At 34.7% G+C, this 60,948-nt stretch overlaps 3 protein-coding genes across 3 annotated transcripts; all 3 read right to left on the bottom strand.

The window, feature by feature from the left end:
- Positions 1 to 3,428: 3,428 nt before the first annotated feature.
- Positions 3,429 to 32,846, bottom strand: LOC140441081 (UDP-glycosyltransferase UGT5-like). The gene is made up of 4 exons (XM_072531512.1): positions 32,325 to 32,846; positions 17,218 to 18,036; positions 15,360 to 15,579; positions 3,429 to 3,917 (listed from the first exon to the last, which is right to left on the bottom strand). The coding sequence occupies exons 1-4, from the start codon at positions 32,578 to 32,580 to the stop codon at positions 3,623 to 3,625; spliced, it is 1,590 nt and encodes a 529-aa protein (XP_072387613.1). The 5' UTR covers positions 32,581 to 32,846; the 3' UTR covers positions 3,429 to 3,622.
- A 4,844-nt stretch (positions 32,847 to 37,690) lies between these two features.
- Positions 37,691 to 55,851, bottom strand: LOC140441080 (UDP-glycosyltransferase UGT5-like). Its single transcript, XM_072531511.1, has 4 exons — positions 55,529 to 55,851; positions 47,461 to 48,279; positions 44,540 to 44,759; positions 37,691 to 38,032 (listed from the first exon to the last, which is right to left on the bottom strand). Exons 1-4 carry the CDS (start codon positions 55,776 to 55,778, stop codon positions 37,738 to 37,740), a joined length of 1,584 nt encoding a protein of 527 aa, XP_072387612.1. The 5' UTR covers positions 55,779 to 55,851; the 3' UTR covers positions 37,691 to 37,737.
- Positions 55,852 to 56,875: 1,024 nt separating this feature from the next.
- Positions 56,876 to 59,037, bottom strand: LOC140442091 (uncharacterized). The gene is made up of 2 exons (XM_072533163.1): positions 58,906 to 59,037; positions 56,876 to 57,682 (listed from the first exon to the last, which is right to left on the bottom strand). Exons 1-2 carry the CDS (start codon positions 58,927 to 58,929, stop codon positions 56,876 to 56,878), a joined length of 831 nt encoding a protein of 276 aa, XP_072389264.1. The 5' UTR covers positions 58,930 to 59,037.
- Positions 59,038 to 60,948: the final 1,911 nt, after the last annotated feature.

The raw sequence follows: 60,948 nt of genomic DNA, 5'->3' as shown, positions 1-60,948 counted from the left end.
ATTATGACTGCAGCAGCAGTACCTTCATTTGATCTAGACGCATCTGTGTATATATGTGTGTAATCCCTGTAGTTGTGAAGCATATTTTTGAAGGCAGATTTGATTAACTGTGGGTTTGTTGAATGTGTGTCGAAAGAAATGAAGCGGGTTAGGTATTGAGGGTTCTTTATTTGCCATTGAGGAATTAAGGACGATTGGGAGTGAAAGCATTCTAAATGCTTTCTAAACTAAATTCCTTTAGCTGGTTGTATACAATGTATCACAAAAAATTTATTTAAAAATTCCTTTATAAAAGGTATAATATTAAAAACCCTATCGGGCTACATCACAGAACATTTTCGGAATTAATATTCCACTAAATATATGGGTAAAATCCCTTTAAATGTTGTTAAATTAACTTTGAGTTGCATTTTTTAACTTTATAAACTATGATATTTTGGTTTCGAAAATTAGTTTACGGATTTTATATCAGATGTCGCTATTTGCGCCCATTCGAAGCCATGTTAGAGTTGCTCCCTAAGACAGAATAGATTTATTTTCACGTTCAGAGCGACTGTGAAAGCCGTTCTGAAGAGACCTATTAGGCCGAAATACGTATAAGCGGATACACAGACGCACTATACGTGAAATCAAATCTTAACTGTATTTTCCTTTTTATGATGTTTAAGTTATAACAGGAATAGATAACATGGCAACGTAAGACTCCACTGGAGGATACTAGTCCCATGATACTATGATTAAGAAGATAAGATATTGCGCATAAGTCGTGACGTAATTGGAGACTTGCACGTTCGTAATGTCAGTTTTTTGTATGTGTCAATAAATAATCTTTATTAAATAGTTTGGAGATATCCTTTTGTGTACGATTATTGTAATTATTAAACCTTTATTTAATATTATTATTTTGCTAATTAAATAATTTCATCACAGAATGACTAAAAATCCCATTTAACTTTAACAAGAATTCAAATCTGATCTCCAATGACGGCATGCGCGAACACGACCGATTTTGTGCTACGGGAAGATCCTATCTTGTTAGTCATAGTATCATGACTAGTCCTGAGACGAAGTGTCTGCGAGGACTTGTTGATAGCAACTCTAGTTAGTTGTTGTTGTTAGTTGCTACTAATTAAATTGTTGTTGTTATCATTAAATTTAACAACATTTAAAGGATTTTTACCCATATATTTAGTGGCTCAAAACATGTACATCCAGATAGCACTGATGATGGAATATTAACTGTGATAGGGTTTTTAATATAATACATTTTATAAAGGAATTTTTAAATAATTTTTTTGTGATTTAAATAGCTTCTAATCCTTGCTTAGAAGGCTTTGGCCGTTCTTGGCTTATTTATGAAGAGATATGAACTTTTCTGTCAAGCATATTTGAATAGTAGGGTTTTTTGAGTTAGACCTGATTTTTGCGGCGTATGCTACACTTAAAAATTCTGTCTTCTAGGGACGGTTCACCAACTTTACAATAAATACTTTCGATTTGTGCTGTGCGAAAAGTTCTAGATATTATACATAAAGAGAGATTGTGAAGACTCTCAAGTTTTTTTAGAAGTGTGTTAGTGGCTGTAGAATACACAGTATATCCATAATCTAATTTTGATCTGATTAATGTTCTGTATAACATGAAAAGTGTTTGGCGATCTGCACCCCATTCTTTATCTGTCAGAGTTTTTAGAAGGTTTAATCGCTTGTGACAAGATAAGATCAAATTTGTTATATGAAGTTTCCAGCTTAGAGTTTTTTCGAATGTCATGCCGAAGAACTTTATTGACGTTACGCGTTTTAGGTTCTCATCAAAGTCTTAGGTTGGCGGTGTTTGTGACATTTTTCTTAGAAAACAGGATGAAACGAGTTTTTTCAGTGAAAAAACAGGAACCTGTTTTTTGTGACCAGAGTTCTAGGTGTTGTATAAAGTTTTGTGTGTGACAAAATATATATTGTATATTTTTGCCTTTGCAAAAAACTACAAGATCATCCGCGTAGACTCGTGTCTTTATAAGCGATTTTATATTTTTAATAATCATTAATCATTGATTGTCGTTATGAAGAGGGTAGGGCTTATAACCGAGCCTTGAGGAATGCCATTTTCTGGATACTTTATTTCTGATGTTGTGTTGTTTGTACTAACTTTGAAAGCTCTATTTTAAAATAAGTTAGAGACATTGACCTTGGATGTTCCAACAAGGTAATTTTTTTTATTATATAATCGTGCCAGGCTCTATCGAAAGCTCTTCAGAAATATCACTTTCCAAATCTATGATATTATCTATGGTTGACCTTTGCTCTCTAAAACCACTTTGTTCTGGAATAATTGAATCTTGTCTCTCCAGGTGCCATCTTTAAACAGATCTAGAAGTTGTTTGTGCACACGAGGAACAATCATTAATAAAAGCGTGCAAATACTAGTATTTGCAGATGATGTTGACATGATCGCAAGATCAAGAAGAGAAATAATAGCGGCATACAACCAAATAGAACGAGCTGCACAAAATAGTGGTCTTAAAATCAATCAGACCAGAACAAAATATATGCAGGTAAGTAAAAAACGCAGAAATAAGGCAGCCACAAAATATAACAATAGGAGAATACAACATAGAGGGGGTAAAAAACTTTATATACTAGGGATCCCTAGTCACGTCTGATAATAACGTTACGGAGGAAGTGAAGAGGCGAATATTTATTGCAAATAAATGTTACCATGGCTTAATTAGGCAACTAAGATTAGATAACGTGAACACTCACTAAGAGAGGAAACGTTGTTAGCCACCTTCGAAAGAAAAATCTTGCGACACATATATAAGGGCACAAAAGAAAACGGAATATGGCGAAGAAGATACAACTCTGAACTATACAAAATATACCAGGATCCGGATATTATAACATTCATTAAAATAGGACGGCTGCGTTGGATAAGAAAAGGTAGAAAGAATAGAAGAAGGCGAAATACGAAACAAAATATTCAAACAGATGCCAGTAGGAAAAAGAACATGAGGAAGACCGAAGCTGAGATACTTAGAACAAATAGAAAATGATATAACAACCTTAAAAATAAAAAACTGGAGAAAAAAAGCACGAAACAGATCAGAATGGAGACGAATCCTGGAACAGGCCAAGACCCAAAAAGGGTTGTCGAGCCAGTGATGATGATGATGATGTGAAGTTGTTTGTGAGCGTTACTGGAAGGTGTTTGATAAAAATACTAGGAATATCGTCTGAGCCATCGCTAGTTTCTTTGAGATTTGATATGCTTTAGCATACACTTTTTTGGAAATACAGACATTTTGTGACATTTTTTTAAAAAGATGCAGGACAGGCAACTTTCTTTTAAATACTGTATACTTCCTGCCTGAAAAATACTAGCTAAATATAAATAATGTTCCATTGTCGCATCTATTAGATATAAAAACGAAATGTTAAACAAAGAATTTATTTTTAAAACTTTTGATCTATTTCTTCCATCAGATGTTTACTAAAATCCTCAAGGATGTTTCCTCTTAAGTTACCATCGCCTGCAAATTTGAATATGGCCGTTTTTATTCAGAAATGTTTCAACAGCAAATATTATAATTTCTATAAAAACTTTTATTATTTAATTTACAACAATTTTATTGCTTTTTAACTTTCTTGTTTGCTGGTTTAGACTTTCCACCACAAACTAAACTGCATAGGAAACCAAGCGTCTTCTTTATTACATACAAAACCAAAAATGTAGTTCCAAATATAAGTCCGAACACGTCCAGTAGGTAATATTGATACCAGGCTAAATCCACATATCCAACTCTGAGATGTTTAGCACCATTATGCCTTGCAACGTATTCTACCCAGAACACTGCTTCGTCCATGGGTTTTACTGGCCTGTCGTGGAAGATTTTAGAGCGGGATTTTGCATTTTCCCGATATCTACAAAAAATATATTAGAATTAGAACATACACATCTATATAAATACCTATTTACATTATATATATATATATATATATATATATACATATATATATACATATATATATATATATATATATATATATATATATATATATATATATATATATATATATATATATATATATATATATATATATATATATAAAAATGTGCACTCGTAAGTGAATGGGATATTTTCGGTCAATTTGGAGATAAAAAAAGAAAAGAGTTGTGCTACTTTATCTTTTTATTGAATACGTTTCGCCCACTGTTCAATGGGCATCATCAGTTCATCTAAAAGAATGGTATTAGCGATACATCTAATATAAAAAACAATTAAGTAAACGATCTTACCTTTAAAAGATCTGTAGCATTAAGATATTATTATGGTGAAGACACATCAAATATTAATTTACTAAATAAATCAGCAAAAACACAGAATGCCGGAAGATTCCCAATTTAAGTAATTTTATATTAATTTGTTTTATAATTTAACTTTTGAAAACATTGATAGATTCTAAAATCTATCAAAAAAATTTAATTGTCAATTTTGAAATGTTATATTAACAACGGCAAGGCTAGGGATCTTGACTGTCATGATCATATCATGCAAAATAAAGTATTTGAAAGTTCGAATGTCAGAACTGACAATCAGATGGTGAGATTGAAGGAAAAGTTTTATAGATGCCAACATAAATGTTATGATATAATAAAAGAAGTTGAAGAAGAAACCAATAATTTAAAAGTAGAATACGGAAGAATCAATTTTGTAGTATTAGTGCATGGTAAATTTGGCTTAAGTTGCTGATATCAGTTCTCTTATTTAATGCATTAGGTTCTTTCAAAATATGACACATCTCCATAAACTGTCTCTTATTAAGGTTACGTTCTCTACAGAGAATTCTAACATCATCAAAATTCACAGTATGTTTGGTGTTGATTGCATGTTCTGCAAGGGCACAAGTATGTTTAATGTCACTACGATGTGAAGTAAGGCGTCCTTTAAGGGAACGGCCAGTTTGACCAATATAACATGCATCACATTCAGAACAGGGTATGTGATAGACTACATTCACTTGTTCCAAAAAGGAAAGAGGTGTTTTAATTTTAGAAAACAAGTTCCTGACAGTCTTAGAATTATTGATAGCAATCTTAACCGGGATATTGTTCTGTTTGTACAATTTAATAAGCTTTTCAGTAACATATGGGAAATAGGGTAGTGAAGAGTAATGGGTGGTGGAAGTTGCAATGTTAGGAGAAAGTAGAGTATTGTTGTTCATAATATTATTAGAAATCATTCTAAGTTGATCGCCATTAGGTAAATCATCAATAGAAGACCCAAAACTTGTTGAAAAAAGGTATTTATTTATGAGAGATGTAGGGTAAGAATTGTCAGATAGTATACTTCTGAGTAACAAAAGAGAATCCCTTTTGTTATCAGGATGTGTTAACCTATGTAGCCTACAGCTGAGTGCTTTTATAAGATTTATTTTGTATTTGAACGGATGGCAAGAATGATAGTTAAGGAACCTATTACTAGCCATAGGTTTCCTGTACCAACTTGTAGTTAGTGTATTGTCATTATTTCTAAAGACACGCATGTCTAAGAAAGGAATACTATTGTTAGAAGGATCCTCAAGTTCATAAGTAAACTGTAAGTGAGGATCAAAATCATTAAAAATCGATAAGGTAGACTCTACTTTGTCAAAGGGTAAGGCTAACAAAAGGTCATCAACATACCGTTTAACAAAAGGGATATGGAAATCTATAAGACCCAAACATTCAGATATCAAGTCATCAAGGACAAAGTTAGCAAGGATGGGAGATATGGATGAACCCATTGGTGTACCAAAAATTTGTAAGTAATATTTATCATTGAAAACCAAAAAATTAGTGTCAAACACTAATTGCAAAAGCTCTGCAAATACGCCCCAGGAAACGGGGGAGTTTGGTTGGATAGTGTTCCAATGATTCCTTAAAGAAGTGAGAACACTAGAAAAAGGAAGGTTAGTGAAAAGTGATACTACATCAAAGCTCACCAAAATGTAATTAAGTGGTAGTTTAAAATTGTTAATAAATGCACTAAATTGAAAAGAATCAAAAATATTATAAGAATTGTGATAATCATAGGATTTAGATAGAATATCAGTTAGAAATTTAGCAATGTGTATATTTGGTGAATTAATAGAAGAAACAATAGGTCTCATACTAAGAGTTGGTTTATGTATTTTAGGTAAACAGTAAAATCTTGAATAACCATCATAGTTATGCAGAGATTTAGCTATGGTTTGGTTTATGACCTTAATATCCTTTAAATGCGTAATAAACTTGTTTATTCTATTAGTAAACTTAGAGCAAGGGTTGGAGGGAAGGAGTTGATAATAACGACTATCGTCCAACAAGGACTGGCTGAGAGATATGTATTGATCTCTATCCATGAGAACTGTGGAATTACCCTTGTCGCTAGTGAGGACCAAAAGGTTTGGGTGATTTTTTAAAAAAGATACTGTTTCCCTATATACACTATCAATGATCGATATGGAATGCTTAGGACGTTTGGTATAATTTAATAAAATGTTATTGGAATAAGACCTAAGGGATAAAAGGTCTGAGTCATCTGCATATGACAAAATATTCTCAACATCAGCAAGAATCCTATTAACGGAATAATCCCTGAAAGATGGTTGAAGGCCAAATTTTGGTCCCAAAGATAAAAGTTTAAGAATGTCTTGAGGAACATCAACATTGGAAAGATTTTTAATCCATTTAGGATTAAAAGGAATTTTGTGAAACTCCGGGGTATCTAAATTATCTAACTTCTTTTGAAGGCGTAAAATTGATTTCTGGTAATAGAAATTGAATTTTCTGTGTAAAGAAGTCTCAAAAGTGTCAAGTAAAGGGACAGGAAGAACCTGGTCTAAGAACTCAGTGATATTTTTAATTTGATTAGTAATGAATTTAATGTCTGAATGAACCTTCGAAATATGAAAATTAAGCAATCGTGCCCTCACCTGCCTGTTAAGTGATTGACTCAGGTGTTGAATAGTGGGACTAATGGTCCCCGTGGTAGAAGAAAGAATTGTAGAAGTACAATCAATGATAAATCTGGGAATCTTCCGTGTTCTCCTACATTCTAATAAGAAAGTTCTTCTTGCTTCCGTTGTAGCTAACTTTTCAACTAAATTTGTCCATCTCTTGAGTTTCTTCACTTAGTTTCTCCATAGATGCGCTTAGTCTTAGCATAGAATCCCTCTGTACATGAAGACATCTTTAAGGAATATGACCGTTTAATTTTAATTTTAAACGTATTCAATAAAAAGATAAAGTAGCACAACTCTTTTCTTTTTTTATCTCCAAATTGACCGAAAATATCCCATTCACTTACGAGTGCACATTTTTTTTATATTAAATTAAACGGTCATATTCCTTAAAGATATATATATATATATATATAAAATGTGGTTCACTAAGATAGTGGAGAGTTCTCGGTCAACAGTTGGTGAATAAAAAAAAATATCAGCTACTTAATCCTTTTCATTTATGAGTTCATTCACAACCAAAATATTGCTTTTTTTTTCGTTATTATTCTAATCATTTAACCAGCGACCTAAATAAGTTTTACACAAAACAGTTACTTAAACTAAAGTTTTTTTAACATTTTTTTTTTAACAACTTTTACAAAACTGATTTAGTTCTGTTTTTTTTTTTTGACAACTCACACTTTTTAATTTATATGGTTTATAAATTAAGCTATTTTCTGAAGTTTTATATGCGTCGTTATATAAGAAGGAATGATCTTTTATAATTTGACATGATTGAGAGGAAGGACTGACGTATATTGGTATGGATTGTTTCATCTTTATTGAAATCCTAGACTGAGATTAACGTATGGAAAAGGTATTGTCCAGGGTGGAGGTGTCTTAATATTAACTGAGAATAAGATTGATGGTAGTTCAATAGAAAACGTATTTAGGTACTGTCAATCCTTTCGTAAAAGGGAATATTTTTATCTTTATCGACAAGAAGTTTGGTGAAACGAGTAGTATCAGTGTTATGTATGATAGGATTATTTGAATTTGAGAGAACTGTTGTTGCATTGTTCTTAAATGGAGCGGTAACTTTCATGTTATCCACTGGAGACTTTCTACTGGCGATGCCCGAAAAGCTCCTGTAACAATTCTCAATGCGGTATTTTGAATTATCTTGCTCAAGGTACCAGAGAAGTCTACGGTTTATCATTTTTTCCACAATTTTACATATGACAATTGTAAGGATCCATATGAGTCTGATTTTATCCTAGGTTTGTCTGGTTTTAGTAAAGGAATTATTATAGCTTCATGCCAACTACTAGGAAATACATTATTCGTCCATATGTAATTATCCAAATTTAGTAGATAGTCTTTTCTTTTATACGAAAATTCTTGTAAAAAGATAGCCGATATATTATCAGGCCCTAGAGATGCATTTTTTGTTGAATATAGGGTATCATTTAATTCAATTATGCTAAGTTATGGTAGCTACTGACCTACAAGAAATGCAAACCATGCTTTTAGAACTACATACCGAATCTTCTAAAATCGGACTGAAAATGAATTTAAACAAAACAAAAGTCATGCACTCCGAAGACACCGTGACAATAATAAACGATAAAGTTATAGAAAAAGTTGAAGAATATATATACTTAGGACAAAAAATAATACTAAATAGGGAAATTCAAACTGAAGAAATAAAAAGAAGAAGAAAGTTAGCTTGGGCAGCATTCGGTAAACTGAACTATATACTCAGAAATCAACAAATTCAATTACATCTTAGATCTAAAGTTTTTGATGCATGCATTATTCCGATATTAACTTATGCGGCACAAACATGGACAATCACAAAAAAGAATATGAATATACTTAGAGTCACTCAACACGCGATGGAAAGAGCAATGCTAGGTATATCACTTAAGGACAAGAAAACAAACACATGGATAAGACAGAAAACCAAAGTCACCGATGTGGTGCAAAAATCATTAAAGTTGAAATGGGAATACGCTGGACATGTAGCTAGGAGCGATCTAAACAAATGGCACAGATCAATTTTAACCTGGAGACCATACCAACACAAAAGACCCAGAGGCAGACCTCCTATGAGATGGACAGATGATCTGAAAAGGACTGCCGGGAAAAATTGGCTACAAGTAGCGTACAATAAAAAACAATGGAAAGGAAGACTTGAAGAGGCTTATGTTCAGATGTGGACGTGAATGGCTAGACGAAGAAGTTATGGTAGATTGAAAAAAATTTTTTTTCGCTAAGAATGTTTTTGTGTAATTGTTCATCGGAAGTGTTTTCGAACTGTGTTGCTAATACCCCAGCTATTTGTTTTCTATTAGTAATAATTTTTGACTATTAACACATGACTATTATCATGTGTTAAAAATGGGATGAATTGAGTACATTTTTTACCTAAAATTTTCCTGAGGTTTTTCCAGAAAAAAGAAGGAGACGTTAAGTTGTTTATATTTGATACAAATTCGTTCCAAGACTGTCTTCTGCCGTTCTTCATAATATATCTTCCCTTGTGCTCTTCGTTTTTTATACTTAATTAAATTGTGTTCTGTTTCGTTTAAATTTGTTAAAAGAATTTTTATAAGACTTAATAGCTTTTTTATATTCTTCATTCCACCACGGTAAAGGAGTAAATTTTAGTAACGGTTTGATCATACCTGTATGTTGTGTTGCAGCGTTTGTAGTTGAGGATAAAAATGTGTTTAAATCATTATCTATGTCTGAAAATGATATTTGTTGTAGATCAGTGATATTCGCGTCAATCACTATATTTCTCCAGATTCCATTTCTGAGTAGTGAAGCCATTTTTTATTGTATTAATTGAATGAAAAGAGATTCCGATTTACTAGTGAAGCGCAATATTTGTTTGACCGATACTTATATATTTATACGCCTCATATTATTCAGCATTAAGCATTAGCAAGTGACATAGTGGCAGTAACATATGTGGCAAGTGACGTACGTGGCAGTTTCTCTCTCGCATTTCTTGCCAAAGAGCTATGTATCATTGACCATACCTATACTTTAGAAGTGTCTCCCCAGTTGACGGTGTTCAGTAAAAATGTCCGCGATCATTCTTAGTTGCAGTTTGTTGATGTATCTTTTTATTTAAGTGCATTCTATCTTAAAATTTAAATAAAACAAATTGTGTGTGAGATATCATCGAAAGTTTTATATGTAGATGGCAATTTTGTGCAGAGTTCTTGTGAGCGACGTAAAATCGACCGCCTCAGATTCTCCACAGCCTTTTTGGCAGAATTTGTATTTAGACAACGTGAGGGCGTTCGTTGATTATTTACAAAGTTATTTACCAAATTTCAAATAGTCCTCTCGCAAATAGGACGATTTCGCCAACAGAACACTCTACAGATGTAGCTTGAACAATGTGAACGCCACAATAGTATCAAAATTTTTGTAATATAATAAAACTCTTCGGTCGTGCTTAGTAAATGTAAAGTGTACTACTTTCCTTAATCCTTTTTATGGTATTCTGTGGCCGTAAAGTCAAAAATAAGGACAGGACACCTGTTATATAGATATAAAGGTAATACTATTTTAACCCTGCGTTGGTGTGGCGCCTGAAACTTACGTGCCTGGTGTGGTGGGGTGTGACATACCCCATAGCAGAATACGTCTTGGAAAACTCAATATTTGAGTATCTGCATTAAAAGTATATACATTTCATTTGAACATTTGAAATAGTGTGTACTATAAAAAAATTTAAAAAGTATCAGCTCAAACAATTTATTGCACAGTTCAAAAATAGCAGAAATAGCAGCTTAAAACCATTAAATTTTTCTGAAATGAAAAAAAACTAAAGACTTCTAAAAACACATTTTTCTTTATTTACTTATAAATTAATAAACATTATAAAGAAAAATACGGACATCAACACAATTAACAACATCATTTACTGACTTTCCTCATTGATGCAAGTATCACATTTAAAACATGCATGTTCTAAATAAACAAAATGCCTGCAATCATAACACACGTAGCGACTTTTTCTGTCTCTTGTTCTGGGGCACACCACACATCTACCTTGTACTTTCTGACGTTTAGGCAACGGTTCATCACAATCTGCAGTCTTATAGCCCGGTGTCTCACGCAGTTTTCTCGGTAACCGAGGATTGTGTTGCCTTTCTTCCATATAATCTGCTATGAGTGACAAACTAAGAGATTTCAAATATTTTCGACGCTTCAGTGTATAGTTATTATTGTTGATCTTATAGATTATTTTGGAGTTAATTCCACACATATTCAAGAGCGCATAGAACACCGTCAACGGCCACCTTCTGCTGTTACGGGAAACGTCGTATGTACCTGATAACTGGTCAACGGTGTCAACCCCTCCCTTAGTAACATTGTAGAATGTGATTATTTCTGGCTTCCTAGCGTTTCCCGTAGATTCGTCTATTGTGTCATCATGGTGTAGTGTTGATAACAAAAGAACATTTTTGTTTTTCTTTGGGATATAGGATACTAAGGTTGTATTTTTTTGGAAACCAAAAAGTGTAGAATACTGTTCTCGATTCTTTGTATTGACCATTGTGGAAGGAATTTGCTTCTTATTCTTTCGGACAGTACCCACAGATGTTAACTGGTGTCCTTCAAGAAGTTGTTGCATTAATGGATAATTAGTGAACCAATTATCGAATGTGATATTTCGTTTGCTGCCAGACACTGGTGAAATCAATCTTAAAACTACATCTGTAGGCTTTGTACTCAGTTTGAAAGGACCATCCGGTTGAGAACCACAATAAATTTCCAAGTTTGTAGTATAATAACATCTTGAATCGACTAAAGCAAAGATTTTGATTCCATAACGAGCCGGTTTATTCGGAATGTATTGCCGAAAAGGGCACCTGCCACGAAATGCCTCCAATTTTTCATCAATAGTGAGATACATGCCAGGTGTATAGGCAGACTGAAAATTGTCAACTACTCTTTCGAAAACACTTCTAATTGGGGCTAATTTATCGATTTTGATTCTATCTACGCGCGTAGCTCCATTGTCAAACCGCAAGCACCTTAGCAGAAATTGAAAGCGTTTTAGAGACATAGTTTTCTTGAATATTGGCATTTCTGTGCCGTCGTTTGCCCAGAAATCTTCAAGGTTTCGCCGAGACGATCGATGAATTCCTGCCAAATAAAGTAATCCAACGACAGCCTTGATTTCTTGCTCAGAGGTCTCTTTTACTACGTATTGGTGCCCATCGTTGTAACGTTCACTTACTGAATTGATTTTCTCATTAGTATGTTTTACAATATCAGCAATGAGTGTGTCATCCATGAAAAGCTTCCAACAATCAATTGCAGTTTTAGCTTCTTTAGCGTGTCGTTTCACGCCAGGCAATTGAGAAATTATATTTTCGGCTCTAGTGCGAACCGATCGTACTTCTACCTTCTTAGCCCATTTAGTCACTTTATCTCTGCCCAAATAATATCTACCTAATGTACTCACATCATCTCCATTCTCTTGTTCACTTTCAGCTTCGTCGCCATCTTGTTCTGTGTCTGTGGCATGAGAACTTTCACTAACATTGTCGAACTGCACTTCGTCTTCGGAATCAGGAATAGCCCCATCTTCATCGCTTTGTACCTCTTCTCAGAATCTTAGCAATCTCGCTTGCTCTTGTTCATAAGTACACATATTTATAACAAATTTTGAGCACAACAACCAGGGTAAAAAGTAAAAAACCACGTGAAATTCGGAAAAAATGTCCAGCATCAACAATGATAAACTGACTGACGGCGGAGGTGTGGTGGAGTGTGACATACCCTTGCGGCATATTATGACATCTATATCAATCAGTATTGAAGAAATTATGAAAATAACAATGCTACTCGATAGAATGATATTTTAGTAACAGCTACTGAACAATAGAGGGCGGTAAGGTGCTGTTTTTGAGAGAAATTCCGTTTTTTGCATGCGTGGGGTGTATCATACCCCACCACACCAATGCAGGGTTAATGGGAATAAGCCACAATTGTAGGTTAAAATAAGTTTATTGACGTTTCAATTTCAACGATTTTCGAAGTGGAAGATAATTACTTTAAAATGCCACAAGAAAATAGCTTCAGAACAATACTATGATATATAGGTTATGTAGAAAAATGTAGTGGTCCTAGAAAATGTTAAATTAAGCAGTTGAATTTTGTGAACCATGTGTTAATGATAAAATGACCTAAAAGGTCTGATGCTAAAACATTATTAGAAATAATTTATACAGATGTGGCAAGACTAAGTCGTAATGGATAAAACTATATTGTAACTTTTATTGATGGATTTTCAATTATTTGTATTGTTTATAATATTATCTATTAAAGTTAAAAAGGATGTAAAATATATTGTTCTGAAGCTATTTTCTTGTGGCATTTTAAATTAATTTATATTTAAATGGGAATAAGCCACAATTAAAGGTTAAAATACGTTTATTGACGTTTCAATTTCCACTTCGGAAATCGTTCTCAAAATACAAACATTTTGTTTTTTGTTTGTATTTTGAGAACGATTTCCGAAGTGGAAATTGAAACGTCAATAAACGTATTTTAACCTTTAATTGTGGCTTATTCCCATTTAAATATAAATTAATTTAAAATGCCCCAAAAAAATAGCTTCAGAACAATATTAAGAAACCGTTATGGGCCCAGCGTTATTCAAAATTTTCGGAGATTGGAAATTCTATACAAGAAACTGGCACATTGTCAAAATTCAATCAAATTTTTACGAAGATGTAGAGACAACAACCTAATACCAAAGGGCTTGAAGTTACGTCCAGCATATTCAAGCAGAAGGTTGAACAACATTCTACATAGAGCCAGCTTGTCCATGATCCGCGAAAGGTTACAATATCATAGATGTAATTTATTTTTTGTTGAACAAGGTTTGTATTTTGAGAACGATTTCCGAAGTGGAAATTGAAACGTCAATAAACGTATTTTAACCTTTAATTGTGGCTTATTCCCATTTAAATATAAATGGATGTAAAATATTTTAGAGAACACAAAAATATGGTACAGTAAAAATTCGAAAAAAAGATTGCCAGTTTAAGATGCGATAATGGTGGAGAATATAGTTCCAATACTGTACTGATCTCTATCAGTGCGTATATGTTTTCCTGTTCGGATATCTTTACCTGTACTTGATGGAACCTGCTCTACCTCTTCTCGTTTTTCTCTATCTTCACTCTTCTTTCGCCATGTATTTTTGTCTGAGTCAACATTGTTTGCCCAAATTCCCATAATTATTCACTTTATGGCACTATATAAGGTTCATTGTTATATTGAGGTACTATACATAGTACTACTACTACTAAGGATATCCACAGTTTTCACTGTCTTCCTTCACTCAACCGTTTTCTCCAATTTTCCCTGTCATTCCAGTCTCCATCTCGCAGGGTTCTTTTCTCCATAGCCTCGTCGATTTCATCTCTGAATGACCTTCGGGGTCTTCCTCTCTTTCTTCTTCCAATCGGGCTCCATTCTGTGATTTTGTTTATCCAGCGTCCTCTGTCCGCTCTTCTGACGTGGCCGTACCAGGATAGTCTCTTCTCTTCTATATAGTCGATTATGTCTGATTGCACTCCCATTCTCCGCTTAATCTCTGCGTTTTCGATTCTGTCTCTTTTTGTAAGTCTACAGCTTCTCCTCAGGAACTCCATTTCTACTGCTCTTATTCTACCTCTATTTCTCTTGTTTATTGTCCAGTTTTCGGACCCATATGTCAGGATACTTCTTGTCAGGGTATTATATATTCTCTTTTTTGTCTTTATCGTAATGTTCTTATCCCACAACACTGAGTTTAGTTGTCTTATACAGTTTCTTGTTTGTCTCAGTCTGTTGTTTATATCTTCTTCTGTTGTTCCCTGGTTCGATATTATGGTTCCTAAATACTTGAATTTATCTGTTCCATTTATTTGTCTTCCCTCGTCTATCTCTAGGTTTCTCTTATCCTTGTTTTCTGTTGTTAGGTATTCGGTTTTCTCTAAGTTTATTTCCATTCCGTTGTTTTTATATTCTTCTTCTAGTTTTCTGAGCATAAAGCTGAGATCTTCTTCATCTTGTGCGATGACTACTTGATCGTCGGCAAAACTTAAGGTGTATAGGTATTCGTCTCTTACTGGTATGCCCATTCCTTCGCACTTTCTCCTCCATGGTTTGAGTGTCTTTTCCAAGAATATTTTAAACAGAGTAGGGGACGTAGCACAGCCTTGTAGAAGTCCTTTTGTCGTCTTAAATGGATTGTAGGCTTTATTTCCACATTTAATATTTAATATACATAGTACAAATATATATTTTAGGGGGCTACAATCTACAGTTTGTACTTACAAAATCTTATTTGGTTAAGAACAGTAAAATACTTACTTTGGATCAGAGAGAATTTTCTCTATAGCTGCCGAAAGTTGTTCTTCTGTAAGTGTATTGTAGTCGACAACAATAGAATAACCATTTTTTTCTGCTTGTCTGGCATTGGTTTGTTGATCGTTAACAACCGGTACTGATACAGTTGGTATTCCGTGGTAAAGAGTTTCGATAGTGCTCAGGAATCCTCCGTGAGTAATAAATAGTTTAACATTTGGATGAGCTAAAAATAATTAAAACTTTAACATGAACTAAATCAGGTCCCATGATATTATTTGTAGTTGGAGATCAAAAGGTATTAAAATATGACAAGATCTATATAAAATGATCCTCAAAAGATATGTGTAGGACCTTCAATTTTCGGATAAAAACAACAGTTCCCGCTTTGGGGTACCTACGGTATGGCAAGAGCAAAGGAATCATAGTCTGTTGGTACAACGTCAAAGGTTTTAAATCAAAATCAAGGCATTCCATTTTATACTAAAATCTCACCTCAGCTATTTCTCCTCTTTCTCAAGAAGCAGAAACACATGTGCGAAATCTCCCTGCTATATTAGGAGATATACCAGACTCAGATGAAGGTGAAGTATAATCTTATGGCAATCAAGATTCAAGCTGTCTTAAAAGACGACATTAGATCAAAATTGTTCTTCCAGGAAGAGTTAAATGAATTTTTTAAGAAATCTGGATCTCCCAAAGATGTTGCTGAACTGCTCGAATGTCAGCTCAAGAGTTAAAATCAATGCTACCTAAAATGTCTTTTTCTTGGTTCAGATATCGTAAAAAGACTTTTGTGCCTTATTTTACCCAAGTAGAAAATCTAATCTATTGTGGTAACATTCAAACTTTGATTGTTCGTGAAAGAAACTTACGAAAACTTTAAGGATTGCTACCTAGAATGTCTTTTTCTTGATTCAGATATCGTAAAAAGACTTTTGTGCCTCATTTTACCCAAGAAGAAAATCTAATCTATTGTGGTGACATTAAAACTTTGATTGTTCTTGAAAGAAACTAACAAAAACTTTAAGGATTCTTCAAAAACTCAATTAAGAAGATCACGAAGACAAATGTGAGGTAGTCTGTAAATAATGTGTGTTCTGCTTGGAAAACAAGGTGGTTACACCAAATTCTCCTTGTGTTTTATGTCTATGGGACAGTCAAGATAGAAAAATTATTTATTATGGGCGAATGGGCGAGTCAAGGACGCTTACGGTAGACAAAACAATGTTTTGCAAGAAAACTTGGAACCCCCAGAAAAATTCTCCTTACTTCCCTTCGTATAAAGCTACGACTTATGAAATAGTTTGTAAACTTTCTCTCAAAATTTAAGAATTTTTCAAATAATTTGTTAAAAAGGTTACAGGTACCTCGGCACTACTAGCAGAAGACATCTGGCAGATCAAGAGTGGTCCAGTATCATGACAGATCTCCTGCTAGAAGGATGGATGGCATTTAAGGATGTTGTGTGTCTCATGAGCTTAAAAGTACATTTTATTCACTTCGGAGGAGGGAGAAAAACTTGGGTAACTATGACTAAAGAACAAGAGAAGCGTTTCCATCAAGAAATCAAGGAGATGGAAAAAGGAGATCAAATTTTTTTTTATTTGACATTAGTATGAAGTTCCCATTATTACAATCTAGTCTATAAGACCAATAAGGTCTTATAGACTAGATCTTTTGCAGACTTGTATTATCAGTGACTGAACCTTAAAAATTAAGATAATTTCCATAATGATAAATTGGTTTTTGATCTCACACTAAATTTAATACCATTCAAGATAGAGGTAAAGTAACATATAACGTAACCGGTAATAACCTGGTAAAGACACATATTTCAGTTTTAGTAAATCAAAACAATTACCTAATAAATCTGATTGCGGCAACCACTTTTCAATCCTCACATTCTTAGGTTTTCCTGGCAAGTCTGTATCTTCAAATTTCCACAAAATGTTTTCTTTTCTTTTGGAGAAAGCTTTCATAATGCTCTCCCTTTTCTCTTTTGGAAAGCTGTTACTGTAAATATTGGAACCCATACTGAAATAAATGACTCCGTTCTTAGATTCATCCAAATACTTTTTAAGATCGGCAGGCAACGGTTTGGGTTCCTTGACATGGTACCCTGCTATTTCTTTCATGCATGGAACTGCCGGTGCTGGATTGTTTAAACTAGGGTGTGAATTTGAGAGTACCAATGAGACGTTATATTGAATTTTGGTCAAGTCCATATCTTTTGATACGTATTTCTTTATTAGCTCGGCATGAGCTGGATATTGTACATAATTATGGTTCACATAAGCTGCTATCGTGTACAAAGTATTCGTTAATCTCTGCTTAAAGTTCATCAGTTGTGGAAAATCAAATATTAATTCAGGATTCAACGAAGGTAAACCTGAGTTTCCTACAAAGTGGTTTACCCAGCAAGTTGCGGCGTTATCATTATATAGGACTAAATGAGCGCCAAAATGTGCAGCTAGTGCTTTTGTTGCTTCTACTGCATATTGTGTTAGTATCATAACATCAAACTTTTCGCCTGACTTTATCAATGCTTGCACTGTAGGATGAGATAACGTTGCTTCTGTTACAGTTAAGCCAACCATATTGAAAATGCTGAGCATACCAAAAGAACTTTTCGATGCGTACGAGTCTTCATCATCGAGGTTGGACATGTTTGCGAACAATTCTAAAACCAAACAAACATTATTAACATTTTAAGTAATAAATCAAATATGAGATGTAACGATATAGATATATAGCCTGAAAATCACTTATGGAATAAAATTATTTCTGTCCTTGTTTCGAAAAATTATAAAACACGGTGAGACCCGTTAAGTTCTATATGTATATATATATATATATATATATATATATATATATATATATATATATATATATATATATATATGTATATATATATATATATATATATATATATATATATATATATAAATATGCGCTTTTTAAACATAAGAGCTTTATTGTTAATGGAACACCCCCGTATATTTTAATATTTTTAAAAGTTCCTTAACAACCCAATATCAACAATTAATATCACGTAGGGTCCATTATGAATATAACAGGGTCAAAATTTTGAAATTATGCAGTGTGGAAACTACTTATGGAATAAAATTGTTTTGGTCCTTATTTTAGAAAATTATAAAAAACGCTAGTACATGTCAACTTTTAAATTCAAACGTCTTTTTTTAAAACATAAATTTGAATGTAAGTACATGGAGAATCATAAGTCTAGCATAGTACATACTTATTTTTAATGGAACATCCTGTATATTTTTATGTTTTATAAATCTTCTTAACAACATGATCTTAACAAACTGTATTATTTAGGGTGTAAGGGTCTATTATGAACATCGAGTTAGAATCTATGGAGAAGCTATGAGCATATTAACGTATGTACTAAAAACGGCGTAGGTAGGCGTGGCTAACTGTGATATCAATATGGCGGTGGGATCATGGCCGGACTCAATAATATTAAAACTACTATAAAAATATGACTAATTATTCAGAAGATTTAATCATAATCTAAAAAAGTGCAATACATTTTTAATAAACTATGATTTATTTATCCCGCGGTAAACACTAAAAACACGATATATTATACATAAAGATAAATTAATACAGTCAAATACTATTAATTTATTCTCTGAAGTACGGGCCATTACTTTGTTTACATATTTGTATGCTAACCTGTAGAACGTTATTCCTGAAGATTTTTTATTAACATTGCTTCTGCCACTGCAACTACGTTGAGAACAAGAAACCATTATTATGCACTATCACAATATATTATTACAGTTTCTATAAAAGTATTATAAAACAAAATATTCGAAAAACAACAAACGTAAATAAACATATACGATCTGTCAAAAGTGGCAAAACAATATGGCCGAAGTGAGGTCGTTTTTAGTCACGTGATGCCCTCTAAATAAATTCTAACTCAACGTGAAACTTCATTTCAACGTGAAATTTTGAAATTATATATATGATAGGTAGAGATAGGTATAAGGGTAAGACTTGGCAGGAAGCAACACAGATAGCATCCAATAGGAAGGAATGGAGAAAGTTCGTTAAGAGCTAGGACACCTCAGAAGACTGTCAAATATTGTTATTTAATGAATTGTATTTTAAACGGCCCAACACCGAAAAGTACAAATGGGTCTACTGATTAAGTAAAGTAAAGTAAGTATATGATAGGTACAAAAATTCTAGACTTATGTGCTAAACGCTAAGAACACTTATTAACAATAATTGTCAAAAATTCCCTTATCACACTGAATTTAAGGTTCAGAATCCGTTATGTATTCTAATTAACAAAGTTGATATTTTGCGTCAGTTTGGTGAGTATTTCGTATCAATAATTGGGAAAATTCTTGAAACTATCGACTCCCAAGAATTATGGAGTTATGATAGTCAGAATTTGTATCCCAGTATTCATGAATTTGGGTTACTGTCACTGAGTGACTTGGCAGTCATGGTTAAGTCGTTAGATAATAAGAGTAACATTAATGAAATACTCCAAAATGTTAATAGTTATTTAACTATGTGTATTAATAAGGGCGATTAACAATTGAGATATATTAACGTTAATGCGTTAATGTTCGAGATTGTTAATCGCCATTTTAATTCACGAGTCCGTTACAAAACTTTTTCGTCGGCCATACTTTTCAGAAATAAAAATATCTTAGTTTAAATTTTTATTTACTTAACGATAAATAATGACATACAATGACAGACAGTACTTACAGCGGCTACTTCATTTTAAATAATTTTTTAGTGGGAATATAAATAGGTATGTTTGGTTGCCTACACCACATGTAACTGCCAATCACAGAGCGTTAAATGTGGTTAAATTAATTTATACAAGCAATGTATGTTGTATTGCCTATAATAAAATCGTTCATTAATAGAAAATCATTCATTAATAGGGGTCATTAATCAATTATTTTGAGGGTGTTAAAATTAATCATATATGAGCGGTCGACGGAAAAAGAGTTTTATGTAACTTGTGGTCAGATTATCTTGAATTTTATAAATACTTGTCTTAGATCATCCATATTTCCAGATTTATTAAAAATCAGTACAATTGTTCCAATACCAAAAATTAAAAATACTATTAAGGCGGATGAATTTAAATCTATTAATATACTTCCGGTCATCAAGAAACATTTTCAATGTTTGTATTTTGAGAACGATTTCCGAAGTGGAAATTGAAACGTCAATAAACGTACTTTAACCTTTAATTGTGGTTTATTTCCATTTAAATAGTAAATACTTTAAAATTCCACAAGAAAATAGTTTCAGAACAATATTACAATAAATATTAATCTATTAATTTTTCAGAATGATAACTTTGTTGTGAACAAAAGCATGGCTTTTTTTGGAAAACCTGAATAACCATTTTAAAAGTTAATTTAAATTGGTCATGCGATGCCCACCATTTTGCCACATTTAACATTGTATTATAAACCAACTAATCAAAACCATTCGCTTCATCGGCCGACACAGGTTTTATTTGGACCGATTGCTGATAAAACTAGTTTTCAACCGTTACTCAACTAGATCTAAGCATTTTTGCCAAAAAAAAACTTTAAATCTCTTTGAATCTGAAATGTTGATTAAATATACCACAAACCAGTTGTGTTCAAGTAATTCAATGATAACATCCTTTTGATTCATGCTATCAATGTATTTTTAGAAATAAAATAGATAAACAACTATTTGTTTTTAGCTTTTATCAGAATTAAAATAAGCCGAAAATCATCGGCTGCAAGTTTTATCTGAAGTATTTGTCTACAATATATATTTTTATTAAAAGTAAATATAATATATCGTTATTAACAACAAACTGATAAAATAATATATTATGTCAAGTATATATTTCAATATCAAAAAACACACTTGATTTAACATGAATTATATACAGGTATATACAATTATTAAAATTTAACATAAAACTACCAAAATTGGTAAAAACTGTGTCCATTAAAATCTAAACACACAATAAATCTTCGCTGAAACAAATAAAACAAAGCTTTGTATAACATTTCTATAAGTATAGTGTGTTGTTTCATCTTCCCTCGCTGATGAAGGCCAGCAGCGATCATCAGAACCAGCTCAAGGCGCATAGGAAATGATCCTTGATCGGTTTGAAATTGAACTACCACAAAAATGACTGAAGCAGTTTGAATGGTTGTAGTATTGCGGTGCAGAAGGCAAAGGGAAATCAGTATGACAGTAACAAAAATATGTTACCGGCTGCCAAAACTGTGCTACTAAATCCAAATCTAAACCAAATTTAAGAAAGTGTCAAAGAATTGGAACGTGGAACGTTCAGAGATTGATCCAAAATCCTGGAAAGCTGCAAATACTCGAAAAAGACATGACACAAACATCAAACCAGAATCTTTCGATATTTCAACTCTCAAAAACTCACTGGAGAAGTAAAGATTATTTTAAAACTACTGCTGACAATCTACTTTTCAATCCAGATAATGTAAGTACAAAAATGGAGACGCAATAATTCTACACTCCAAACTGAACGACAGCGTGATTGGATATAATATTGTAATATGACAGACTAATAGCCTTTAAAATGCGAATATCCACCAATACACTACACCATATACAGATATATGCACCTACAATAGCTGTACAAGATAAAGACTGACAGGTTCTATGGTCGTCAAGAAAAAATTATTAGCGCTATCTTCAATTATGAACTAGTCACAATCCTAGGAGATTTTTATGCCAAAGTAGGGTCATATAACGAAAATATTGAAGAAATATTGGAGAGTAATGGACTAGTGCAGAGGAATGTAAAAGGTGACCATCTTGTGGATCTATGTGTAGAACATATCTTGCAATTAAAAACACGTTTTCTTAGCATTACCCACGTAGATTGTACACATTGCGAAGCCCAGATGGACGAACAAAAAATCAAATAGATTAAATCCTTATAAGATCAAGATGGAAAACCTCGACCACCAACTGTAAAACATACCCGTGCAAATTGTGAAAGCGACTAATAACTCCTAGTACTAAAAATTCAACTTCGTTTTAAAGTCGTTCTTCTTCTTTGTCAACCATTTTCCATCCACTCCTGAATGTAGGTCTCTCCCAATTGCTTCCATCTTTCTCTATCTTGCGCCAATCTAATCCACTGTTTGCCTGCCACTGTTCTTATGTCATCTACCCATCTTTTTTGAGGTCTTCCCGTGCTTCTTGTTGTCGTCCTTGGTCTCCATTCTAGAATTCTCCGTGTCCACCTGTTGTCATTATATCGGGCTACGTGACCTGCCCAGCGCCATTTCATTTTTGCAATTTCTTCCACAATATCTCTAATCTTCGTTCTACGTCTTATCTCGGTGTTTCTAATCTTGTCTCTTAGTGATATTCCAAGCATGATTCGTTCCATTGCTCTTTGTGTTGTTTCTAATTTTTTAGCAGATTTTTTGGTAAGGGCTACTGTCTCCAAGCCGTAAGTACAAACTGGTAGTATGCATGTGTTATACACCTTTTTCTTTAAGTTTACAGGAATGGAGGTGTTTTTCAAGATATATGCTAATTTGCCGAAAGTGCCCCATGCCAGTTGTGTTCTTCTTTTAATTTCAGCATCTTGATTTGGTTTTCCTAGTTTGATAACATGACCTAGATATACATAATGTTCAACATTTTCTATGGTATTATTTTGTATTGTTATATTTGTCTGGTCTCGGCTCAGTATTTTTGTTTTGCTGTAGTTCATTTTTAAGCCTACCGCTCCTGAAACTGCATTTAATTGTTGTAACATATCATTTAGTTCTTGGATATTATCGGCTATTAAAACTATGTCATCTGCGAATCGCAAGTGGTTTAAGTATGATCCGTCGACGTTGATACCCTTATTGTTCCATTCTAGTTTCTTAAAAATGTCTTCTAGAGCAAGGGTAAATAGTTTGGGAGAGATGGTGTCTCCTTGTCTTACTCCCCGTTGTAGTCTTACGGGATTAGTTTTTGTGCTTTCGTCCAGCTTTATCTGCATGGTGGCATTTTCATATATGTTTTTAATTATGTTAGTGTATCTTGAATCTATACCTGCATTTTCTAGAGATTCAAGCACTGCCCATAATTCGATGGAATCGAATGCTTTATGGAAATCGACGAACGCCATATGAATTGGAACATTATACTCGGTGCATTTTTCTATCAGTGTTCTTACGGTGTGCAAGTGGTCTATGGTACTAAAATGTTTTCTGAATCCAGCCTGCTCGATAGGTTGATAGAAATCGAGCTTATGTGTTAGGCGGTTGGTTATGATTTTAGTTAGTAATTTATACAGATGTGAGAGCAAGGATATTGGTCGGTAATTCTCGATGTTTGCTTTGTCTCCTTTCTTGAATAGTAAAATGACTTCGGAGTTGTACCATTCTTGAGGAATCTTTCCTTCATCAATTACTTTATTAAATAAAATATTTAATACCTGTTCTATTTTTTCTTCCACCGATTTTCAACATTTCGACTGTAATTTTATCCTCTCCCGGACATTTATTCGTTTTTAGTTGATTTAGGGCCATTCTTATTTCATAGTCGGTTATGTCCGGTATTTCTTCTGAGCCGGTGTTAATTATTGTTCGTTCAGTACGTCGTTGTTGTGGTTGTGTATTTGCCGAGTATAATTATTTAGTGTAGAATTTTTCAATGGCCTCGCTTATTTCCTTTCTGTTTCGGACGGTGACGTTTTTCTCATTTTTTATTTCTATGATTTTTCTTGTGCCGTTTGAGTTTTTTGCTTTCAGTACTTTCATATTGCAGTTATCTTGTATTATATTTTTTATTAGATGGTTAGTATAGTTTCTATGATCGTTCCTAATTTCTTAAAGTCCTTAAAAGGGCCTAAGTAAAATCATGTCCCTTAACTCCTTAAAAATTAGTGAATTACAACAGGACTTAAAACAAAATTTTTATTTAGATTTGGGAGATAGTTGTGAAAATACTTGGATCTATCTCAGAGACAAAATAACCGAGACCGCAGAAAACTATACGACACCGGTTTCCACGACCACAACTCGTAAGCCATGGATAACTTATGACACTTGGACTGTGATTCAATGCAGAAAAGAACATAAAACTATAAATACAGAGTATTATCGAAAGAAATAAGAAGGCAATGCCGCAAAGACAAAGCGGATTACATCTCCCAAATATGCGGAGAAATATAAGAACACGGTTGTCAAAATGAACCGAAAGATTTATTTCGAAAGATCAAACTCTTTACCACAGAATTTAAAACTTACACGTGGTATGTGGTGGATTGATGGATGAAAAAGATAATCTAAAGACCGATAACCTAACTATTGTAGCGATTTATATAAACATAACGAGATTCCTGCAGAAAATCTATGGCCCTCCGACTACCCTAGAGTACCTAATGTCTTGCTGTTTGAAGTAAAAGATGCAATTAAATCGGTAAAGACAAATAACTCTCCAGGCATTAACACAATACCAAGAGAAATGTTGCAGTCACTAGGTGAAAAAGGATTACATATCCATTCTATCTGCGTCGCTGTTTGGAATTCGGAAAAATGACCATATGATTGGTGTACCTCAAATTATACTGCATTACTCAAATATCTAAAAAATATAGCCACTATCAGTTTGCTGCGCCTTTCTTTCGCACTACAGCTCATAAGAATGTCTGCTTCCAAAAAAGTCTTCACTCTAGTTAGTAGTCAAAGATTTGATCTCGAAAAACTACACGAACAAGCGAAAAACATGCAAAAAACTAGGCCTTCCTCTAAAACAGTCTCTCGTAGTGGGAAGAAAATGGAAAAATTTGGATAAAATCCTTTATAAAAGGTATATAAAAAAACCCAGTTGGGCTATGTTGCATTGACAAAACGTTTTCGGAATAAATATTCCATCATCAGTGTCAAATTAATACATGGATGTAGCCACTAAATATGTGGGTAAAAACCCTTTAAAAATTATTAAATAAGATTTGATCTACATTATGTCTAATTTACATTTAAGATGTTAAAGTTACCGTTGGATAGGTAACAGGGCGACATATGACTCTACATTAGTTGCGAGTCCTGAGACGGTATGTCTACGAGGACTTTGTCAAAGCAACAGAGTTGTTGCTTTGACAAAGTCCTCGTAGACATACCGTCTCAGGACTCGCAACTAATGGTAGAGTCATATGTCGCCCTGTTACCTATCCAACGGTAACTTTAACATCTTAAATGTAAATTAGACATAATGTAGATCAAATCTTATTTAATAATTTTTAAAGGGTTTTTACCCACATATTTAGTGGCTACATCCATGTATTAATTTGACACTGATGATGGAATATTTATTCCGAAAACGTTTTGTCAATGCAACATAGCCCAACTGGGTTTTTTTATATACCTTTTATAAAGGATTTTATCCAAATTTTTAATATATGGTATACAGCCAAATACAGGAACTTTGTTTCCTTGTGAAAATGGAAAACATCGATTTACCAAGGATCTGTAAAATTTTTGTGCAGAATGAACTGTACTCTCCGAATCAACGCTTAAAGAATGTCAGTTACGCGCGTAAAATCAATATTTTAAATAAAATATCTTCCCGGATGAAATAAAATATCTTCTATCCGTATAGATATGTATATAAATATCTACAGCTTCTTCGTATGATTTTTAGGGGTTTAGGGACATTTTCAACCACTGGAGTATTCCACTTATAATTATAATAATTATAATTTCCGCTAACAAAAGGCCCTTGGAAATATAATAACAAGGCCACTTTATTCCCAATTATTCAAATATTATGTTAATAATTACCTGATCATAAAACTAGTTAAGTGTCACGATAATTATTACTACTTTCTACAGTAAAACTTACATTTTTTCATGGCCAATTTGATAATTTATAGTACATTTATATAGCATTGGGAAACACTGTGGGACCAAGAGAGGGAGGAGCATCAATTGAAATCTGCAATAGGAAAGGGGGACGGTTTGGGGGAGATACGGTAGTAGTCAAAGCTAGTAGAACAGCAGCTGATGCACTGATACGGCAGAGAAAGGTCCTGATAGGACTGGTGAATTGTAAGGTCATGGCACCCAGATACCGACCAATACGCTGCTACTCGTGTCTGCACTTCGGGCATACCAGAGACAAATGTAAAGAAAGGGCTGCAAGGGACAAATGTCTGAACTGTTGGGAGGAAGGGCACAGCGCCAGGGAATGCAACAATGCGCCACATTGTGGAATCTGCAGCGAGGACCACAGGACAGACTCGGAATACTGTCCTGAGTTCAGGAAGCTCGTAGCCGAAAGAGACTCTAGGGGAAGAGGCGCAAGTGCGCCGGTAGGAGGAAGATTAGGCCTTTAAATTCGACTCTACGGGGGATGAATTTAAAGGGTTGATAATAGTGCAGGTGAATTTGGGGAGATGTAGGGCGGCACATGATTTGCTCAGGATCAGGGGACAGGAATTAAAAGCGGACCTGCTGATAGTGTCCGAGCCAAATAAAAAGATTACAGCCCAAGGAGGCTGGATCACGGACAAAAGGCAAGATGTAGCAGTCTACACTAGAAATAGAGAGCTGGGGGTGAAAACCTGCCAGAGGAAAGCCGGATTTCTGATCCTGGATCTTGGGAACGTCACAATAGTGGCGACATATATCTCCCCTAATATCCCACTAGGAGATTATAAGAATCTGGTAGAGGAAATAGCAGAAACCATAGTAGGAAAAAAAAAGACTAATCGTTGCTGGGGATCTGAATGCAAAGTCTATTTCATGGGGGGCGCCAAGGAATGACGAGAGGGGAGAAATGTGGAATGAGATTATCCAGACTCTAAATTTGGTGGTACTCAACAACGGTAAGGCGACCTTCGTCAGAGGAGAAAGTCAGACACATATTGACGTCACAATGGCAACGACGCCGATAAGTAGAAAGGTGGCAGAGTGGGACGTTCTGGATGGAGAAATATTCACTCATCACAAATACATTTTGCTTAAAATTAGAGGAAACGTAACAAAACCAAGGGAGGGAGGCAGGTCGAAATATCTTGACAAAAGAAGAGTTAAAGAGGAAATTCAAGGAATGGAAGGTGAGGCCCGAAACTTCGAAGAGGGATACGAGAAAATAAAAGATATAGCAGAAAGGTGCAGTCCGCGGGGAAGGAGAGCAAACAGTCGTCCCTATTGGTGGACGGAGAGGATTGAAGAAATAAGAAGAGGCTACATCGAGCTAAGAAGAAAAGTCACGAGGGACAGAGGGAGGCATCGAGTGATGGAAGAGGAGGTAGAAAGATTAAAAGCCATGAAGAAAGAGCTGGTGCGAGAAATAAATGGCGAAAAAAGGAGATGTTGGAAAGAACTTTGCGAAAATCTTGAAAATGATATCTGGGGAGACGCCTACCGAATAGTTGTCAAGAGTTTTAAAGGGACAGGAGGCTTCTTTAAGATCGAGGAAAGTCGAAGGAAAGAACTGGCTGAGGCTCTTTTCCCACAGAGGGAAGAAGTAAGATTTATACCACTCCAATTAGAGACACCGGTGACTGAATTCACAAGGGAAGAGGTGACGGAAGCTGGCAAAACGCTCAAAGCAGGAAAAGCGCCTGGACCGGATAGAGTGGTACCCGAGATAATAAAAACCATCATTGAGGATAAAGTGCAATGGGTACAGGATATTATGAACAACCTGCTAATAAGACAAGAGTTCCCAGGAGACCTGAAAACGGCAAATCTCATACTTATCCCTAAACCAGGAAAGGAATTAGAGGAGCCCGGGGCGTACAGACCTATATGCCTGTTAAATACCTTAGGCAAAGTCTTTGAGATTCTTGTGAAGACAAGGCTAGAGAGGGAAATAATGGAGAGGGGTGGCATATCCGACCGGCAGTATGGGTTCAGGAAAGGGAAATCTGCGGTAGAGGCTATAAGCAGGATCAAGAGGGAGATATCCATATGTAGGAGCAGATGGATGGTGGCTTTCTTCCTTGATATAAGAAATGCTTTTAATAGCGCTAGCTGGGAAATTATCGTCAGACTACTGGGCGACTTGGGGATATCTTCCTATTTGCAGAATTTGGTTAGGAACTACTTCACAGATAGATGCATCAACATTGCGAGAGGTAACTCTATGAGAACCACGACAGGAGTGCCGCAAGGCTCCGTACTGGGGCCATTGCTTTGGAATGTTCTTTACAACGAGATTTTGGAGACCGACCTGGGCACCGGCGTACAGGCAATAGCATATGCGGATGATCTGGTGGTGCTGGTGGAACACGATGAAAACTGGTCAATCATGCAGAGAGGGAATCGAGCCCTCAACAAAGTGAAGACGTGGATGGGAAGCAGAGATCTCATGTTAGCGGCCGAGAAAACTGAAGCTATGATTCTCAAGGGTCCGAGGGCCAGAGACCATATAGTTTTTGTCCTGGAGGGAGAAAGGATCGTACTTGCCAAAAAAGTGAAGTACTTGGGAGTAGTCCTAGATACGAGGCGAACTTTTGGCGAGCACGTGAAATATGTCGTTAGCAAGGCAGAGGTGAGGACTGCGGCGCTGACAAGGATTATGTCCAATGTGGGGGGTCCGGGGACCGCCAAAAGGAGAATTCTAATGGAAGTGGTCCACTCTACTATACTTTACGCGGCACCGGTATGGCAACAAGTGCTTAACATCAAGAAATATAGACGAATGCTAGAGAACGCCCAAAGGAAAGCACTACTAAGGGTAGCACGTGCATACAGAACAACATCAACGGTGGCCATACAAGTGATCGCGGGTGTGTTACCCATCCACTTGATGGTGAAAGAAAGGGCAGAAACCTACGGGAAGGATGAGCAGGAGAAAATAATAGCCAGGAATAGGAGCATAACGGAATGGCAGGAAGAATGGACAAATGAGCATAGAGCGGCCTGGACGAGGGTATTAATTCCAAATATCGCAGACTGGATGAAGTGCGGGGACAGAGATACCAATTACTTTTTCACCCAGTTCCTAACAGGGCACGGCTCCTTCAGGGCCTATCTAGAAAGGATAGGGAAGGTTGCGGATGGAAATTGCACAGACTGTGGAGTGGCTGACACGGCCGAGCACTGTGTATTCGAGTGCAGAAGATTTAATGAGGACAGAAACGAATTGTACAGAAAGCTAGGTAGGGTAAGTACAAATACCATAATGCAGGTAGCAATGAGAGGAGAGACTGAGTACAAGGCAATATTGGAGGCAGTAACTCAAATTGTCAGAAAGAAGGAGATATTGGAGAGGAATCTACAGCAAAGGTAGGTAAGAGAGTGAGAGAGAGGGCGAAAGAGAGAGAGAGAGAGAGAGAGAGAGAGAGGGGATGGTCTATGGGCTATTCATGCGATGCACCGGTCTGAAGAGGACCTACCGCATGAGTAGCCTGTATAAAAGGGGGTGGACTTTAGTTGGCAGGCAGGGAGCTATGGGTGTATCTGTGAGCACGACTCCTCTGGGGGGACTGCGTGCGGATGGATCCTTCCACCCTGAATCCAACTCACGCCAGGTCATCCTTAACGGGGACACGACCTGGTACGGTCTTTAGAAGATTCACCACCAAAAAAAAAAAAAAAAAAAAAAAAAAAAAAAAAAAAAAGTACATTTATATAACCAGGAGGATAGTATATTACGGTATTATATAGTATATATTACGGGAAAATTAGGGTCACGTGGAAACCCTGGTACCATAATTTAAAAGAATAATTGATATAAGCCGAGAAGTGAGGACTTATCCTACAAACAAAGAAATATTGGAGTATGTTTTATATTATATAAAATTGTAAAGATAATGATCTGCGAGGTCAAAATTTCTATTAGAGGTGTCTCTCTGCCTACTATCTGATAGCTTATCTAGTTACTAATTATCAAATACAAGTGTCCCAAAAATTTGTTTTATTTAATTATAATGGTGTAAATAATGTTTTTAAACTAACCTAAACCGTGGCATTAATGACCTTTGGTTTGTTCAATGATTTGGTATCGCTGTTACAGCTGCAATTGGATCGTTGAAATGTACAAGACCACACCATCTTGAAAGAGTGACAAGACTCTAGTATTTGGAAGGGTTTTGGAAGATACAATATAAAATACTCGAGACTAATGGTTATACTGGTTAAGCGCCCAAGATGCCACCGATACGCCATTCGGTATTTCCCAGCAATGCAATCTGTTGTAAAAACCTCAGTACTTACTTATTAAGTTAAGTGTTTTAAGTATTAGGGACACCTTGCAAAGATGTTGTTGACTATGGTCGTGGTTTCATCGTCAGTGTACTATTAATAATATGGAAGACCATTGTAACGCAGAGCCATCGACTTAAAAAAACAAGTAGTATAAACCCAAAAAAACCTAAAAGAAGAAGAAATGTTTGCATCGACGGAATTCTACGGTGACATAGGTGATGCTGATGAACCGTATGACTATTCAGGAATTAAATGTTACTTATGTTATGAATTAACTGATAATGGCAAACCGATAGATTTTTTTGAAGGCACAGCTACTATCTAACGATGAGTTTTTGGATCTGCTCATCAGTTTAAAAAATTAGTTTATTTGGTTTATAGAAAAAATTTCACCCTATGTACGGATTTTGAAAGCTCTTATAAGAATTTTATAAATTATACAAGTATTCAAATATAAAGGCATATTTATTTTTTCCCCATATGCTTACTTAATTTTTAATTAAAAAAATCAAGTTTGAATCAAATGTCAAGTTTGTTTCAAATCAATGGGAAGAGATACTTTTTAATGGTCATTTGTTAATCCGCATAGGGGCCTCCATACGAGGTAGGAGTATATAGAGTACCTCATGAAGAAAAAATAAAAAGCATAAACATGTAAACTATCTAATTACAGAAAATAGTGGGGCAATTCTGAAAGATCAAATTTATATTGGAGTTTCAGATCATTTAATAGGAAAAGGATTGAGAAATATGTCCTTTACCTTATAAGTAAACTCCGCTGGCAATGTTATTAGGTGGATCGAGTAGCTTTACAGTACTGCTGGGCCAAAATTAAAGCAAACAACTTAGACTCAGCTAAAGAAGCTCTGGGCGAAATAAAGATAAATGAGTACAAGTTTCTCTCAAAACGAAAAACTCCCTGTTTCTGTACAAAGGTGAAGGAAAAATACAAGGAAAAGAAAAAATGCTACCCGAAGTACATGTCAAAGATACAGCAAGCGTACGAAGATTACAGATTACAAGAGAAGAAGAGAAAGAAATTAAACGCATGTACTTTTAAGAAGAATTAGAAACGAACACTGGGAACGCCTCTCAAAAAAAAATGGAGCATGATTTTTATGGTTTACTAAAATAAATATGGCACGTTATAAGAGGTCAAAGAGCTGAGGCAAAGGAAGTTATATAGAGAAGAATAACATACAACGTTGGAACCAAAAGAACCAGAAATTACCATAAACGAAGAAGTTTATATAAGCAAACATGAAGTACAAAAAGACATTTAAAAAAAGAACAGAAAAGCTGCAGGTAAAGGTGGGATACCAAATTAATTATTGAAATAAGGAGGAGCGGCAATGACAAATCAACTGACAACAATAATTAACAAGATTATAAGACACAGAATAATACCAGAAGAATGGAAGACAAGCGAACTAATTCTATTATTCAAAAAGTGCGATAAGAAACAACTAAAAAACTACAGGGGTATCAATTTCATAAATACTACCCTGAAACTAAAACAACATAAATTTTGCAAGAACTTATAAATCGGCTCCCTCATACACTTAACAGATCAGCAACGAGGTTTCCTTACGGGAAAGTTGTGTACATAATGCTTAAAATAGATTACAGAGAAAACATTAAAATACAATAGATCCGCATTCCTAGGTTTGGTCGACTTTTTTTATATTTTTATATTTTTTTGGTGGATATGAAAATTAAAATTGTTCACATGAATCGCAAATAATAAACTAGTTTTAACTATCATTCTTACCGTATTGCACATTTAACACTTCCTTTAAAACAAGCTGCCGATATGTTCCTTTCTTAGGAGGATTTTTTTCTTCGAAAACTGTTATAATAGTCACATCATGGCCAGCTTCTGCGATACCTTTAAGGAGCTCATTTCCTAAAAAGTAATGACTAGGTGCTCCATAGGGAAACAGTCCCAAAACCTTCAATGGACTCACATAACTTACACTACAAAAAACTAACACTAAACTAAAGATAGCAGTCATTTTCGAGTCCATAGTGTGTCTGGTATTATTTATAAAATAATACTTAACGTACCGATACCAGGAGTAAAGTATAATTTAACAATAACGGTGAGTTTTTTTGTAGTACGTATCTTAGCGGATAAGATAATTACTTATTAGAATAAATAATACTAGATAAAATAAAGATGCGTTGTTAATAGTTTATTTCAAGGTTGCCGGCAGTAACCTTTACAACAGCTGTACCGGCTGTGCGTAAGTTGAAGACTTTCATCAAAGTCGAAACTGAAGAATTTTAAATTGGTATGTTTACAGTATCTAGTATGCGTTGATGCGCCGTGTGAATGTGAACAATGCGCATGTTCCTGCTAGACTACTGCTGATCGTTGTGTCGTTGTCGTCAACCTTGACCAAATATTAATGCTAATTATATATAAAATACAGGGACTAATTAAAATTTAATAGCAGTTGATATGTTTGACATTTTAATGTACATTTTAGTGGCTTACACCATTTTTATCTTTTTTCCTACTCATCTTTAAAACCAATCTTCTTATCAGATGACTCTAATTTCGACGTCAAATGTGCGTAATTAAAATGGTCTTACACATTTAAAGTTATAGTCCAATGTACCTATCATGCTAAAATTACGGTATGGGGGAAGGAATATCGACAAAACTGTTATAGACTGTTTTCTTTTGCTATAGCTTTTACGAATTTAAAACTTATAATATGGACATTTAGTTCATTCAGTTAACCAATTACTGTTCAAAAATATTATAAAATAATTACAAATAAATATTTTAAAAATACATATTTTTGAAACTTAAAAAGTTCGGGTAATATCGATCAATCGGGTAGGGTAGAGTGAGGTTAACTGCACAGGCAGGTTAACTGAACACTTCAACGTACCTGCCATCTGTTAGAGAGAATCAGAGCCGTGTACATGTAGTTTAAAGCAAACTCTAACAGCCACTCATCGAGCAAAAAGACAAAAGAGGGAATCTAATCGTTATGAAAAGGCGACCAAAAAAGTGGCCTCTGATGGCGGACATATCCGGAAATGCGAATGCGCCAAATTTAAATTTTCCGACACTTATTAACAGTAGCTATAAAATAGTTTTCAGAATATGTCTTAGACGAGAAAATTTTAATTAAATAATAACGATAACAGTATAAAATGTAAAACAATTGTTAAAAAACTTCAATATAAATAAGATTTCATGTGACAGTTGGGACAAATAATAACATAACCCAACTAAATTTGATTTCTTAAACAAGGAAAGACTCTCTTTCCTTGTTTAATTTGGCCTCTCAAGATGGCACTTCCTGTCTAACAATATTTTTGCCCCCACTACCTTTACATTCCCTCTTTTGTCTTTTTGCTCGATGCAGCCACTACTTGTGGCCACTAAAGATTTCTATATAACCTACAGGGAATTGTCAGTGAAGTCAACATGGTTTTTATTGGATGCAAGTAAATTTTTCGCTGTGTGAAAATTTTTATTTTTAAGCAGATTAAAATATAATTTAGCCAATTATTTTGTACACAGTTTTTGAGGTAAGTATGAGCCATCTATTCCACTATTTGAAGTTAGTATATTTTGGCGTTGTTCTTAGAATTATTATTATTTATAATTTTTATTACCTAGTGGGGTTAGTTGAACACTCACCGTGTGAGGTTAGATGAACATATGTCCAGTTAACCTACTATAAGGCGGTACGCAGATAAACTGCTTTTTAAATTGGTTTGTGGGTCACCTGCAATAATACATTTAATTGTAAATCATTCATGTGGGCGTCACGTCTAAATGTATTGGTTCCAAGTCAACAATAAAAAAACTTAGCAAAAGTCATTTAAGCGCCTTGTCTTAATATTTTTACTGGTTTCTATTTATTTTTACTTTATAATTTTTTTTTGTTTCAGAAAATGCCAAGGAAAAGAATACGAACGACGAACAATAGGTCCTACAGTTCAGAAACATTAAAACAGTCTTGCAAAGAAGTATTAGAAAATAGTCGTTCAGTAAGAAACGTAGCTATCCAGTTTGGTCTTCCGAGAATTACACTAAAACGTTATGTAGACAAGTGCTGCGACCATGATTTGGGGACGGTTAATTTTCGCCCAAGTAATGAACACCTAATGGTATTTTCTTAAGACGAAGAACTGCTTCTTAAAAAATATTTACAAGAAGCTTGCAACATTTATGATGGATTGTCAAACAAGGTCGAAGGTTGGCATATGAATTTGCTGTAGCTAACAAAAAAACTATAAAGGAGAGTTGGATTCGGGATGGAATGGCAGGAAGGGAGTGGATGTTTAATTTTATGGGAAGACACAGATTATCATTAAGAACCCCTGAACAAACTAGCCTTAGTAGGGCGACCAGCTTTAATAAAGAAAATGTACAAGCATTTTTCAAAAATCTGAGAGAGCTTAAAAATAGATATAATTTACATGCCAATGATGTCTATAATCTAGATGAGACAGGTTTAACGACGGTGCACAAACCACAAAAATTATTGGCCGCAACAGGCAAAAGAAGCGTGGGGTAAATGACTTCTGCCGAAAGAGGGGTCCTTGTTACCTTGGTGGCAATTATTAGCGCCACTGGAAGGTATGTGCCACCCTACTTTATATTTCCACGCATGCATTTTAAGGTAACATGCTTCACGGAGCCCCTACTGGAAGAAAAGGTGCCTCAACACCATCTGGGTGGATGAGAAGTGAACTCTTTTTGCCTGTTTTACAAAATTTTGCTCAACATGAAAGACCGTCAAAGGAACACCCAAAACTAGTGATTATCGACAATCATGAAAGTCACTTAAGCATAACGGCACTAGATTTTGTGAAGGAAAATGGAATAATCCTTTTAACGTTACCTCCTCACTGCAGTCACAAGCTGCAACCAATAGATGTGGCTGTGTTTGCTCGTTAAAAAATTTTATGGTGCCGCTTGTGACAGGTGGATGGTGAATAATTCGAGAAAGACTATCACCATTTATGATGTTGCAAATCTAGCAGGAGAAGCTTTCCTTCAAGCTTTCACACCAAAAAATATATGCAGTGGATTTAGAGCTACTGGCATAGAGCCGTTTAATGATCAAATATTTTCTGATAATGACTATTTGTCATCATATGTAACAGATAGGCCAAATCCAGAAAACGGACAACAGACTTCGTCCAACAGTGGTCAAATAGGAACATCAGAAGAAAACTCTCAAACATTACAATCTCAAATATCTCCAATAATTATTGAAAAAAATATTCGTCTCCATCAAATTCAAGAACATCCAGTGGATGCAGAAACGGAATCTCAACAGTCACAGTCGGGATTGACATTAAAGAGGCCACTTTGTGAAACCCCAATGTCAACAATTATAACTCCCGAACAGATTCCCGAACTAGAAAAAGAAGCTAGGAGTCGAGAAGAAAAGGTCAATAAAAAAATAAAAATAAATCAAACTAAGAGACAAGTTGTAAAAAAACGTGTATTTAGAGAAAGCACATCTTCTAGTAACGAAAGTGTCAGTTACCAAGAAAGTTTCGATTCACCAGAAGATTTTGACGTTGTAGAATCCAATCCACCCAAAGTTTCAAAAGGGGACTATGCTATTGCAAAAGTTTATGGCAAGACTAATGCAACCTGTAGGCATTATGTGGTTCACATTGATGACAATTTGTTAAACGGCGATGATGTTAGTTTTATGAAACGCCATAACCAAACACGATATTTCTTAGAAGGCGACCCCGGTTTTGTTCCTATTCATGATATTATTTACAAACTGCCTCTGCCAATAAAAAGTAGCAGTGCCAGGTTTGCTAACATGATTTCTTTTAACATATACTTTGATGAATTTGACTTTACTTTATATTAGTTCAATAAAGAGTTGTTAAGAAAATTTCCTATTTTCTTTACCCATTTTTTTTTTGGTATATCATACTGTCCAATTAGCCCCCTTCCATGTTCAAGTTAACCTACTAGGTAGGTTAACTGGTCAAAATTGCAGATTATTACGAAAATCGTCCCCCTATTCCTATAGATATTTATTAAACTTCAAAAACCGTATTAAATGGTTAGTCAAATAACAACGAAACACAGGATATATATTGGCTTATTTTGAACCAGACACTAAGTAAATATAATTTTTTTTTAAAGATGTCCAGTTAACCTCACTCTACCCTAATATCGACAATGGACATGATTAATACCGATCAAGGATGCGAAATATCGATCACATATGGACAAGTTCAATCGTTAAGTGTACTTAGGTTTAAGTATAAGATACATATTTCTTTAGTTACATTTTACAGTTTCAGCAGATATAAATAGTAGCAGTATGCGCTTCCGTGCAGTCTGCATGAGCCCAGAGACCACCGAGACGACATCTCAACCATAATTCATTTGATCCAAGCTCCGAACATACTGCACATAGTTCGCTTTCTCGTATTTGGTGTACTTTCACGCCATAAGTCTTCTTCTTGACTAATTTTTCTGTTTTTATCTTAGTAGCTCCAATTGTTCGTTTAACTTTCTCAACCTCATTCTTCTTTTGCTTTTTTTTGTTATTTATTTTCTAATTGTTTTTTTAATGGTGTTAATGTTAAAATGGTCGAGTGTTGAGTTCTTCTGCTTCTAGTTTTTGTATAACTACTGACTGGTAGTGCCGGTAGAGTACATAGTTCACTGAAAGATATACGAGATAATCTTTCATTTTTTAGCTGCATAGATTTATCCTTATCGTCGCTCAGATCAATGTCTGAAACTTCCTCTAATTTTAATTACTATTTAAATGGGAATAACTTCTAATTGTACCAACTTATTAATTAACCAGATGTTTATTAAAACACAATAATTTATATAGGCTGGACACATAATAAAAATACCAGAAAACATGATTCCAAAAAATAACGACAGGAACGAAGAAACAGCAGAGTAGTTAAAAGCAAAAGTTAGATAAAGTTAAGACCGATTTAGAGATATAGATGTCCACAGGTCCTCAAAAACCGAGAACAGAATGGCGACGAATCTTACAGCAGGCCCAAAATCCACAAAGGATTGTCAAGCTAAAAATAATGATGATTCTACCCAGCGACTGTCTTGATAAATTTTCATTTTCTCTGGTCTATAATGAAACGAACAAGGAATTAAAAAAAGAACTTTTATTAATAAATATTATAGTACAGAAATTTTACTGATATTTCAGTTTCTTCTTTGATGGTTTTTCGTTTCCACCAGAAACTAAACAGTAGAGACAACTAACTGCCTTCTTTATTACATACAAAACCAAAAATATAGATCCGAATATAAGTCCGAACACGTCCAGTAGGTAATATTGGTACCAGGCTAAATCCACATATCTAACTCTGAGATGTTTGGCACCATTATGCCTTGCAATATATTCTACCCAGTAAACTGCTTCGTCCATGGGTTTTTGTGGTCTATCATGGAAGATTTTAGAACGGGCTTTTGCATTTTCGCGATATCTGAAAACAATAATAGAAATATGCCTATAACAACGTTCCTAGCTTTTGTTTAAAGTATTATTTGAAGTGATTTATATAAATCTATTGTTTCTTTTTTTTTTTTAACGGGCTTTTGCAATTTTGCGATATCTGAAAACAATATTAGAAATATGCGTATAACAACATCCCTGGGTTTGATTTAACGTATTGTTTGAAGTGATTTATATAAATCTATTGTTTCTGCCAAACGGTACCAAAAGGCAACAATTGAAATAGAGCACACAACATCAGAAGATATACGAATCCGACGAGCAGTACGACAGGGTTCGGAGTGGCTGTATTATCGTGCCAATACATAAACAAGGCAGAAAGGATACATGTGGCAACTACAGGGAATCTCACTAATCAGTACTACATATAAGATATTAGCTTCAGTTGTACTAAAACGATAACTGCCATATACAGAGGAAATTATTGGCGATTACCAATGCGGCTTTAGGCATGGAAGATCAACAATCGACCAAATATTTACTATCAGACAAATGCTAGAAAAGTATTGGGAATATAATAAAGAAGTACACCAGATCTTCATAGATTTCAAACAAGCATATGATTCCATAGATCGCTTAAAACTGTGGAGTGCAATGATGAAGTTAGGCGTACCAAAGAAGCTGACCATGATTGCGCGAATGTGTGTCAACAATTCCTTTACACAAATTAGAATAGGGGGCAAAACTTCAAAGGCTTTCGGCATAAGCACCGGACTCAGACAGGGAGACCCGCTGTCCCCATTACTATTTAACTTAGCATTGGAATATGCAATGCGAAAAATCTATACCAGAGTCAAACCAGACATAACTGCCAGAGGAGCAAAGATTATTCTCGCATTTGCAGATGATGTAGATGCAGTAGCACAGACAACACTGGAAGTTAAGGATATAGTATCGAACTTTGAAGAAGCAACACTAAGCGTAGGCCTGAAAATAAACGAAGAAAAAACTAAATACATGGTCGTATCAAAAAAGGAACGACAGCGAATAAGACAAAACATTACCATAAACGATCATAATTTTGAGGTGGTCAAAGAATTCAAATACCTAGGAGCAACAATTACCAGTGAAAACACAGGAGAACGGGAGGTTGAAATACGAATACTGGCGGGGAATAAATCATTCTTTGCCATTCAACATCTAATGAGGTCAAAGCTTCTCTCAAGGCGTGCCAAAATCCAAATGTACAAAACCATAATACGACTAGCAGTGACATATGGAAGTGAAACATGGACATTGAGAAAGAAAGAAATCAATAAGCTATCAGTATGGGAACGCAAAATCCTGCGAATTATATATGGTCCTTGCAGGGACAGCGTGACAAATGAATGGAGGAGCAGATACAACAATGAAATAGAGACTCTCTTCGGGAAAGAAAACATCGTAAGATACATAAAAGCCAATAGATTAAGATGGGCAGGCCACGTGGCACGAAGTGATGACGACAGACTGATTAGCAATGTGTTTTGGGAACGACCAGATGGTAGAAGATCGATAGGAAGGCCTAGAAAAAGGTGGAAAGACGCAGTCAGGGAAGACCTGGAGAAGATGGAAGTAAGGCCATGGGAAATAATAGCACAGGATCGGAATCAATGGAAGGCAATAGTAAACGCGGCAAAAACTCACGAAGAGTTGTAAAAGCCAATGATGATGATGAGTACGACAGGGTTGTGTCTTATCACCGCTATTATTTAATATGTAATCGGAATCTATATTTAGAGAAGCATTAGACGACGACATCCAAGGTGGAATCAAGTTCAGCATACACAACATCTAGATAACACAACATAGATTGTCCCACTCGTCAGATTAATTTCTAAACTATCGATTATTCCGATCTGCTGATCATTTAATCCTGGTTCATCGTGATTTTGATCCCTGCGGTCTTTTATTTTAATGCTTTTAATCCTAGAAGGACCACGGGTGGGTAAAAAGTATCCACAACATTGCATTACATACGATTTTCTAAAAAACCTTTGTTTGGGAAAGTATTTAATATTTATTTTCATATTTTTACATTTAATATTTTTCTTTTAGTGTACTATGATGTGATCTTATTTAATGGTATTTTCAAACTACTCATTAACTTTAAAATACATTGTTTTCTGTTATCTAGTAAAATACCATTGTTAAACTGACTTAAATACATTTAGTCCGTTTTTAAGTTCAAAGATTCGACTTTCTTTGTTATGTTGGGTCACTTCCTTGCAAACTATAGACAATGTTCTAAAGTATCATATTACTGTGACCGTTAAGTTAAATTATCGCCATTCAAAAGCGGCCTACAAAAGAGTTGATTTGTGGGATGCACTTGCCTCACGAACCGTTGATCACCAAACCCTTAGAAGTTGTAGGTGCAGATTTTTATCCTTACAAAGGCGAAACACTTCAATCACGAGACAGCGTACTGAAAACATCGATTTTATGCTCTTTTGAGCCTCTTTAGTCTTCTAAAGGTAAGTCTTTATTATTTGTACAGATAACAGTAATGAGTTTAAGTCAGCTAATTATCGAAATTTATTTATAATTAATATTTGCTATTTCCCCTAATTTATTTACAGTCAAAATATTGTATTTTTCTTCGATTATTATTATAGTTTCGTTTAACCAGCAACCTCTTAAGTTTTACACAAAACAACCTTTGCTTCTAAAAATCTCAAATAATTAGTAGTTGTCGGTATACTACTGCGCTATTAGATGCCATAATTAGCATTTTTATACTCATTCATTTCCTCTTACATTTATAAAAACTTCACGGTGGACTATAAAATAACCCCCATTTGTCTAGACTGCTCGGTAGTTTACGGCTGATAACCTCGTAAATACGAGTAGACAGTTACGCCAATTACGTTGAAATAATATTTTGCAGTATTTAAACTGCCTCTGCCGTGTTTGGTTGTTGTCTCGCGCTTCTGTTTTGTTTAGCCGTCGGTTTAGAGTCGTTTGAATCATTTTTTGTATATAGTGTGTATGCGAAAAGAAAACCTCTTTGATTTTGAGGTTCGGGTAGGCATTAGTTCCGGTAACAGTGACTCAGACGTGAGTGAAAACGAAGGCCATATTGAAGTGTTCAACGAAAACGAAGACATTAAAAATTCAACTGAGGATAGTTCCAGTTTAGACACAATTGATGAAAACTGTGACACGCCACAAGTCAGGAAGAACCTACTTAGCCTATCTACCACGCCCTATGCGGCGAGCTGTACCAAACATTTTTCGTGAGCAACGCGAACTTCGACACGAAGGCAAATTAGAAAATATATTGCAGTCGTTCAAAAATTCTTTACTCCGGAAATACTGTAAAATATTATCCGGCATACCAATGAAGAAGCTGAACGTAAAAACGTGCAAAAAACAGATGATACCGAGATTTTAGATTATTACTTGTTATTTACTTGTTATTTTCATTTTGATGGGAGCTAATGATGACACCAACTTAGATTATCACGATTTGTGGTCACTTATATTGCACCGATTTGTCAAAACAGCTTCCGAGAAGTGACAAAAATTTTAAGATTTGACGATAAAACCACCACCCTCCAGAGCTGACAGGAAACGGGCAGACAAGTTTGCACCCTTACCTAAAATGTTTGATTTGCTAAACGATACATTTTTGAAATATTTTATACCAGGTATGAACGTCTTAATACACAAAATGTTATCTTTATTTCGGGGTAGATATCCCTTCAAAGTTTTCATGAAGAAAAAGCCCCAGAATGGAAAACTGCATATATCAGCAATCTGTACAAAAATAAAGGCGACAGAAAAGATTGTAAGAACTACCGAGGGCTTAGTGTAACTAACTCAATCTACGGGAAGATAATTAAAAGCCGAATTGAAGATTGCTGGGAAGACGCTGAAGATCAGAGTGGCTTTCGTGCTGGTCGTTCTTGTATAGACAATGTGTTCTGCCTAAAACAAACAATAGAAAAGCGTTTGGAACATAATATGGAGACACACATGGTATTTATTGATCTTCAAAAAGCGTATGACAGTGTCCCATTAGCCAAGCTATGGCAGGTGCTAGAAGACAAGAATATTCCACCGATTTACATTAATGCTGTAAGGAAGTTGTACGATGATATGACGAGTGTAATAAAGATTGGACAAAAAGTGACAAAAAAGATAAAAGTGACCAAAGGACTTCGCCAAGGCTGCTGCATTGCACCTACACTCTTTAAGATTTATTTGGAGGGGGTTTTGGATATTTGGAAAAGAAAATGTGAACCTATGGGTGTTAAAATTGGAGACCATACACTGTACAGCTTGCATTTTGCTGATGACCAAGTAATACTTGCAGAAGATCAAGATGATATCCACTACATGTTACCAAAAATAGATGAAGAATATACTAAGTGGGGCTAATCAATTCATCCATCAAAAACAGAGTACGTAGTAGTGGGAGGTGAAGGAAAGCACTTAGAACTAAGAAGCAAACAAATTCAAAATACTGATAGCTATAAATATCTCGGTGTAAACATTACAAACAATGGTCGGAATACAAAAGAAATAGCTACTAGAATTGGTCAAGGAAATTCAGCAATACGTCAACTGAATAGTATACTTTGGAATAACCACATCACTCGAAACACAAAAATTAGGATATACAAAAGTATCATAGAAAGCATTGCTACATACGGTTCAGAGCTTTGGGTAATAAATAAAAATGACGCATCCAAAATAAAAGCAATGGAAATGAATTATCGGAGAAGATGTTGCCAATTCACTAGAAGAGATAGAGTAAGGAATACTGAAATCAGAGAGCATATGGGCATAGAAATTGACGTCCTGGAAACTATAAAATGGAAAAGGCTGAAATGGTATGGCCATGTAGAAAGGATGAATGATCAACGATGGCCAAAGAGAATATTACAGTGGATCCCCACCAACCGCAGGAAAAAGGGAAGACCAAGAAGATCGTGGAGACAAGAAGTAAAAGGTGCAATGGAATATAGGGGTCTACAAGTAGATGACTGGAACGATCGCAAGCGTTGGAAGCTAGGTTGCGAGAAACGGCGGCAGCTGTAATAAACTCGTTATATATATATATATATATATATATATATATATATATATATATATATATATATATATATATATATATACGTTTTGCGTATGGAGGTTTATGCAGGAAAATATGAAGGCAGCACATCAGCATCTGGGGGTCCACAGGGAATAGTAAAAATATTGCTGTCTCCGATTCGAAACTCTAGATGTAACGTAACGACGGACAGATATTACACTTCTGTGGAGCTTGCAGATGATCTCTACAAAGACTTCCGTCTGACTTTAGTTGGCACTTTTCAACAAAATCGCAGGCTTATACCGGAAGTACTTAAGAAAACGGTAGGAAGACAATTTAATTCAAATACGTTTACATTTTCAGATCCAAAGTCCGACAACTCACCAGTTATTCTTCTTTCTTATGTAACACGTCAGGAGTCTACAAAGATACTTCTCTTTCTATCAACCCAGTATTCTGATGATGTTGTGATGATGGTGTTGTGTTGAAGGGAGGTGTTGATACTTTAGACCAGATGGCGAGAAAATATACGTCGAAGCGATCGACACGAAGATGGTCACCCTCAGTTTTTTTCACTTTACTCTCTATTTATTCTCAATTCTCCAAATTGGAATGAAAACAAGAGCAGTTGTCGTCGTTTGTTTCTGCAAGAATTAGGACTTGCCATAACGCTACCGCTTATTGAAAGAAAAGCTGCAAATTTAAATGGACTTCATCATTTTGTAGTACATGCCATGGAAAATATACTCGAACGCAAACTTTTCTTTTTTTCCAAGTTGTAACTTCAACACCATTCCAACATGAAAAGGCACGATGCCATTCATGTTGCAAATTAGCAAAATCTAGAAGAGAAAAGACCAATAAATTGGCAAAAACAACCATAGTTTGTTTAAAATGCCAGAAGTAAGTGTGCGGTAAGCACAGCAACAAGTCAAATGTTTGTATATCCTACGATAATGCCAATTCAACTGAAGCTGAAGACTCTTCAGGGTAAATTATAAATTCTTATCTTTTTAACTGTTCCATTAAGATCTAGGAATACTTTTTATTTGTAAAAGTGTTATTTTAAATTACTTTTAATAAATAAGTACGTTTTTGATTAGCATGTATGTGGACATTTATTAACCCCCCTTGGTCCTCGCTGTTTCTAATAAAAGGTTGGTCCTGCAAGGGTTAAGCATTTGTAACTTTCTCAGTGTAGATTACCAATCTGTAGCTAGGCAACTAGGCAAACCGGCGTATTTTAACCTGTGTGACCGTTATTATAGTATTTCTTGACAATCTAATTCTAAATTGTAAATTTCTACAAAAAAACAAAGTTTTGTCACACACAAATCCTGAGACACCATTTAAAATTTCAGATGTTTTCTTTTAAAATGAAAAGTTTCTAATTATGAGAGCTACAATCTACAATCCATGCTTACAAAATCTTATTAAGAAAGTTAAAATACCTACTTTGGATTAGAAAGAATTTCCTCTATGGCTGCCGAAAGTTTTTCTTCTGTAAGTGTATTATAGTCTACAACAATAGAATAACCATTCTTTTCAGCTTGTCTGGCATTGGTTTGTTGATCGTTAATAACAGGTACTGATACAGTTGGTATTCCATGGTAAAGAGTTTCGATAGTGCTTAAGAATCCTCCGTGGGTGATAAATAGGTTAACATTTGGATGAGCTAAAAATAATTAGAATTTTAGAATAAACAACTTTAGAAAATATTTTTTATTGGAGATCAATGTTATTAAAATATTATGAGATCTTTTGGTTAAACAAGAAAATAATATTAATACCTTGATTGTTAGATGTAAAGTACATGAAACTATTCAGACCTCAACGGTTCTAATTCTGATTTGTTTCTATCACTTGTCACCAGAAGACGTGTTATTTGAATCGCTGATTACGCTATTTGGCAAAATCAATCAAAATCTTCAATGAGACTAACCATAGTGCATTTGATGAAGTAGCAAAAATAAGAGCAATAAAGTTCATGACCAGATGGGACTTAAGTCCAAAATTTAAAAACTCACAGACAAATTAAAACGGAACAGAAAGATAAAAACTATCATAAAAGTTCAATTTGGGAACTTGGTCAATGAATACAATAGATTAGCTGAGAAACACAGCACGTTACTAAAGAAGATGACAATTCACAGAGCCGAATGGAAAGGAGAATCATCAATCATCAACTAGCAATATTTGTCTACTGATTTTCCACTAAAATTTTTCACCGATTTGTATCTTGAGCTTCTTGCATCCAATTTGTGGTGATTCGCTTTATATCATCCATCCATCTAGTCAGTGGTCGTTCTCTGTTTCGATATGCTTCTTGTCTTGGTCGCCATTCAAAAATCCTTCTGGCCCATCTATTAACCGTCAATCTGGCAACATGTCCGGCCCAAGAGCCATGGCTATTTTTTCAACTGCATTCGTGACTCCTGTTTTTCTTCTAATTTATAAATTTGTTACTTTATCTCTAATGGTAATACCTAACATTGATCTTTCCATAGCGTGTTGTGTAATTCTTATTTTATTTATTGTTCCTAAGGACCAGTAAAATACATTGATTAAAGATGCTAGTTCCAGATGAGTGACACTCAATTTGGATTTCGAAACGGATTAGGAACACGAGAGGCTCTTTTTGCTTTAAATGTGTTAACGTAACGATGCAGAGACATGAATGTAGATATATATGTATGTTTTATTGACTATCGAAAAGCATTTGACTGCGTTGATTATCAAAAGATGATCGAAATTCTGAGAACAACTGGAGTTGACGAACAAGACTTGTGAATTATCTCAGAACTATACTGGCACAAAACGGCAATAATTGAAATAGAGCACACAACATCCAGAGAACAATAGGTACAATAATTAACGAAAATAATGAGTACACAGAAGAGATTAAGGCAAGAATAGGACAGGCAAGAAATTCTTTCAACAAACTGAAAAAAGTACTCTGCAGCAGGGACGTTTCTTTAAAGATAAGACTTCTGAGATGCTACGTGTTCTCCGTATTGTTTTATGGGTTAGAGGCTTGGACTTTAAAGAAAGATGTTTCGGATAGATTGGAAGTCTTTGAGTTATGGGCCTACAGAAGGATATTAAGAATAAGTTGGGTGGATAGAGTCACAAATGTCGAGGTCTTGAGAAGAATGGGAAAAGATAAAGAGATTTTAAATACAATTAAAGTCAGAAAATTGCAATATCTGGGACATGTCATGAGGGGCGAGCATTATAACTTGTTGCAATTAATAATGCAAGTAAGAATACAGGGTAGAGGGAGTCGCGGAAGAAGACGCATCTCCTGGTTGAATAATTTGAGAGCTTGGTTTAACTGCACTTCTGCTGACCTCTTTAGAGCAGCGGCGTCAAAAGTGCGAATTGCCATGATGGTTGCCAACCTTCTTCGAGGAGATGGCACGTAAAGAAGAAGAAGACACAACATCCGAAGATATACAAATCCGACGAGGAATGAGAAAGGGTTGCGTTTTATCACCACTACTTTTTAATTTGTCTTCAGAGTCTATATTCAGAGAAGAATTAGACGAGGTCCAAGGCGGAATTAAGATTAACGGAATCAGCATAAACAACATCAGATATGCTGATGATACCGTCTTAATAGCAAGCAATGCACAAGAACTACAAAATATAATAAATGCGGTAGTTCACCACAGCGAAATGTTCGGTTTACATCTAAACGTTTCCAAAACTTTTTGCCGAAGCTGCCTTATCATAATGGGGTTCGCCTGCAGGACTCTTATTGGAGCTATCAAGGCTTCTGATATAAGCCTTAAAATAAGCAGACCTGGTCGATCGTATAGGTTAGAAACTGTGTCCTTTTTGATCTTACCATTTTTTAAACACCAGATCTTCCATCTTAAAGTCTTGATTTTGTTTTTTTAGACGGATCTAATAGTTGCTTTATCAGCCTCTTTCTCGGAGATGCGGGTAAGCGCTTGAGCATATTATTGGGATTAACTGCTGGCAAAATGTGAATGTATTAGCGAATGTTACGAATAAATTGAAAAAGCAGAATCACTAACGAAGATATATTAAACACCATAAACTTACGACTGCAAGTAGTTAACACCAAAAAAATTAGGAAAACTTCACACCTTAGGCAATTAAAACGACATAGAGTTTGAACAACTACAAGTAATATAGAAGAAAAAATCAAAGAAAAAAAAAGTATAGGGCGAAAGAAAAATCATGGCTGCATAACACAAAAGAGTAGACTCATACAACAGGAAACTACTAGTCCATCAATCATAGGACAGGCAGAACTTTGTCATATTAATCGTCAATATCATTCGAGAAGGTACTTACTACGAGAAAAAGTTTTCCTGTTCGATTCAAAAAGTAGTCAAAAAACTTACCTAATAAATCTGATTGCGGCAACCATTTTTCAATTCTCACATTCTTAGGTTTTCCTGGCAAGTTTTTATCTTCAAATTTCCACAAAATGTTTTCTTTTCTTTTAGAGAAAGCTTTCATAATGCTCTCCCTTTTCTCTTTTGGAAAGCTGCTACTGTAAATATTGGAACCCATACTGAAATAAATGACTCCGTTCTTAGATTCATCCAAATACTTTTTAAGATCGGCAGGCAACGGTTTGGGTTCCTTGACGTGGTATCCTGCTATTTCTTTCATGCATGGAACTGCCGGTGCTGGATTGTTTAAACTAGGGTGTGAATTTGAGAGTACCAATGAGACGTTATATTGAATTTTGGTCAAGTCCATATCTTTTGATACGTATTTCTTTATTAGCTCAGCATGAGCTGGATATTGTACATAATTATGGTTCACATAAGCTGCTATCGTGTACAAAGTATTCGTTAATCTCTGCTTAAAGTTCATCAATTGTGGAAAATCAAATATTAATTCAGGATTCAACGAAGGTAAACCTGAGTTTCCTACAAAGTGGTTTACCCAGCAAGTTGCGGCGTTATCATTATACAGGACTAAATAAGCGCCAAAATGTGCAGCTAATGCTTTTGTTGCTTCTACTGCATATTGTGTGAGTACCATGACATCAAACTTCTCGTCTGACTTTATTAATGCTTGTACTGTAGGATGAGATAACGTTGCCTCTGTTACAGTTAAACCAATCATATTGAAAATGGGGAGCATACCAATAGGACCTTTTGCTGCGTATGAGTCCCCATCATTGAGGTTTGACATATTTGCGAACATTTCTAAAACCAAAAAAACCTTATTAATATTTTATATAATAAATCAAATAGAGGAAAAAATAAGCTCATGGGCAAAAATATCGAATATTTTGGAATTTTTCAATTCTTTTTGTGTAGTCACTATTATTTCAAAATAATTTTAGATTACTGATTTTACTCATATAGTAGGCTGATATACTCAATTGGTTTGAAATATTTTGACGTTTATTTTGACGTTTATTCAGCGTTTAGTGTCATTCGTGCATTTTATCATAAAAAACTTTCTTCACGTAACGAAAAAAAAAAAGGTAAAAAATCGTTATTTTTAGTTTATTCTAATAAGTTTAATTAAATATTGTTTTGATTCAACTAAGTTTAAAACAAATATGCCACCAATTCGATACTGCGATGAAGCCCAAGCAGCACAGATTGTAATTTTGTACAAGGAAGAGTATACACAAAAAAATATCGTGTGGCGTCTCAGGAGACGTCAATCAACAGTTTCGAATATTTTGAAAAGGTACCATGAGACAGGCAATTTTGTATTAAGGCCTAATCAGGGACGTCCAAGGTGCACAACCGCAATTGATGACCATTTTTTGGTTCTTAATTCTACAAGAAATCGCTCAATGACATCGATGCACCTCAGAAATGAGCTACTAAATGTCAGACAAGTTAATGTGAGCTCAAAAACAGTTAAACGAAGATTAAAAGAAGCAGATTTCCTAGACGTCCTGCAAAAGTTCCACGTCCTTTCCAAAATCATACAGCTCGTCGTTTAGAATTTGCAAGAAGACATATTCATTGAAATATTGACAACTGGAAAAATGTTCTTTTCACTGATGAGACCAGAATCATATTACATAAGCTAGATTTTCGAAACCACGTCTACAGAAGAGTTGGAGAACGATTCGCCAACCTGCAATCTTACCCAGACCGTTAGTTTTGGAGGTGGTGGCATAAGGCTTTGGGGAGGTATTAGTTGGGAGGGACGCACCGCACTTGTTGAAGTGATTATACGAATGACTGGTGACACTTACGTTTAAAATATCCTGCAAGATTATGTTTTGCCATATGTTGGTTACATTGAATATGATAGATTCATGTTAATGCACGATAATGCTCGACCACATGCTGCTGCCATAGTAAGTAATTATCTTGATGAGATCCAAATTCAAAGATTGGATTGGCCATCATTTAGTCCGGATTTAAATCCAATAGAGCAAATGTGGGATTAGCTAAAACGCCACATACGACAAAGAAATCCCGTTCCAAATACGATACAGTAGCTTCGGCTTGCTGCATAGGATGAATGGAATAATATTTCCCAAGGGTATGTACAAAATTTACTTACAAGCATGCCAAGAAGGATGCAAGTAGTAATAAAAGCTAGAGGGGGGAATACTTGTTACTGAACATGCACTTGTTTCAATTAAAAAGACTTGTTTAAGAAATTTAAGTTAGCATTTAAGTTTAGAGTAGAAAAACCTTATTTACCTAGCATTAAGCATTATTTTTTTTTCGCGATTTTCTCCGTATAAAAATTTAAAATTGTTAATTAAACATTGTTAAAATAAATTCTTTTTTACAATAAAAGACTTGATTGACCAGAATTTATTTTCAAAAAAAAATTAGAAATTTCAAAAATATTCGATATTTTTGTCCATGAGTGTATATATTGCATCTCAAGATCTGCCTATAATAGTAAAGTAGTAAAGAAATTAAAACATTGGTACTTTAAGATCAACTCTAGTTTTTAACATCTAATTCTAACACCATTTGAAGATCGAATCCAAGTTACCTTGTAAGTCTTGCGCATTAAAGAGTGGGTCATAATATTTTTGTATCATCCGCGTAGAAAGCTTTCCTAGATTTGATATGAAATTTAAGATCACTAGCATACAACACAAATAGTAGTGGCCCAAAACAGATCCTTGTGGTATACCACTTAAAACTGATCTTTTAGGTGACATAGATTTGCCAATGCTGCTGTCCGTTCATTAACACACCACAGTAAATTAATTATGGTTGATCGACTTTTTACAAATCGCTAAAAGACACTCTGTGATTTTTAATTATATAACTTTATAAATAACAGGTATGAGGCTTATTGGTCTGCAATTATGGAGATCTAACTTATTTCCTTTTTGAAATATAAGTGTAACCGACGCACTCTTTCAAATAAATTCTGGGTACAGATTGTGCATTAAAAGATGATGTTTTTAAAAATAATGTAGAAATTTTATCGGGCCCTGGAGATGAGTTGTTCTTTAATCTGTCAACATGGCGCTTAATGATTACAGGTGAGAAATCGATACAATCAATTTTATTACATCAATAATACGATATACAATCAATATTAAGAAACCGCTATGTGCCCAGCTCCAACCGCAGCACATTCCGATGACGAGATAGACGAATTTTATGAGAAAATTGCAGAAACTAGCAGGAATTAACTAGCTGGAGTTAGAAATGAGAGAGGATAAACCTTGGTTAACTTCCTACAAGCCCACAGGACGTGGCTATCCCCAGACGGAAAAACTAGGAACGAAATAGATTACATACTGTGTACTAAAACATATATCATAGAGGACGTAACAGTAATAAATACGACGTCAGTAAGTAGCGATCACCGAATGGTTAGAGCCAAATTAGAGATCAAACTAAAATCTAATACAGAAAAATATAAAAGCAAGTTAAAACCCGCGAATGTATTTAATCTAGATAAACTTAGCTTAAATGAAATCAATGAAGTCATAACAAAAGAACTATTAAATGCAAGCTCAGAAGTGGCAACCACTAACAGGAAACGAAAATCAAAAATAAGTGTAGAATTACAAAATATGCTGAAACAAAGAAAATATCTTCTGAGACAAAACAAAAGAGACACTGCAGAATTTAAAGAACTTAATCGAGTAATAAGTAAACGGATAAAAGAAGACATTAAAAAACATCAAGAAGACCGTATAGAGCAACTCATAGAGAAAAACCGAAGTCTCAAATGCACCAAACCGAAACTACGAAAGAAAAACATAATAACCGTTAAAAATGAACAAAAACAACTAGAAGAATATAAATATAATATAGCAAACTCAATTGAAAAGTTCAACGCCGATCTGTATCGTTCCAGAAACTATCCTTCTAACTCTTCAAAACAGAACTTGAAAAGGCAGATAACAAATGTCAACTCAGAAGTGATGCCCGAAATAAGCCACGAAGAAATAGAAAGAGCAGTAAAAGAAATAAAAAGAAATAAAACTCCTGGAAGCGATGGAATCCTAGCAGAAATACTAAAGGAAGGCGGAGAAGAAGCCATCACATATCTAAAAATACTATTTAATAAATGTCTATTCGCAGTCAACATACCCGAATAATGGAATACTGCTAAAACAATACCAATCAAAAATGGAGTCACCACAAACCTGAAAAATTATCGACCAATTTCACAACTTTACAAAACCTTTACAAAGATTATTACAAACAGGTTAACCATTAAATTTGACGGATACCAACCAGTAGAACAAGTCGGATTTAGAAAAGGGTACAGCACCTGTGACCATTTATATACTTTGAAAATCCTAATAGAAAAGACTAACGCATTCAATCTCCCATTATGTCTGGCTTTTATAGATTATGAAAAGGCTTTTGATAGCGTAGAACTGTGGGCATTAGAAGAAGCATTAGTCAACAGAGAAGAAACAGTCAACAACCGGATCGACTCGAGGTACAGAATATTAATACATACTATTTACGAACAAGCTAAAATGAAAGTGACGTTGGGTAATGGAATCGAAACAATGCCAGTAAAAATCAAACGAGTCGTAAGACAAGGAGACACAATATCTCCAAAATTATTTACAGCTGCCCTAGAAGATATCTTTAAGTCAATAGACTGGGAATAAGGAAATCCCTATTAACGGAAGATACTTGAAGCATCTTAGCCACTCAGATGATGTAGTACTAATAGCCGACACGTGGAATGCACTGAATACGATGATTGAGGAGCTACACACAGAATCCCTACAAAAAGAACTGAAAATGAATTTCAGCAAAACTAAACTAATGTCAAACAAAGATGACAAACCTTTGATAAACATCCAAGGGACAGAGATAGAACACCTAAAGGAATATACATATCTGGGTCAAAATGTCAAGGTAAGCAAAGAAAATCAGACTACCAAAATAAGCAGACGTGTAAAAATGGGATGGGCAGCATTCGGAAGACTCTCATACGTACTTAAAAATAAAAATATACCTCAAAGACTGCGAACCAAAGTGTTTAATTCTTGTATTCTACCTGTACTTACATATGGAGCTCAAACCTGGACATTCACTAAAATAAACATGGAGAAGATCAGAACAACTCTGGAACTATGGAACGACAGATGCTGGGTATCTCACTCAAAGACCATAAAACCAATGAAGACATTCGTAATAGAACAAAAGTAAAAGATGCTGTCGAAGAGGCAGCTAAACTGAAATGGAAATGAGCTGGGCATAACGAACGTTTTAAGGATGGCCGATGGAATAAAGAAATCGGGAATTGGCGGCCATATAAAGCCAAAAAACCACGAGAAAGACCGCAAATGCGCTGGAGAGACGATATTAAAAGAACTGAAGGACCAATGTGGAAACGTCTTACAAACAACAGAGATGAATGGCGAGGCCTAGCAAAGATGAATTAGGAGAGGCTTATATTTGGCAATCCGAATAGAGAGAAGGGCTTTAAAAAATGGGCCCAGCGTTATTCTATATTTAGGTTTCACAAAGTATTAACTATGAATCTAAAACAATCTATTTGCAATCAATTCTAGAACTTAAGTCCTAATTGCACAATTTTTAATCAAAACTCGCATAAGATACAATACGTAACGTTCAGGAGACTGATTTAAATAGCTACGTTTGACTTTTTAAACTCGATAGGCGCGAGATTTGATCGTATTTACACACATCGACGTCGACATTTGCAGGTGTGGATGCATAAACACGGGAACGCTCGTCCACACTTGTATATTTTATCAAACAACGATTCGGCATAATTAATTATTATATAATTGAGAACCTAATTTTCGGGCTCCAAAAAATACGAAATACATCAAAGATTGGACAGGATTAGACTTTCAAAGTTTAATAAGGAAAGCCCAAAATAGGGAAGACTTTGCAGAGGTCATCGCCAACCTTCGCTAAGAAGACGGCACCTCAAGAAGAAGAGACTTTCCCCAAACAATACGGCAAAGTTTCCCACCAGACTTCTTATAGAATATTATTACTGTCACTTCACTTTCCGCCAACACTTTTTAGGTCTACCAAAAATATAGATATGCCATTAGAAATATAATTATTAAGAGAATTCATTAACATTTGATTAAATAATACAATAGTTATCAAATCATATAACTAGTTTAGTGCTACACTACTATTTTCTACTAAACTAGTTACAAAAAAAACATACAGAAGTTAAAACACTTCACCATTGTATTTAGGTATATAAAATAAACATGTAGTTAAAACTTTTACAAGCGTCGTCAAAATTTATGCAGTAGCAGCATAACGTTTTCGATCTAATCAGATCATCTTCAGTGCCTTATGTACTTGAAGCTAACAATGAATTTGTGGCTATGACATCCATATATGGGTTTACATCTTTCCAAAATTAAATTATATGGTGACTCAGGTCGATGACATTGGATAAAATTTAATACTTGAGGAGCTACATGTCTCCCTGCTCGGTTTTTAACACGTGGTTCTTGTCAGTTAAAACGACACAGACCAACTGGCTGAGGTGACAGGAATATAATTTAAGAAGATAGCTAAACATGACGAGGTATGGGTGTGTTCCGCGACTAATGTAATTTTTAAAAATTATAAAATTTTTATTTTGTTGTAATAATATCTAATATCTTATTAATGAACCTTTAGTTAAAATTAAATTTGTTTAAATGATAAAATTTTTTTTGTCTTAAATCTGCAAATCTCTATTATTAAAAAAACAACAAGTGAGTTATTAAATTAGTGGAATTAATGTTTGAGGTTGAATCTATGACATCATAAGTGGTATGAAAATTGATTGATGTAGAAAATGAAAGAAATTGATGTGGTACTATCCACATAATAGTATAAGAAATGATATAAAAAAATAGGTATATATAAAAAGATTAAGTTGAAATCCAATGAAATTGAAGTTAAAACATTTTTTTATTATTTTTAAATTTGGGTAATGGTGGTTGCCTAACAACGGTAAGAGACCTGGTGTGTAAATCTCTGAGAGTTTAAATTTTTTTTTTTTTGAATTACTAAAATGAATAAGCCTATTAAAAATTTTATGAGATAATATGATAACATTTTTAATAGGCTTATTCATTTTACTAATTAAAAATTTTTTTTTAAACTCCTGTATGTTTTTTTTAAACGATGGTATACAGCCAACTACTGGGATTTTCCCATTAATTTTTTTTTAACTAGATACATTTTTCGTGGTCGATTTAATAAATTATAGTATACAATAATAATATGTATACATGTATTATATACGTATTACATAACGAGTCATAAAGGCGTCAAAAAAGGAAACCCAACAAGGGTAGAAAGCTCCTACATGGCAGAGTTAACAAGGAAGAAGAAAAATAAAGAAGAGAATGGAGCAATAGCAGGATATACTGTATATAACCGTAAAAGTTATGAAAAATAAGAGAGATATGTGACATCCAAGACGTAGTACGATGGGCAAGAAACAAAAGAAAAGAATAAATAGACCATGTTATGCCAGACAATCGGTTAGCCGAAATTTAGCCAAACACACCTCGACAGTCTGGACGACTACTTACGAGATGGTACGAAAGTTAGTGTGCGTCGTGTCAACTGCTACTGATGAATCATTGAAGAAAACACAGAACGTAGTCCTAACGTACAAAGAAAAATAAGATTTTTAAACCAAAAAGTATTTTCTATTAAAGACAGAAATATAAGGAACAGTGAGAGGGAAATGATTAGTAATTTCTGAAGTTAAATAATCACAGACGCTTCCTACATGGATGATCGTACTTATGTAGGTGTTATAGTTATCTTTAATATTATAGATAGTCCGACTTACTGGGTTTTTTTTCATTCAAATAAAGTTAAATGTAAATAAAGAGATAAAAGTATTTAAACAAGTTTATTACATATATAAATACTTATAAACATGATACTCGTTGCCAAAATATACCATTAACTCAATTAAAAAGTTTTCGTGGATAAAATATAAACATTAATTGCAAATAATAATCATTCTTACCCACTTGCAATTGATGCACCTCCTTTAATACAAGCTGCCGGTACGTCTTAGGAGGATTTTTATCTTCGAAAACTGAAATCATAGTAACATCATGGCCCGCTGCAGCAATACCTTTCATGAGTTCATTTCCTAAGAAGTAATGACTAGGAGCTGCGTAAGGAAACACCCCTAAAACTTTCAGGGAACTCACATAACTTACACTACAAAATACTAACACCAAACTATAGACAGTAGTGATTTTAGAGCACATGGTTGTGGTATTATTTATGAAATAATACTTAACGTGCCGATATCAGGACTAAAATATAGTTTATCGATAGTAGTGAGTTGTTATGTAGTACCTATTCTAGTGATAAGACTTAGATATTAGGATGATATTCATAAATAAATATCTAATAATAATTAAAATAAAGATGCTAGTCACTGAGTATAATTTTAAGGTTACAGGTAGTTACCTTAAAACCGCCCAGAAAGAGTGAAAATTCGGAACGCAGAATCTTAAATTAACATGGTTAGAGCATCTGTATTATCGGCAGAGGAGCTTCCTACCCTCAAAATTTATAGACACATTAAATAAATCTGTAGTATGCAATTGATTTGCCGTAAAAATTTGATTAATTTATAGCTTAAGCTTGATTTCTTGTCTAGCTATGTGTATATTTGCATTTGGGAAGTATTTCTACCTATTATCATGCTTTTCGTACTCTTGGTATTTATTTTCAAACCCAAAGCTTCACTTATGAGGGTTGATCATTTATAAAACTTTGAAGATCGTCGATGCTATGTAGCAGTGTCGCTGAGTCATCACACTATATATTATGAGACAAGAACAAAGTAGTGAGTCTTCCCAATACAACAACAAAATCGGTTGTATGTGTGTGTGTGTGTGTGTGTGTGTGTGTGTGTGTGTGTGTGTGTGTGTGTGTGTGTGTGTGTGTGTGTGTGTGTGTGTGTGTGTGTGTGTGTGTGTGTGTGTGTGTGTGTGTGTGTGTGTGTGTGTGTGTGTGTGTGTGTGTGTGTGTGTGTGTGTGTGTGTGTGTGTGTGTGTGTGTGTGTGTGTGTGTGTGTGTGTGTGTGTGTGTGTGTGTGTGTGTGTGTGTGTGTGTGTGTGTGTGTGTGTGTGTGTGTGTGTGTGTGTGTGTGTGTGTGAGTTTTGTGTATGTGTGTGTGTGTGTGTGTGTGTGTGTGTGAGTTTGTGTGTGTGTGTATTATAATATATTTCATTTTATATAAAAATAATAACAAATATGATTCTTAGTAGGAAATTTATTTATACAAGGGCAGTTAAATATATTTTTATACAATTATCACAATAAGTCTTTTCCAATAATCCTAAAGAACTTTTATTTACTTTTTACCATAGTTGCTTCCTAATCCGCCGCCACCGCCAAAACCAAAACCACCTCCCCATCCGCCTCCTCCGCCGCCGCCACCTCCTCCCCCACCTCCTCCTCCGCCGCCTCCTCCGCCACCGCCGCTCCCATTGCTGCCGTCTTGTCCACATGTAGTGCATGGGTTTGGTTGACACGTAGTGCAAGTGGTCGGAGCTGGTTGATAAGTCGGCTTGACAGGATGATACGTTGGTTGAACGGGGCGATACGTTGGTTGTACTGGTCTATAGGTTGGCTGTACTGGTCGATATGTCGGTCGTACAGGTGGATAAGTTGGATGTACATAGTGGTATGTTGGTCGAGGGCGAGGTGGTGGTTTTTGAACTTCTTCTTCTATTATTATGATAGTGTCTGGTTGTTTGGGTCGATAAACCGGTTTTTCTACTACTACTGGACGGGGTTGTTCCACTACCACTGGCCTTGGTTGTTCCACTACTACTGGTTTCTCGACTACAATAGGACGCGGCTGTTCGTATACTACTGGTTGTTCAACATACACAGGCTGTTGTTGATACACTGGCTGCTGTTGATACACTGGCTGCTGTTGATATACCGGCTGCTGTTGATATACCGGCTGCTGATTGCATGTTTGGCAACCCCCTCCTGGGCGTCCACCACCGTAACTACCAGCGTAGCCTCCTCCATAACCTCCCCCAAATCCTCCTCCATATCCACCACCACCGAAAAGTTTTTGTTTCAGCAGTCCAAGTGTAGGAGATGACGCACTGGGATATACCGCAATAAGAAGTAGGACAGTTTTTGCCTGTAAAAGAAGTTAAAATTAATAAAACTGTTGATTTATAAAGGCCATAGATATTGGCGATAGTGTAGAAGTTAACGAATAACATGTGATTTTGTACATTTTCAAAAAATATGGAAATATTTTAACGCGTCCTGAGATAGAATAGACCATTTCAGACCAGTTTATAAAATACATATTTAATATCAAGAGCAACAAAAAAAGCTGACTGTACAATACAATATGGCGTAATAAAAACTGGCTCTGAGGCTAAATCGAGAATATACAAAGCTGTTATTAGGCGTATATTGACATACATCGCAGAAACAACAAAAACCAAAAGAGTGCTTTAAACAACAACAAGAAATAAGGGTACTTTGTAACATATCTGGAAAGACTTATATATAGATATATATATATATATATATATATATATATATATATATATATATATATATATATATATATATATATATATATGTATATTTACTTAGATATATTGAGATCGTATGTACATTAACCCTTTAAGGCGCAGAAATCTTATTTTTTTAAATTGTGAAATTAAATGGAAGGTAATAAAAAACCGAAATTATCGACAATTTTTCTTTTATGGGGTGGTAAATATTGCTACCAGTGATCATTTCAGTATTTACCTTGATCTGTAAATCACTGGTAAGGATTTATACCGCTACATCTATACACTAACACAAAAGTTGTGAGTCGTAAAACAAAAATTAGAACAATTTAAAAAAAAATCCTTTACAACAGCATTTTTGTGCTTACGGTCTAGTACTACTTATAAGTTGGAAAAATAACTTTCAACATCACTGGTAAATATAGGTACCACTGATCCTTAAAGGGTTAAGGAAAGTAAGATCGATAAAATATAGAGGGAACGGTTGAACATATTGCACTGAAATGCATAGCTTTAGCAATATTACACATGATGTCCAAGATGTATTAACATCATTATAGTGAAAACTGAACAATTATTGTCAAAAACAGGAAAATATGTTGAAAATTGTACCTGAAGCTTTTTGAAAGTAGGTGTTTTATAGAAAAACAAAAAAACTTACTGTAGAATAGAAGGGAAAAGTAACATAAACATTTAAAAAACGTTAATGACCCATAAAACCGAAAGTTACATTATAACTTTGATAGTTATAAGTTAACATTATAATTGAAAAGAAGTTTTACCTTTAAAATTATTTCCTCTAAAAATGATAAAAAAAATGGGTTTTACTTACCAGTAATACTCCTGAAGCACCCATTTTTAAAGGCACGATTTAACAATGTTTTAACACTTTTTGATACTAGTTCAATCTTATTATGTTTAATGTTTGTGAATGCTTCTGTTAGTTCGCAATTGTTTTTTATATATAACTCGTCTAATTACAGCGAGGATTATGAATTACCCATTACCGTATAATTGCATACGTTCCGGACAAAGGTGTAATTTACTTGATATTAGATGCTGTTGTAGGTTGGATCTATCAACAATTTGGGAATTTACCGGGAATCACGCCTTTTATGTAAAAATTCACGTCCCATTTCTATTGGAACTTTGTTCCTAAATCAAAAGAAACTGAGTTTCCTTGATTCATATTTATAAAAAGGGAAATATTTTTTTAACAACCTGCACCTTCTTCCTTTTGTTAAAATAAATTTATTATCAGAGAAATATACAAAAATATACAGAGAAACAAATATAAAGAGAAAAGTACAAACTGCATTTATCAACAAACTACATTATTGAATTATTATAGATAACAGAAATTTTTGTAAAATAAGATAGCCTTTTAACTAATACTGCTAAGAAAATATTCATTTAAGCTAGTTTTTCTCAAACTTTTTCTCCCCAATTTGTGATATCGGTAATTGGTTAACTAATAATTGTCTCCATGTTATCCGCTGCAAAAATAACAGTGTCATCAGTGTATCTTATGTTGTTCAGTCTAGCGCTAGGTTTATAATGTGCTCTGAATATATATTAAATAATAATAGAGGCAGTATGTATCCCTGTCGTACATCTATTTTTGTCTTTATGTCGGCTGTTAAATGATCCCCAACTTTAAGATTGCAGTTTGTTCGTAATAGATATTGTTTTTATACAGCTGTTTACCGGCAAGACCAAGTGAATTTAATACTTGGATCAGTTTGTCATGTTCTATTCTATCGAAAGTTTTGTGATAATTAACAAAACACACATAGTATGTAATTGTTAGACAAGAGTCAATAATCAGGGTTCAAGAAACGAGAGTATATAGAGGATCAGAGGACAAATACCTGTGGATCAGATTACCATTTGGTGAGATCAAAAAAATTATGAAGAATTATACAGTCTAAAGAATGTAATAAGGGTGAAAACATTAAATTAAAAGGTACCCTGATAAACGCCTAGTCGATCTCTTTTCGAAAACAGAAATACATATAGCTGGAGAAGAAGCCATTTGAAGGTAAAATGACCAGATAAATCATAGAAATAAAAACCATACTGGTGGACAGTAGATAGAAAACCAAATAAAAGAAGAAAAAAAATCTTACCAAAACTGGCTGACGACAGCAGATCAAGAAGATAACACAGAAGCAAACTGACAAACTACAAACAGAAGTATAAAAGAACAAAAGGTATTTGTTAATAGACAAGTATTCATTCGGTACAATAATAAATTGATTGGTCCAAGGTGAGTTTATCAAGGGTTGCCGCAGGGATCTGTGCTTAGCCCTCTTTTGTTCTCTATATACTATGGTATGGGTATTAATGGTAATATTTTATAATACGCCGATGATTTCTGTCTTTATATATATATATATATATATATATATATATATATATATATATATATATATATATATATATATATGTATATATATATATTATAAAGCTTCAATAGAGCTTCGGTGAAAACGCGCCATCGGGTTCAATTTTGCGCTAAGGCCTTCACCTTATTCCAAGACTTTCCTTGGCCTCTTATCTCGTCCATGATGGATCTTCTCCAAGTTTGTACTGGGCGACCTCTTTTTCTTTTCCCCTGGGGATTCCACTCTAGGGCAGTCTTTGCGATACTGGAACTATTTTTTCGGAGTGTGTGACCGATCCAACCCCACTTTCTGGACTTAATTTCATTTTGTACCCTCTTTTGTTCGGTCAGGTGTAGCAGATCTTCGTTTCTGATGGTGTTAGGCCAGAATATACGAACAATTCTTCGTAGACATTTGTTAACAAAGACCTGCAGTTTGTCTGTGAGGGTGTTTGTCACTTTCCAGGTTTCACATCCGTAGAGTAGAAT

This window comes from Diabrotica undecimpunctata, chromosome 5 (assembly GCF_040954645.1).
Source record: "Diabrotica undecimpunctata isolate CICGRU chromosome 5, icDiaUnde3, whole genome shotgun sequence".
Taxonomy (NCBI): domain Eukaryota; kingdom Metazoa; phylum Arthropoda; class Insecta; order Coleoptera; family Chrysomelidae; genus Diabrotica; species Diabrotica undecimpunctata.
Note: the sequence above shows the minus strand (reverse complement) of the source record. Positions and strands in the feature narration are given on the sequence as shown.

What these genes read in the sequence shown, in the direction of transcription:
- LOC140442091 (XM_072533163.1), bottom strand. Translation starts at nt 58,929, where the DNA reads ATGGGTGCTTCAGGAGTATTACTG. An exon ending in GTGCTTCAGGAGTATTACTG is followed by an intron (nt 57,683 to 58,905) that starts GTAAGTAAAACC and finishes CTTCTTTTACAG; the next exon opens with GCAAAAACTGTCCTACTTCT.
- LOC140441080 (XM_072531511.1), bottom strand. Translation starts at nt 55,778, where the DNA reads ATGTGCTCTAAAATCACTACTGTCTATAGTTTGGTGTTAGTATTTTGT. An exon ending in GGTGCATCAATTGCAAGTGG is followed by an intron (nt 48,280 to 55,528) that starts GTAAGAATGATT and finishes TTTTGGTTTTAG; the next exon opens with AAATGTTCGCAAATATGTCA. An exon ending in GAAATTCTTTCTAATCCAAA is followed by an intron (nt 38,033 to 44,539) that starts GTAGGTATTTTA and finishes TATTGTTTTCAG; the next exon opens with ATATCGCGAAAATGCAAAAG.
- LOC140441081 (XM_072531512.1), bottom strand. Translation starts at nt 32,580, where the DNA reads ATGGACTCGAAAATGACTGCTATCTTTAGTTTAGTGTTAGTTTTTTGT. An exon ending in AGTGTTAAATGTGCAATACG is followed by an intron (nt 18,037 to 32,324) that starts GTAAGAATGATA and finishes GTTTGGTTTTAG; the next exon opens with AATTGTTCGCAAACATGTCC. An exon ending in AAAATTCTCTCTGATCCAAA is followed by an intron (nt 3,918 to 15,359) that starts GTAAGTATTTTA and finishes TATTTTTTGTAG; the next exon opens with ATATCGGGAAAATGCAAAAT.